Genomic DNA, 71,658 nt, shown 5'->3' with positions numbered 1-71,658 from the left:
GACAATGCCTTCAGCACCTCTGCAAGCAAGGTGGCAGGCAGGGGTCCTCCTGGAGGAGGTCCCCAGCACAGGGCATCAGCTGACAAAGGGCAGAGTTCAGGGAACCGCAGGCATCTTAACGAGATGTTCTTTAACTCTCTCTGTCCTTCATCCTCTCTGATATCCGAAAGAGGCCCTTGCCTGAACCTTGCATTAGATTACCTGGACTTCGAGGTGAGGGGTGAATTTCCTTATTAGTCATTTTATTGTCCCTGCAGATGATACAGAAGATAGGCATGCGATTCAAACCAGCGGGACAGGGGTGAGGGTGGGGATGAACAAGTTATTGCTGCTAATATAACAAATTGAGAAGTTGCGGAGAACATGGGAACCTGGCTGTGGAGACCCGGGCTGTAGGAAGTCTCGAAACACCAGGATCCTCTTCCTGTCTCATCTCCTCCTCGAAACACCAGGACCCTCTTCCTGTCTCATCTCCTCCTCGAACTTTGCCTTGTGTTCCCTACTTGCTTCTCACTGTGAGGTAGCACAAACGGCTATAAAGGGCTTTAAGCTGCAGCCAGAGGGAAAAAGAGCTCAACTTCAGTGGACCAGGTATTAACAGTCTTAATGGCCGGCTTGTCCCTGGCCCTGGCTTCTGTTACTTGGTCCTCTCCCACATCGATCTTACCCTCTGCTTTACTATAAGCCCTGTGCTCACCCCATAGTACTTCAATAGTGGTAGCATACCCTCAGTCTGAAATGTCCCACTCCAGTCTTTAGTCCCAGGACCCTAACTCCACATTCTCGGGCTTTCCTGTGTCCTCTGATCCACCGATTCTGCCACTTCCCACTGGAACACCATGAGCTTCGTTCTCTCCGTCTTGCTTAGACGCTGGGGTCCATCACTGTCCTGGTTTGATTACCTTACAGCCGACCCCGAGCAAAGATTTAGGAGTAACTAACTGTTCACGTGTGGGGTGATCCCAGGAAGCATTGGTGATATGTCATAAGCAATATATCAGCACAGTATATGTATTCTCTATGTGTTAAAAATCAGTATAGTTTTGTTTGTTTTTCAAGACAGGGTTGCTTTGTAGCTTTGCAGGCTGTCCTGGGACTCACTCAGCAGACCAGGTTGGCCTTGAACTCACAGAGATCTGCCTGTCTCTGCCTCCCGAGTGCTAGGATTAAAGACATGCACCACCACCACCACCCAGCCTAGTATATATAGTGCTATAGTATCCTTACTGTAGTGTAAAAACAAGATAACCATATTATATATAGAGTAGTGCATTAATGGCAAACACTAGGGCCCAGACTTCAAGTTATATTTTAGTATCTGTTGTTTGAAAGATGCAATTGATTAAGGCTGTCATATATAAAATATTGTTCCTCTCTTTTGTCCAGATCTCACCTGCTTTACTATTTAACCCTCGAAAGTGAAGAGCTGAGTACTGTTAACATTCTGTAGCCTCAGAGACCAGAGGATCTTATTTGCGTATTCATTCGGTAATAAAATGAAAGCATAACAGCCTGGGACCAAATGCAAGCTGCAATTCAGAGACAAAGGCACTGATTCTCCTGTGAAGACCGGGAAGGTAAGTAATATATGAACCTTTCCCTGAGTTTGTCTCTGAGGCTCAAGTGCTCAGTGAGAGTTAATTCTGCTGAAACTTCCGTTTTCTCCATTAGCAGAGGGGCTTTCCCTTAACTGAAATCAAACCCTTAGCAGTGGGGTCCTCTTTATTTAGTTTCTCTCTACACCCTCTCCTATCCAGATGTGCACCTCATGTATGGGCCACTGTCGGTCTGTTTATCTGGCTCTTTCCCTGGCTATCTTTAGAACTTTTTTGAGCTGCAATTGCCTGTCCTGACCTCCACGGCTAGATGAACTGTCTCTTCTAACAGAGTGACACATCTTTGTAGAGCCATGCCCTGCTCTTTGACTTCCCAACAGAGCAGGCTTTCAGAAGCTGGGGAGGGCAACATGGCTCCTTGGCATCTTTTAGCCCAAGTCATTAAAATGCCATCTACCAAATAATTGTTTCATTAGTTTGGTGAGCCAGTGCAGGTAGGTGTGTGTGTATGTGTGTGTGTGTGTGTGTGTGTGTGTGTAATATGTACCTAAGCCATTACTACAGCAGTGAGCAATGATATCCACACCTAGTCTATTATTAAAAAAAAAAATTAGCAGTTCTGGTCATCAACCTTAGAGACAGAGAATCAGAAGGGCAGGGACATTTCCTAGCAAAACCACTATTTTAAAAGTAAAGGCCTGGGAACATAGCTCTGAAGTCTAACATGGGCTTTGAATTTGATACCTAGTATGGAGGAAAAAATCAGTAGATACACATACAGAAATGCTCAGAGCAGCCCTCTTCATTAGAAACAAAAAAATGGAGAAACTCTGTGATGGGGGATGTCCTTCTGTATATGTTTCTCTTATTGATTGATGAATAAAACACTGGCCAGTAGCTAGGCGGAAAGTATAGGCAGGGCTACGAGATGAGGAGAATTCTGGGGAGAGGAGATGACGAAGAGAGATCTCAGAGGAGTTGCCATGTAGCTCATGAAGGAGTAACATACTAGAGCTGTCTCCATAAGATAAGCCCACATGGAAGTACTTAGATAATAGAAATGGGGTAGTAATTAAGAGAGAGCTAGCCAGTAAGAAGACTGAGCCATTGGCCAAAGAGTTTGTAATGAATGTCTCTGTGTGTTTATTTGGGACTAATTGGCTGTGGGACCAGGCAGAACAGAAATTCCGTCTACAACCCCAAAAGTCATGATTCCATAAAAGTTGATGTTTGTGTAATCAAATATAATTTGGTTATGAAAAGGACACACTATAATAAGAATGGATCTTGAAAATACCAAGTGAAAGAAGCCACACACCTACCCTACCCTACGTCATATGACCCCACTTATATTAACCATTCAGGATATAGAACTTCATAAAAATTAAAAAAAGAGTTAGCCAAGGTTGAGCCTTAAGTATTTACAGAATGGGTTTGATAAAAATATGAAATTGTGGGGCTATCTCTGTGATAGACTAAAAATCACAGAATTAAACACTAAATGATTAAGTTTCATGATAGGAGAAATAAATCTCAATCAAGCTTTTTTTTTAAGTTATAGAAGTTAGGCATGTGGTGCTCATTTTTAATCCCAGAAAATGGCAGGCTAATGCCTCAGAAGGACAGCCCCAAGTTCAAGGCTAGTTTGAGTTACACTGAAAGACCCTGCTTAAACTAAACTAAGCCAAAGCTGCCATTCATTTGCCTGGCTCCAGGTATTAACCTGACTGGGGAGGGGGTGGTGGTGGTAAGGAGATGAAGAAAAGGCTGCCACACAGACAGGAACTTGGGAGGCTGGGTGTTTGTTATATACAGTTAAACAGAGAGGCAGATTGTTGCACACAGCTGAACAGGAGGGTAAGGTTATTAAGCAGTGATAAACAAGGAGGCAGGGTTGGCTAATCTCAGTGGAAGTGGTCTCTATAGGGGAGTGGTGTTCATGCTGTGAACATCCCAAGGAGAGAGCTGTGGCGGACATTTCTACACTATTGACATCTGCGTACAGATCAGGGGGAGGCTTTGCCATCTTTCCAAGCCTTCCTCAGGGGCAGGGGGCTTTTGCCTTTCCCATGGGGTTGAGGTTTTAGAGTCCTTGGCATGGTTGTGTCCATGTCAACAATACGTATCTACTCAGGCCTTCATTCTGGGCTTCCTTAGCTCTCCACACAAAGCAAAAGGAATAGAAAATACTTGTTGCAATAGACCTGATATGTGTGAAAATACCTTTAAATGGTTTTTATGTGTGCTTCTTTTTGTTGTTGTTTTTTGAAACAGGATTTCTTTGTCTAACAGTCCTGCTGTCATGGAACTCACTTTGTAGACCAGGCTGGCCTCGAACTCACTGAGATCCGCCTGCCTCTGCCTCCCGAGTGTGGGGATTAAAGGGGTGTACAATCACTGCTGGGCTTAACACGTGCTTCTTAGTAACAAACTACATCTCTCAAGCCTGGGTCTTGGAAACCTTATGTACAGAGAATAGAAAGCCCTAGGATGATGTTAGAGATGCCAGCAAAACGGATGTTGCAAGACCTTGGGAGGAAGCTGCAGATGGGGTGGGTGAACGGAGGATTCAAAGGATACATACAGCACAGTTAAACAGCAAGAGTCCAATGGGAAGCGCAAACATGTGGAGCGCACACTTCAGAAAGACAGCGTGTTTCCTACCACTTCTCTTTGGCTAGCTGCCACGAGCAGGGAGCCCTCATCTCCAACATCACTGTGGAGCTTGTGGTGGGCAGAGGCTGAGCTGGGGCTCAGGACCAGCCTCCAGTTCTGTTCTCTTCTTTGTCCACATTCCAGCCACTGTACCCCAGGCCCTGCATCTAAGTCACACAGCCTCAAAGCTCTCTCTCTCAAGAAAAATGAAGGAGGGAGGAAAAGAAACACAGACTACTAAAGAGAACCCATCTAGAGGAATAGGAAAGTAGGAGGGGGAAACCTGGAACAGTGTGGCTTCCATGTCAGCTTTTTGCTGATGGCACACATGCACATCCAGTCAACAGTCCCCAATGCACTCACCAAAGACACCATCATAACCTCTGGGTTAGTTCCTTTTCTTCAATGTGACTGAATCCCCACAAAGGCTTAAGGGAGGAGAGGTTGGTTTTGGCTCACAGGTTGGGAGACACAGTCCATCTTTGCGCAGAGAGCATGGTGGCTGGGGTTTGTGTACATGGTGGTGGGAGCTTGTGGTGTGGCTTGTTATGTCTCAGCAGATCAGGATAGAGAGATCCAAGTTGCAAGCTTGACTGCAAACGTCAAAGGCAGGTGCAGTCATATTTGGAGATGGGGTTGTTTTTTGTAGGGGGAAGTGATTGATCATGGCATCTCTCACTTCAATAGGTTGATGCAATGAAGTGGTCGTTAAGCTATGGAATATTTGGATAATGGAAACTTCAGGAGGTGCAGCTGAGCTAGAGGAAGGAGGCCAATGAGGTGATGGAGACTAGGAGTCAGGGCCCAGCTGGAGGAAGGAAGTCACTGAGGGTGTGTGTACTCATGGAGGTGAGGTCTTGTCCCTGCCCCTTTTCTCTCCAGTTTGCTCTTTTTCTCATTGCATTCTGGCTGCCATGAGGTCAATGGCTTTGCTTCAAGGGCTCTCACTATGCTGCTCTGCCTCGCCACAAACCCAGAATGGGGCCATGTGACATGGATTAAAACCTCTGAAATCTTTAGCCAAGATTAAATCTTCCCCCTTGGTAAGCTCTCTGAGCCATTTTGTTACCGGGATGGAAAGCTGGGACGGGAGACGTTTCTCACTCGCATATTCCCTAGCACTTGGCCGTATTCCATTCGTTTGTAGAGTTTATAAGGACAGGAGAGCAGCAGTTGCCAATTACAAAACCGAAGCCCCTAAATGTCAGCTGCTTACTTCTCCAGCTCTTCCTGGGGAGCAGAGCGACGATCACAGCCTATGATTGGTCTGTTGAATGGGTCTTCTTGCACACTGTAAGATTACACTAAGGAGTTGTGCTTTTGTCCTGGAAAATAAGGTGGTAACTTCCGATTTACATCTAGACAATATGCTCGTGTTTTTAAAAGTCTGACAGCCTGGGTGAGAATGAACTGCAGTAATATTAGTGTCAGGGAGTTAAGGAGCTACAGCAATATTCCCATCTCATGATGACAGTGGACCACAGCGGAGAGCCTGAAGACATCTGAGCGACACTAAGCCAGGAGAGCCAACAGGAGTTTTGTTTTTATTGTGATACGAAGGATGGCTCTAAGGATTCTAAGTATAGTAAGTGGTGATGTCATTCTTCTTTTTCCCCTCTTTTCCTCTTTCTTCTTTTCTTTTTTCTTTCTTTCTTTCTTTTTTTTTTTTTGAGACAGGGTTTCTCTGTGTAACAGCTCTGACTGTCCTGGAACTCACTTTGTAGACCAGGCTGGCCTCGAACTCACAGAGATACTCCTGCCTCTGCCTTTCAAGTGCTGGGATCAAAGGCGTGCATTTACTTCTTTAACAATCAGTCTTACTGTGGTAGGGTCTGGCTATGATGCCCAAATAAAGCGAAGTTGGCCCTTATCTTTGCTGCAGTACCAATGATTGTGATCAGTTTCAGTTTGATATACTCTCATGTAATGAGTACGGTTTTTCCGCCCGCCGCCTGGTCTGGTCCCACTGCCGCGCCAGCCCCAAATAACACACAGAGACTCTGTATTTGATATAATGCTGTTGGCCCATTATTTGTTTCTTATCGGCTAGCTCTGCCTTAATTATTAACCTATTTCTGCTGATCTATGTATTTCTCTTACCGGGGAGGCGGCCGGCATACTGCTTTCTCCAGACTCTCCATCTTGGCTCCTCCTTACCCCTTCCTCTTTCCTCCTTCTCTCCTAGTCCCGCCTATCTTGCTTTCCTATTGGCCAACAGTGCTTTATTCATTGAACCAGTATGAGAAACATATACAGAATGACATCTCCCATCACTCTCAGCTCTTCAAAGACCTACTATTTGCCCCATACCCTCACCAACACAAGCTTAGATAAGTCCTTTATGCTTTAGTTGCTGAGACCAACCAGCTTTATGTGGCTGGCTTCTTTTACCTACTTCCAGATTCTAGGGCAAGGGACCGAGCTTTCTAAGTTGCTATTGAAGAACATGGATAACAAAGCTGGAATCTCAGGGAATGTTAACTCACTGCCAGATGAACTTTGGCAACTGGGTATAATGTCCCTTCTTCAGATATCCCAAGGCAGGATGACTACTCCGTCACCATTACAACTGAACTTAGACACAGCGCAAAAAAAAAAAAATTTAGGTTTACTGAGTCTGAGTGAAAAGTGAAATTGAATAAAATTGCCTATCCATTCAATATATTTGAGGGTCACTATGTATACATGAATTAAGGATGACAGGAGATATGGCTCCTGGTCATGTAAAGTTTATATCAGTGGGAGGGTGACAGATCAGTCCCTAAATGCACATGATGATTTCAGATAGTGATAAGAGTTTTAAAGGAAGGCAACAACAAAGAACCCTAACGTGACTGCAGTGTGACTTGGAGGTTGTGAGTGTGCTGATGGGGAGGTATTCTAACATGGGCTGGGTAGTGAAAGACAGTGCTGGCGGATGGAGAAAAGCCTTTAGAAGGAGAAGACAGACTTCTGCAGCAGTATGAATGTATATGGGAATCAAGTACATTTGTCTATCACTAGGGGTTTATGTGAGGGTAGGAAATTGGCCTCTATCTTCACTGAGAATTAGGTGAGAGCATGTGCATAGAATGTATGGGAACTGGAATAGTGAAGAAGGTGAAAATTCCAAACACTTGTTTGGCAGCATGGTTATGGGGGGCAGTTAGAGCTGGTGAACGAAACCAGAAAATAAGACCAAGATACTCTGTGAGTGATCAAAGCACTGTGTTCATAGAGCCCTGGGGAAGGCTGGTTCTCGGTTTCCTTCCTGGCAGAGTAAGAACATTCAGTCAGCCTCCATGGTTACATGAAGACAGGAAGGAGCTGACCCAGAGTCTCCATGTAGCCTGAAGCCTATCATTGTAGTCCTTGGGACACAAGAATTGGTTCTTTTCTACCATCAATTACATTTTGCATTTTGGCCTCTTATTTGGCTAACACAATCACCAGACACTCCAGCAAATGTCTCTTTCATAGCTAAGGAGATTTACAAAAAGGACAAACTGATGCTCATTACTTCAGTCATCAGGACACCGATTATGTATCTATTGTCAATTATAGTCAACCAAGTTACAGACATTCAGCAATTACACTACCCTGACTGACTCCTGAAGTCTATTATACCTTCATACACTTGTCCTGCCTAACAGCAGCCTGGCTCAGCCAATATGGTCACACAGACTGTTATAACTGAAGCATAAGGCCCTATTGTTGACATCTGACTAGCATATTATTCTCCTTCACAAAGAACTTTGAAACAATTTGTATATTGTTCTCTCAGGGTTTAGATGCTGGCTTTTGTTAAGCTTTTTCCAAACATGTAGATCTTTGATAATGTTCAAATGCCTTGACAGGGATGTTCAATATACTGGAACTGTACTGCAGTTTTCCAAGTAACATTTCAACAATCATTTGAGTTATCTAATAATCATCTGTGGATTGAAATATGTGAGAACAATGCAATTGATGCCCAGAGAATGAGAAACACAACTTGTTTTACCATACTATTTTTCTATCAACCAAAGTAAATTTGTCTTATAATTTCTAATTCGCAAAACCCCTACATCTATGTCTCATTTTTCTTTTTATTGAAAATGGATTCCTTCCCCCCCCCCACATAATTCATCCTGATTATGGTCTCCCCTTCTACACCTCCCAGCCTCCCCTCTCATCTAGATCCACCCCCTCCTGTCTCTCATGAGAAAACAGGCTTCTAAGGGGTAATAGCAAAATAAAGCAAACACAAACAGATTGGAATAGGACAAAAGAAACAAACAGAAGGAAAACAGCCCAAGGAAAGACACAAATCAGATGCAGACAAAGAGACTCACATGTTTGCACACTCAGGGACCCCAGAAAAACACTGCACTGGGAGCCACAGTATATATGCAAAGGACCTGAAGGATAACAAAAGAGACAGAAATAAAGATTAAAAAAACAAAAAAAGCCCTGACACCAGAGACATGGGACAGGGAAGCCTCCTCCAGAGGTGCCATTGAGTTCTTTTTGGCCATCTCCTGCTGGGCATGCAGCCTACCCCTGAGATTAGTTTGTTTCCCAATGAGACTTCCTTGGAGAAAACTAAATTTTCATTTGCAAGTGGTTACCAACTGGAGATTGCTTTTGGGTTAGGGATGACGGAAATGTGTCCACTTCTTTGGGCTCTAGGACCCCATCTGTGCAGACCCATGCAGGCCCTGTGCATACTGCCTTATTCTCTGTGAGTTCATATATGTGTCAGCTCCGTGCTACACAAGGCCTCCTTTCCTTGGTGTCCTCCGTCCCCTCTGGCTCTTACTTTCTGCCTCCTCTGTTCAGAGTTCCCTGAACCCTGCCTGAAGAAAGAAATTTGATGGAGACATCCTTTTTAGGGCCAAGTGTTCCAAGGTCTTTCATTCTCCGCATGCTGTCTGGCTGTGGGTCTCTGTATTAGTTTCCATTTGCTGCAGGAGGAAGCTTCTCTGATGATGGTTGAGCAAGGCAGATGTCATTTTGTCACTGCATTTCTCCTAGTAGAACAGTAATACTTGGTTTTCCTCTAGGTCCCTGGGCGTCCCAGATTCTTGGTCATGCGGGCTGGATATGGGTTCCATCTAGTGCAGTGGGTGGGGCTTAAGTGGAATCAGATTTGGTTGGTTTCTCCCACAAGCTCTGTGCCACCATTACACTGGCTCATTTTGCAGGCAGGACAGCACTGCAGATCAAAGGGTTTACAGCTGTGCTGCTGATGTTTAAGAGTTCTCCTTCGGTAGTCTGCAGAGTACCTTCCAGTATCAAGGTCACTAACCAGTAGGGTGAAGGCTCTCAGTAAGCACCAATTTTCTCTTTCAACAAAAGTCAATTTGTCTTATAATTTCTAATTCTCAAAAACTCTACCTGTATGTCTCTCTTTTTCTTTTATTTATTTATTTTTTCTCTTTTTTAAAGAGTTTGGCCAAAGAATGAGAATATTCCACAATCAGCCTATACGTTTATGGTAGTTGCATAACAAATGCCTGAAGAACACCTGTTGGATTTAATATTTTCCTTTTATATTCCTGTGGCTGTCTCCAGCATTTCCCATTAGATACTAAATACCTTCTAGCAAAATGTAGCAAGTAAATAAAGGCAAGTTTGTAGTCTCTCTCCTCTCTGTGGACTATATGTAGATATGTGTAAACACTGTCGATACAAATGCACTTAAAGTATCAAGATTCATTGCATTGCTATACAAATCTAGCTGAGATTCAATAGCCTCATAATTTTTCAAAATAAAAAAAAAGTGACCACATATAGTTGTTCTTTATAACTTTTGCTCAGGTTATCTCATTCAGTCAATATTGTTTGTTTCAAATAACAGTATTGTTTTTTTATATGATAATGTTCAATGCTATGTAGTCTCACTAGAAGAAGCAAATGTCCAACTAACTTGAGAAGAGACCCAACAGATACACAGAGGACTATAAAGAAGTCTGTACCAACTGTGCAATGCAGAGCTGTGATACACATGGACTTGCTTGCTATAGAAACACTGTATTTTACTTCCTATCACTTACTGGCATGTTGGCAAGGGTGGAAGGAGGCACTGGGAAGCGGCTGTTTTGAGATTCAGAAGTTTACAATCTAGACGTGGAGACAAAGTAGCACACATGAGAAGTTAAGACATTCCCATTGTTGTATGAATAAATCATCCATCAGAACATTAATCCAGGTATGTGTAAGGATCAACATTAACAAAGAAAGTACACAGTTAATATAACTTTGAGTTATATTATATAACCCATATATTACATATGAGTAGACCAGAAGAGATTTAGAGATTTACAGACAGGAAATGAACATGAGTTAGATCTTTGGAAAAATAAATGAATAGATTATTAATTTTTAAAACAAGAATTGACAATGACATTTAAGTTTTTTTCACTCATGACTCTCAGGCTTTTTCCAGGAATAGCTGTAATTTTTCTTATTTTTTTTTTTAATGCACTTTGAGCTGATTTAGGCTTAATTGATTTATACTGGCATGAGTAATGAAGGGTTAAACTCGCTATCCATATATATATAAAACCAACAGACTCATTCAATGTAACTTATACAATAGGGACCTACTTATAGATTTTCAGGTACCCTAGTGGATTTCCAAGCTGATCGTTGCCATGGTAATCCTTGTTCCATGTGCCTTCAGCTTCTCTTGACCCACTTTGGTTTAGATGCATTTCCAACTGAGGGGATAGCAGGCAGGCGCCCCCTATTCCTTCCTTCAGCCCTCTAGATCTTCCAGAGCCGTGGCTCTCAACCTTCCTAATGCTGTGACCCTTTCACACAGCTCCTCATTTGTGGTGACCCCAACCATAAAATGATTTCCTTGCTACTTCATAGCTGTAATTTGGCTACTGGTATGAATTGCAATGTAAACATCTGATATGCAGGATATGATATTGTTGGGAACCACTGCTCTAGATCTCAGAAGGCTTTCTAAACGGAGGAGTTATAACCTCAAAGTATGGTTGGAGAGATGGTTTAACCCCAATTCTAGAAGCATAGAGAATCCACGAAGCCCTACTTTCCCCTCCCCTTGATAACTACTTGTATCATACCCAAATCCACATATGAATCACACAATTGTATTTTATGATTCTAGACCACTTTTAAGAGGCCATTCTGTTAAGGCTGTTGATGTGTATCAGTGTAAAAGAGGGTTGCAAGTCAGAACCAGTTTTCCCCCTTCTAGCCTGAGTATCATTTGCCGTAACCACACACCCAGGTGGCCTCGGGAGTTTGAGAGATCTGCTTAAGTGGTGCCTCTCGTTTACTGTGGGGAGACTGGGGGTAAAACTAGGACCTAGTGTGGGGAGACAAGAGCTGTACCAGAGAAGCACATCCTCTGCCCACAAACTATTAAAATGGGGGTTATGTGGCCTTCCTCTAAAACTCTCAACAGAAGACATACCCAAAACCCTACCTTCTCTCTGTGCAGGTGAATTTCTGCCAACTTCATAAATATCTGCTCACAAAGGTAAGTTAATAATCCTTAATTTTCCTTTAGTTTCAAAGCCATTGCAAGTGAGTACCACTTTGTTGAACGCCTTGGGTTTGGATTAGAGCTGAATTCAAAACTATGACTGGCTTATATGTGGGATTCTTCACAACTTTCCCATGAGAATAGTGGTAGAGATTTTGAAAGCCAATTAAAAAACAAAACAAACAAACAAACAAACAAAACCTGTAAGTCTAGACGCATAAGCAAATAACTCAAGGTCCAAATGAAGGCTTCTTCTCTGGGATGTCCTCATGTAAGAAAAGAGGGCATACTTCACTCTTAATTGCTTCAAGCTCCTGGACTGCTTTGTTTTGCTGGTGAGGCTTGCTGGAATAGCTTGAATCTCCCAGAAAACATATGAAGAGGTAGGTAGGTAGGTAGGTAGGTAGGTAGGTAAGTAGGTAGGTAGGTAGGTATACTCGAGCACGACAAACAGCCAAGGAAAACTGTCTTCTGGTATTGTCTTTACCACTAGCAACCTGGAAAAGACATTTCAAATGTGCTCCCTGTCTAACTAACACTGGAGGTGATTATTTGGGATCCAATCTCCCATCTGCAAGGGTTGAGTTAAAATCCGAATGAACCTGGTTGCGCCGCTGTGGGCAGTCTAAGTTTGGGGGCTTGCTTCTTCGATAGGTAAAGGAGAAAAGTTGGGGCCTAGGAACAGGGGCACGGTGAAGGTAAAATGACCTAGGGACAGCAGCTCCAGGAGCACACCGCCAGCGGCTCACGCTTCACAGGGAGCATTGGAGGCAGGCATCATTAATACTTCCACTTCGGAAGGTTCGGGTTGGAGAAAACCGCCCGCCTCGCTGCTGCCGGGGCCGGCACAGACAAGAACTCTCTAACCCCGCCGTTCTTCGGCCCCGCCCGCTCATTTGCGTAGGGCGCGCCCCTCTGCGGCCGGCTCTCGGGTTTCCGCCGAGCTCTGCGGGCCCAGCGGCTCAGGCCGGGCCGGGGGCGGGCCCGGGCCCGAGCACGTGTCCACTCGGGCCTCCCGACGGAGGTGGGCGAGGGCTGGGCCGCGGCGCTCCACCCAGAGGCGCCGGGGCGGGGGGCTGCGGGCGTGGCGGGCCCCGTGGGAGCGCGCCGGACACGAACTCCAGCGCAACCGCGGGCGTGCCACCCCGCCCGGCCGCGCCTCGCCTCACGCTCGACGGGGAAGGCGGGACCAATCAGCGAGCGACGTCTCCCTTCCGATCCCGGGCCCCCGGCGCGCCGCTCACACCCCGGGCTCCCCGCTCGCTGATTGGCTGCGTGCGCCGCCGGTCGGGCCGGAGGCGGGAGGCGGCGGCCCGCGCCTGCCCGCGCCCCGCTCGGCCCCCGGCCCTGCCCGCGGCGCCCGGCCTCCTCCTTCCGTCCCTGCCGTGCTCCCTCCGTCTTCCGTGCGCGCCCCGCTCGGCCGGCGTGCTTCACGCCTAACGGGCGGCCGCAGGCGCCAATCAGCGGGCGGCAGGGTGCCAGCCCGGGGCTGCGCCGGCGAATCGGCGGGGCCCGCGGCTCGGCGAGGGAGGCGGGGCTACCGCGCGCGGCGGCGGCGGCGGCGGAGGAGGAGCAGCGCGCCAGCCTGCAGCTCGCGAGCCGCCCGGAGGTAGGTGCGCGGCGGCCGCGGCCGGGGCGGAGGGCGGCGGCGCGGGGTGCAGGCGAGGCCGGGGCGCGGGGACGCGCCGAGCGGAGCTGGCGGCGCCCGCCCGCCCGCCCTCCCCACCCGTCCGCCGGCCGCGGCGAGCGCGGGCCTGGGGGCGGGGCGGGGGCCCGCGGCGCAGTTCCGCCTGCGCGCGCCCACTCCTCCGGCAGCGCGGAGCCCGTCGGAAGAGGAAGGAACAAAAGGTCCGAGGCTCGGCTCGGACGGGGCGGGACCTGGCGCTCGGTGCAGGTAAAGCCGGGGCGCCGGGAGGACCGGGCAGGGGCGTGCGGGGCAGGGTCACGTGGCCGCCCGTGTGGGGTGTGGCGGGCCGTGGCGCGGGCCGGGGTCGGCGCCGTGGGCAGGGCCGCGAGCCCCCGCCCCGCCCCGCCTGGCTGCGGCCCGCTCGGGTCCCGGCGCGGCCGCGCTCGCCGTTTGCATTGCCGAAGGGCCCGGGAGCCGAGTTGGGGCGTGCGGTACTTTGCTTCCACTTTTTCCTTTTTTTCCCCCCTGTAGCCTTTGTTAACCGTAACAGGCGCGGGTTCCGAATCGCTCGCTGTGTGTACTCACTAACACGCTCGAGGCTGGGACTCCCGGGCTCATCCTCCCTCCACGCACTTGGGAAAGTTGCTCGGTGGGTGCAGCCTATTAGCTTCTAATCACACGCCTTTCGGAAGCATGCTAATTGATTGCACATATTTGAGACTTGGTTTTCACAATCGGTGCTTGGATTTATTTTGTTTTAGGGAGACTGTCCTTGGGCCAGGTACTTTTGTCTTATTATGGTTTCCTTGTGAACCTAAACAAAAGAAAAAAAAAAAATCTGAGGTTGGATTTTGTTATTCCTTCCTTTCGTCCTTAAAGGCAAAAAACTACCTGTTTGTTCTCAGACCAACTTAAAAAAAATACACCCAGGTGAAAATATTTTACCTTACTTCAGGCCTTGTGGGAATATTCTAAATAGTGATGTTTTAAACTAATGAAAGCCATGTCAATAAATGAGTCATCAGACAAATGTACCTGAAGATCTTTTAAAAATGGTACCCTGATGTCAGTTTCCAAAGTCCTTTTTAGTTTTTTCCTGATTTCAATTGACCATGTAACACTGATAGAGGGGATGTTTGTTTTGAGCCTAACACAAGAATACGTTTGCTACCATGCTGAAAATATCTTTACTATTAGTTTACTTTGATCCCTGTGAAAAGCAATTTTCCCCTTTATAGAGAAGTGTGAAGTAGTCAAAATGAAGTTGGAATAGTTTCAGTTCATGAGTTAGTGAAGCAGATGGGACCCAGGCATGGGAGAAGTATTACAGTTTAAGGTCTTTTTTTTTTTTTTTTTCCTTCTATTTAACTATTAAACAACTCCATAGAGATTGTTTTTTCTATTAAGGTCATTTGGCAAATGTTTGTTAAGTTCATGAGGTAACACTGCTTTTATTTTTAAAATTTGTTTTTGCATAAACTTACCTGGGTGGTAAGAAAAATTGTTCTGATCTTTGGACATTTGTAAAGTAAGTGCCAGTTGACTTAATTGAATTTAAGGCTGCACACTGGCTAGGCTTAATTGCTGTATACTGTGATTACAAACCTCACTTGTGTTCCTTAGTGAGACACTGTTCCTAAAGCTTGGTGTTTCCTATATTGTTCCTACACCTAAAGTGATTTCATGATGTAGGTGTTCAACAAAGTTTGGTCTTGAGGGTTCTAAGGTATTTGTCACTAAACAGCTATGCAATCTGTATGGTTCATAAAGTAATAGTCTTGGGAGAAACTGCAGAGTGATTTCCTGTTTGTGGCCTGTTAGGCTTGCTTTGTGTTTGAACTCCCAGTAAGACTATTGGGGCTGGTTTTGTACACAGTCCTTCCCTGTAGGTGAGCTACTAAACAAGGGTAACAAGCAGTCCCCTTCTTGCCTTGATGCTGTAGATAACAAATGTAGCTGTAACCTCAGGACTTTACATCCAGGAGACTGTGAGTGAACAAACAAGCAAACTTAACTCAGTTCAGCTGTAGGAACTGGTGGCTGAGGACCTTTTTTGTATTTGTCAAAAATAACAGATCTGTTCTCCTGGTTTTAATGCTCTGGACTCCGGAAGCCATGTTTGTAGCAGCCATATTTATACAGGTGCTTTTGTAGTGCATGCAGGAGCTGTATATAGTGCGGTCTGGCAGATGGAGGTTTATTCATATTCTTGGGACAAGAATCCTTTTTAGGGGGTGGAGAGAGGCATATCTTTTCAGATGCTTTGTCTGAGTAGAAGCAGAAGAGACATTGTAGGCCCTTGGTTTCTGTAAGTATTGCAAAGGTGTGTCAGAAAAGTGGCTATAAAGAATTCACTATCATCTCTCAACTGGACAAGTAAGACTTGGTGACTACAAACTTCTTCAGCTGCTGGTCACTCCAGTATTCCTTAGTGGAATTGGGGAAACAACTTGTGTCTTGTGACCAAGGCCACAGAGTGAGAAAATTATGTTAGAGTATGAATTGAGGAGCCTGAACAGTCAATAAGTTCTGTCATAGTAGGTTCTTGAAATATACCTGCATTGCTTTCCATCAGGTGTTAAGGGCAGCACTAGGGAAGAAAGATGAGATGTCCCCTATGTCATTAAGAACAGTCTCTTTGTTGAGCTGGGAGTTGTGTCTGCCGCTTTTTGCAGTTCATTCAAACTGAAGATAGGGCTTATCAGAAACATGCTAGTTGAGCAGAGTTGTACTGTTGCTAAACTTAATTCGGTCTCAATTTGATTAACCATTGACCTTCGTTAAAGAAAGTGGTTAAGGAAAGAAAAGGAACTTGAGTCATTTGGGTTCCAGTGAAAGGAATATTGTATGCAATAGTTGAAAGAATGCTGATTGGGCAGCATTGTCATGTGGTTGAATGGCCTTGGAGTTTGGTCTCAAAGCCTACGGCTAGTTTTTGGTGTCTAGGTTGTGGTATTGGTAAATTAAATTCCCAAGTCTTGGTTTCCTTACTAAAAGTGGAAGGGGTAGCTTTTATCTCTTAAGGTTGTTATAAAATTAGTTAGAAAACATTCTTGAGACAGGATTCTGTCAATTTAACACTCTTGTTCTTTAGTTTGTTCTGTGGGCTCTTCTTAGTGCACGTGATTTGCTAGTACTATTATCCTGACCTCCTATAAATTGGGATGAGAAACAGACATTGAGCCTCTAGGTCTTCAGCCTAGTTGGTACCTTAAAGCATAGAGGGGGTCCTTTCAGGTCCTTGGTTAGAACCTGGTGGTATTTATTTAGATGCTTTCCACAAAGTTATCTAGCATCTAAGTCCACAGTAGACTGAAGCTAGTACACTATGGTTAGTGTGGGAGGTTTGACAGGGTGTGGTGGGGAGTAGATAGGATGGGGGACTTGTAACTTACTGTCTTTGTTTAGAGAAAACAGGTAACAGCCTGGAGGAGATAGCAGATAATCTTGAAGACACAGAAGAGTTACCTCAAGCTTGACTAGCGTGTCTGGAGCGGTTCAGAGCAGGGCCAGACCTGAAAGCCTAGTAGTAAATGCTCATCAGTTAACTTAAATCTGGTTTTGGGAAAACCCTTTTAAAGATCCTTTATCTACTTAATATACTTAGATGATTATTCATGATGGCTAACAGACTGGGTAGAGAGAGCATTGTGGTGTAGCAAGGATTTCAGGAAAGATCCACAGCTCTGCTCTCAGACTGAAAAGTCTTTCTGCTAGCCAGCACTCAAGAAAGGTGACCCTCCTCGGGACACAGCTGGATCACACTGGATAGAAGCACATCCTTTCTGTTAGCCTGCTGGTGTTAGGTGGGAGTTTTCACTCTGGTCAGGGTTGCTTGTTTCTTCGTATTACTAGCTTTGGTTTTGGGGGGGGAAAGCACTTACTGAGATAGGGTTTCACTGTGTAAATAAGACTTTCTCACACTAGCCTCAAACTTTCTATGTAGATCAGGCTAGCCTTGAACTCTGGATTCTTCTGACTCAGCCTCCAAGTACTGAGATTACAGGTGTAAGGTAATATGCCTGCCAACTTTACCTATTTGGGTCCTCCTTCCTACCTCAGGGTTATTTTCTAAATTTATATCAAGTAATTATTGGTGGCCCTTTAATAAGCAGCCTTGTCTGATTTACCTGTAATAAAGAAACTAGTCTTTTTCATTAAAATTTTACAGGGGCCTATTGCTTGCCACTGATCAGTTGTAGTTATTTTCTGTAACGTTGTGATGGTGATGCCTTTAGTTATGATTCTAGATTTATGTCATTAAACACAATTCTTAATTCACTTCAGTAATTTGATATAGAAAAAATACAGTTTTGTCAAGCCAGTTGGGTTTAGGCATTGCCTCTATTTTGGCTAGGTGATTTTGTGGTCTTCCTCTTCCCTCACACCCTGCAGCGTGAGTGATCTGTAGCTCAGCCAGTTTTGCTTAATCGGAACTGAATGCACTCTCAGGACAGTTGCCTGGTGATTTGCTGTGTCTTTATATTTGTCTTTAAAAACATTCTTTCATAGTCGTATACAAGTATAATGTCCTTTGAAAATAACCGCCTGGTTGGCCTTTCTTATACTCCCCTCCACCTCCCACCAAACCCCTTCTCAATAGATCCCTTTTCTTGCTGTCATGCCCCCCCTTTTTTTTTGACTTGTTGCTGTTTATAGAGGTGCTTGCATGAGCATGGGTTGTGGGTTATTTACTTGAAAAGAGATAACTTAATAGTGACTGCCACTGAGGCATATGATTCCCTTGCCCCAGTACCATTGACTGCTCTGGGCCCTCATGAGCCTCTGTGTCCATAGTGAAATCTTGATGGGGCCAGTCTTGTGCAGGTGACCCAGCAGCTGTGAGTTATGGTTGCAGCAGTCATCACAGCCGGAAGATGAGGTTTCACAGCCCTCCTTCCCATCTTCTGGTTTTTTCTGGTCCCTCTTCTGTTGATAGGAGGGTGCTGTACCTGTCCCTTGTAGGGGCTGTGTGCTCACCACATCTCTTACTCTGAACTCTTCAGCTCAGAAGAGTCCCCACCCACTCACTACAGCAGCTAGCTTGTAACTGATTAAAAGACAGTTTGGGACCCTGCTCATTTAGCGAAAGACCAGTAATAGGTTCTTCTTTATGGCCTGTGACCTTTTGGGTCTTGGGCTTGTGGCCAGGTTTACAGTATCAGAAAGTGGTTAGTTGTTCCCATAACAGTCATGCCACCATTGCACCTGTGGGCACATGCTGACTGGCAGGTTGGTACTTCCAAAGACTTGCAACTAGGTCAAACAGTTGATGATTTCTCTTTCAGTACTGTGAAAGCTAGCTGGTAGGGAGAATCTTCCAGCTCAGTTATAGCTTGATTTCTTTATGTGCTGAAATCAAAGTGTGATATCTTTGGTGATAGAGTAATCATCAAGTTCTGGTGATCAAAAGAGAAATGGCAATAGCCTCATCCATCCATCGATCCATCCATCTATTTATCTATCATCTATCTATCATCTATCTGTCTATCATCTATCTATGTTTTGCAGGGGGTGGGAATCTCATAACTCATAGAAAGGTATCTTAAAGCCTGGCATCAGGTTTTTCATTTAGTAACATGTGACTTTTAGGAACAGCATTATCCAACTGAGCAGAGTACTTCCCTTCAAATTCTTTTTATTTATCTTTAAATTGTTTTACAAAATGGATGGTTTCCATATGACGCTTTCATGTATCATTAGTGTGGTTAATCCTCTCCTCACCTCTTCATCTCCCCCGATTTCCTTTCTAGCTTCTAGGCCTCTACAGACCCTCTTTATGGCTGTACCCATGAATAGACCTTGAACATATTCTAAATTTGTTGTTACACTTTGGAAATTGTTACTGATTTTTCTAGATCCACAGATTTTGAAAATGTGGGATTTCATTGGTCACAAGTCTGTACAGTCTATAAGTTGGAAGCTTTTGTGTACTTGCAGCTGAAGGAAGGCCTGCTTTTCTTTGAATTATCTGCAAATCCCAGCTTCTTTTCCTTTTTTGGGTGGGGTACTTGTAGGTTTAATGTGTTCAGGAAGGAAGAGTATTCTGTGAAAAGATGCAAAATAAGGTGTGCTTTTGTTTTTTAAAGTGGTTGTAATAGTAGGAAGGGGAGTGGGCAGTGCTCAAAGCCCTACCTGTTCCTTCCCTACCCTTCATTGTTGGCTTGAAGATGTCTTTGAAGCTTGATTGGGGAGCAGGAGTTTTAGAGAAGTCTGGGCTGTGTGTGTGTGTCAGGTAGCAGCCAGCTATGGTACCTGTTCAGCACTCGAAGTCCAGATGATGTGGCTGAGGAACTGAAGTTAAATCTTACATTTAGTTAATTTTAATCTAACTTCAGATGTCTGTTTATAGGTATTGCCTGCTTTTTTAGACACCCCAGGTGAAGACCACTTTTACCATTAGAAAGTTCTTTTGGCACCAGCCACTCTAGATGTGCCGAATTGAATTTGCAGCCTACCAGGACTGCTGCATAATTATTGTGGGTACTAGGTGATACTCCAAGAGTAAGGAAGGCAGACTTGTGAACAGGAAAGGCCATTAAGCGAACATGGCACTCTGCTGACTTGCATTTGGGCCTGTGCAGTCATGTGCTGGTGTGCATTTATGATCTGGACAAGTTGGATGCTTATGAGCTGATGATAGAGACACAGCTTCCGCACAGCCTATTAAAAGATTAAATTTGCCCGGTACAAAACAGGTTGCCTACACGGGGCTCACCCCCTGTGTCAGGTGGGTCTTCAGGGAACTAAATGGAGCAGCTTGTCCCCACAGAGTCCACCCCTCGTGTGACCTGGGTTCCCTGAACTAATTGTCTGCTTCAAGGGTTAAATCCAGACACATTTGGTCGTAACAGTTCATAAAATTGCACATGTAAATGTTTTCTGCAACTTTAAAAGGCACATTACCTGCCATCCTCTGTGCGCCCCCCCCCCCCACACACACCAGGGACTTTACCCAGGGCTTCTTACCTATCCAGCTCTATATTTGCTTTCTGTGTTTAACTCCTGCTTCTGTTCTCCATTTCAGCATTGAGCAAGGATTTTTGTGGTCAGATTTTCTCCTATTTTCTTAGATGAGATGTCAGGTTTCGTAGTCTTCTCAAGTGGTTGTGCTCACTGTTAGTTTGCTTTTCCCAGACAGATCTCCTGTGTAGCCCAGGAGTGGAATGTGAGATCTTCCTGACTCAGCCTTTTAGTGCTGGGATCAAAGGTATGTGTGATCACGTGCAATCTAGGTTTCCTGTGGTGACATAGACAAATGTGCCAGAACAGACACAGGGTAGGACCCTTTCTCCACTGCAAACACACAGAAGTGTCAGACAAAACAGAACAGACACAGGGTAAGACCCTTTCTCCACTGCAAACACACAGAAGTGTCAGACAAAATAGATACGTAGTTTCTCATGTGTTGAGTTGAGAAAGGGAGAGATGGTAGGGAAAGTAAGTCAACAGCCAAGCTTCTGCTGTTACTGAAACATCTACTTCTGGGAGGAGCTAGGGAACACTGGTTTCCAGCTGGACTTTAATATCACAGGAAGGTGAAGCAGAGTAAATGTAAAAGAAACTACAACTACAGTTAAATGTGGCAAGATATCCATGTTGGGAATGTGTTAGTTCTATCTTGACAATCTGAATATGTAAGACCTTACCACTCATCTACCTTTGCAAAGACGAATAGTGCTACCAAGCTTTTGTTCATCTGTAAGCACCCTTGCACAAGCATTGCTTTTAGCACATATGGTCACATTTTATACGTAAAAGTTTGTCTTGTAGATCCCTTTATGTCAGTACGTAATGAATGCCTTTTGTTGTGGTTATGTTAACATTTCGTCTTTCATACATTTTACATATTGTGTGTTGTATCACGTTCACACTTGTGTGTGCACACATGTCACAGTGTGCGTGTGGAGGTCACAAGACGTTGAGAAATGGGTTCTCCAATATAAGTATTTTGGGATTAACTCAAGTCATCAGTCTTGGAGGCAAGACTCCTCTCCATTATCTTTGCTGTCTTTCTGGAACTCCTGTTTGAATCTGTTTGAATCTTGAACCTCAGAATTGCATCTCCTGTTTTCTTCACATTTCTGCTCTTTTTGTTTTCTACTTTTGGGGAGTTTTCATGTATTTTTCTTCTATTCCATCTCTCCTCTCTCTCCTCTCTCTCTCTCTCTCTCTCTCTCTCTCTCTCTCTGTGCTCATGCGTGCGTGCGTGTGTCTCTGTGTGTGTGTGTGTGTGTGTGTGTGTGTCTGTGTGTCTGTGTGTGTGCGTGCGTGCATGGGTGCATGTGTGTCTCTCTGTGTGCGTGCGTGTGCATGTGTGTCTCTGTGTGCGTGCGTGCGTGTGTGTCTCTGTGTGCGTCTCTGTGTGCGTGTGTGTCTCTGTGTGTGTCTCTCTCTCTGTGTGTGTGTGTGCGTGCGTGCGTGTGTGTGTGTGTGTGTGTGTGTGTGTGTGTTGGGGGTGGGTGATTGTTCTCTTTCCCATTTCGGCCTTCCTGAACTACCATACTTAAAGTGCTTATTCTCTATTTTCCTGTGAATGCATGCTGCTTTCTCTTCAGTGTTGCTGTATCTTAATGCTCTGTCTTGGTGATTGAATTTTTTTCTGCTCTGTGTAATACCAGTTTTCTTGAAGTTCTCCTCTTCTGTTTTTATTTGCCATTTTTCTTAAGGTCGCAAACGATTGTATGTGTGCTTCACCAAGAAGTTGGGGTCAAAAAAGGCTGCCCAGAATCTGGAGATGTGGGAGAGATTTGTCTCCTTTAAGTTTCATGGACGGGAGAGCTGAGCCAGCTTTTGTTCATAAGCCCGCAATATTAGTGTGTGTAGGTCTTCTCTGGGTCGATTGATACTCTCTTAAAAAGTATTAAGATTCTAACCAACAAGGTAGAGGTCTGGCTGTTTATGAGTCAGACCTGCAAAGGACAGGGCTTGGGAAAGTCCTTCGTATGTAGTTGAGCACATTTACCTGTTAGTGATACCTAGCTGTGTCCTGGTCAGGACTAGGTTTACCTCACACAACAGTCGGGGAGTTACTCTGAGGACAGCTCTCACCCAGCCCTGTCAGTTTTATCTTCTCTCTCCCTACCCCCAGTTTCAGCTTGTGGGTTAGCCTGATGTTTGTGAGCTTCCCCTCAGCTGACCTAGAGTTGATAGTTCCTAAGTTGTCCATTTTTCACCTATGAGCTCTGTTCCCTTTTGCTTAACCTATCCTCCCTATTCTTATGAGCCCTCCCCCTTTTTTTCATTACACATTCATTCATTATTTTTAAGGGAAGGGGACTTTTAGCTGAGTTGCACTAAGCTGGTCTTAAACTTGTGGGCTTAAGAGATTATCCTTTGCAGTCCCCTTAGTTGAGATTTCATATGTACCCCATACTTGGGTTCTTTATTATTATTTATAATTCAGAATTACTTTTATTCCTTTTAATAGGCTAGTGTCTTTACCTGTTACCCACTGATGAGTTCTAGTTTCACATTCAATCTTAAGAGTCACCCTTTGAAGAATTAAAATAGGATGTATCATTTGGTAAATCTGTGAGGATGAGCAGATAGAAATGAAGAAAAATTGATCATAAGGGAGGGATGGAGAAAAAAAGGGAATAAATATATAGAAATTAGAAAACAAAATGGTAGAGATTAAATATGTCTGTAAACCTGTGTTGCGTTAGTTACTTTTCTCTTGCTGGGATAAAACACCATGGCCAGTGCAACTTGGAGAAGAAAGTTGACTAATGTAGAAGGGTTTATGGTCCCAGAAGGATATGAGTATGCTGTCCTCATGTGGGCACAGTGGAAGGGTGGCGTCAGGGTAGGCATGATGGCCAAAGTAGCAGCTGAGAGCATCTTGTGAGGCAGGTAGAAGGCAGAGGGTAAGCTAGGAATGGTGTGTGGCTTTTGAAGTGTCAAAGCCTGCCATACTTCCTAAACCCACCTCAAAAGCACTACTATTGTGGGAACCACATATTCAAATGCCTGGGGCTACTGGGGACATTTCATTCAAACCACCATATCCTGGCAGATAATGTTAGGGTAAATTTACAGATGAAAGGAAAATGGACCTTTAAAAAGTACAATTAAATATTTTATTAGGGATAAATTGGAAGTCTTAGGTGCTTGGGATAAGTAGTGTTACTGAGATTTGTTTTGGAATATGTGCATATACATAAAAAGATGTCTTGTGGATGGGGCACAAGTCTGAGTGTGCCTGTATGGAGTTGTGCATTTGTGGTTGCACGTTGGACTAAAGAAGTTTCGCATTTTGCCATTAGGGCTTTGATTTAGAGGTAGATTCTTGAAAGAATGGTTGTATAATTTAATCGTGAAAAAAATTGAAAAGGATTTTTGAAGTAATCTATAAAGTAAGATTAACAGAACTAGGAGAATAAATGTTTTCCAATAGGAATTTTTTAACACATCTGAGAAATTTAAGAAAAGATTTTAAAAAGTTGTCAAGGTGCCTGGAGTGTAGCTCAGACTCTAGATTCAGTCCTCATCACTGAAAGATGTACGGGTCTGAGTGGGGTAGTTAGCAAGCACTCCACAATGACAGGAGTATGTGGTCTTCTCAAGTAGTCACAGACTTTGACAAAAATTATGTGCTAGACTCCAAAGCAAGGCTTCAGAAGTTCTTTCTTTAAATCATATTCTTTGGTCTCAGTGCAGCTAAGTCAGCGACATAACAGTCCCCTAATCCATAGTTAAAAGTAAGGTACATACTTAGAGAATGATGGGGCGGCCTGCCACAGCACACTGGTGGGGTTTGTTTTTCTTCACATTTACCTGGGTATTACAGACTGTACTCAGGTCAGCAGGCTTGTTTGACAAGCATACTTAACATCCACTGAACCTTCTTGTCACCCATAACATACGTACTCTGAATGCATGGAGTGAGGAACTCCTCAGTGAAAATTAGAAAACATTTCAAATAGAATGATGGGAAGAATGGTTTCCCTAACCTGAAAGTACTAACTAGTAAAGCATGTAGTTCAAGTAGAGCGCTTGGGGCGGTGTAAAGATCTGTTTTCTGTCTTTAACACTACAGCAAACCAAAAGTCTTTGATCAGTAGTGTAGTTAGTGCTATGAGAATTTTGGAAACCTAAGAATTTGGTAGTAAATTTTTTAACATGGTAAAAGTTGGAGGTAAATGTTAGTATTAACTCATAAAAAATCGTTAATTCTGCCTTAATGCAGAATTTGCCTTAAATGTAAGGATGATTGAACATTAGCATATTTGTAAATGAAATTCATTGCATTGGCAAAATTATCACAGCCAAGGACAATACCATATGAAGCGCATGATAGATGACAGGAGAAACTTGAAAAAATCAGCACTTAAAAAAATATTTAGAAAACCAGGAAAACAAGAAAATAATTGTTAAACTGATAAAAATTTGTATGACTGATAGAATTGGCTTTTATTGTACAGATCCCATCAGTAAACAGCTGCATGGATGGGAAAGGCAGATTGAAGGAACATGAGAACCTTGGATGAAAGGCTTGAGATAGTAGTTATGATACAGACTTCATTGAACTACATATTTAACATTTATATTTTATATACAAATTATGCCTCAATAAAATTAATTTTTAAAGCTAAAAATGAATGTGTTTTTATTCATGGAACAAGATTTAAATTTAAAAAGCATTCCATTGAAAATGACAACACAAACTACAAGATACCCAGGGGGGGCAAATATAACTCCCAGTTCAAAGTATGGGAAGAGACGCTTGGGTATACAGGAAGAAACAGTACCACAGAGCCAGTTTTCTTCCAGTAATTCATAAGTTCATTGTCAGGCCAGTGAGCATCCCACCAGGTGAAAGGGAATTCATTTATAGGTCTCTGGGCATAGTGGCTTGTAGCTTCAGAGGTCAATGCACAGTATTTGCCCCAAGTGTTAGACTACCAGAAGAAGAAAATCAAAGAGCCCAGAAACACAGAGTGTCATACACTGTCAGAGAAAACTTGGAAGTCATGGTGCTGCTGCACTATGTGGTCTTCTTATTGGGGAGGGAAGACACTCTATCTGTAATTATAATTCCAAATTGAATCGGCTGCTAGAGGTGAAATGTTAAGTGCCTTAGATGTATGGAAGGTAGCGCCACATGGGATGATCTTAATGATAGCAATAATACGTAGTACCAAATAACACTTAAAATAGCTGATGCTTCAGATCACGCCAATGTGATCTTCAGAAGTCACTGCCTGAAGATGTGTAAAGCTTATGTAATTGACTGTATAAGTGATTGCTGTGAATTAAGACAAATGTTAGTGAATATGAACAAGGGGCTGCCAGGAATAGAACCTTGAACAGTCAGTAGTGGCAAAGATGTCCCCAACGTCCTTATCATGACTCCTGCATGTAAACCCATCCTACGGCTAAAGTTAGAAGGTCCAGACAGTGTCAGATATGGTGGTAATTGAATAGGCTGCGGAGGGGTAGCAATTGGTGTAACTGCTTTGTTAGTACATTTGTTAGTACAAATGTAAAATTGTACATTTGTGAGTCCTCTGCACCATTTCTCCTGGTTGATAATGTGTTTCAAGGTGGTAGCTTTAGTATGTATTTAAAAGGTTACGAGCAGAATTAAAACGTATTATCTGTCTTTTCCCTTCATATTTTTAAAACTGATAGATGTCAGGGTCTGCTACCGTGGTTCCACTCAGCCATGGTTCGTTTAGAGAACTGGAGTACGGTATTCAGGGAAATGTCTCTGAAGAGTGCACACATGAATGCGTGTTAGGGTGCAGTGTGGAAGTGTGAAGTGTGAAACTCATATATACCAGACCATATATGGAGGACTCCTAACTAAGTAGAACACTGGACTCAAGTAACTGCAAAGAAGACACTCACCAGTGGCGTTGAGCCATGCAGTGCTTTGCTCTATTCAGCTAGAGTGAATGAACTAGGGTATAGGTTTATATATATGTATAGGTCAGCACAAGTGGTTACAACATCCAGCGAAGAAAGTCAGTTGGCCAGAGTGGGGTCCAGCATAAGCTTATAAAGTGTACAAAACCCGTGAGTGAACAATGACAGAGAGGACCGTTCTTCCTGGGAAGCACCCGGAGGGGGTGATGGAAGTAGCAAGGTATGTGTAGAGTTTCCTTACTATATTTGGCATGCCTTATATTTGATGACCGCAAAGTCCTAACGTTTCACAGTGGGTCAAAAGGGTAGGGCTATGTAATTGAAGGCTATGTTTGGGTGCTGGAAATGGAACTCGGTGCTGCTTGCACATGTTAGAACCCCGCTCTGCTTAGAGCAAGCCATACTCAGACCTTACCTGTTTTTAGCATCCCATCTCAATAGTAAAGACCCTTGGAGGGATGAGTAAATGTAGCAAAATGTATGAAACCTTCGTGGGGAAAATCTGATGACACTTTGGATATTGAGTCCAGAATAACTGCAAATACCACATTTTCATACACAGATATTGCACTTCTGATCTTAATTCTGTAAGGTTTTTGTATGGAACTTGTACATTCCAGAAGATAATATCAGGAGATGAAAAACTATCCTAGTCATCTGGAGACTTCTTTTTTTTTTTTTTTTTTTTTTTTTTTTTTTAGAATGCATATTTTCTGGTATCATTTACATCAAAAGTAGTTTTAAAAAAGAACAATGGCTGAAGACTGCATAGAAGAGGAATCATAGTTTAGTAAAATATATAGATAATACTGTTTTTAAAACTTAGGGAATTGTCAATAATTAGAAGACTGTTAGAAACTCGATAGTTAGATCTTACCTAATTGAAACTTTCCAGTGAGTAATCTTCCAATCTTAGTAAGATATTTTGCAAACTGTCTTTGGCAGTAAAGACTGCCTTTCTGTTCTTTTAAACTTACATTATATAACTATCATTTATTGATGGAGTTAGAAACAGGTACCGTCTGACTTAGTTTTTAGTTCTTGCAGATGCTAGAAAATAAAGCAAACCCCTCCGTGTCACTGAGTTTGCTGCCACACTGTTGAGGACACTTCTCTATTCTATAAATGACTCAGTCACATTTTTTGTGATTGATTATTGAGTTTTACTTTTTGTTGCATTTGTATTCAACTTGGAACAAATTGCCATCCATGTCTTGTCAATTTATTTCTAATACATTTACATATCAAGCAGTGGCTAATAAGCACTGTTAATTAAAGTACAATAAATGGCCATCCAGTATTGTAATAAGTATTGCTGAAAATGTTATGACATAATGTAAGAATCATCCAGTTAGATGTCAGTCAGCCTGGTTACCGAGATGGGGCAAGTTAATGCTGGTAACTATGTGTTTGCTTGGTTCCAGATTGGTCATAATTGATCATGTAAGTTAAGGGACACTTCTATGGGGTAGCACAGGCCATGTCACTCAGATAACCCAGAGAATGTTTATGTTTAAGGTGTTTTCATTTCCACAAATCAATTTTGTAGAAAAAACAATTCAGATAAGCAAGGCCACATCTTCTAACTACAGTGCAGTGGGGTGGTCTTGATACTAAAAAGAATTCCTTTTGTTCCAGCTGGAATAATTGAACCAAGAGTGTAGACATTTTAAGGAATTTTCTTTTTCTGCCAGTTTTTTTTTTTTCCTCTTTTTTTTTTTTTTTTTTTTTTTTAAAAACAAGACACATGGATCAATCACTAACCAGGAAAAGGATTTGTCCTGAAAGATCTCAGTAGCCACAGCAGGCTAATGGCCTTGAGGCAAGCCTTGGGCTCTGCTGGTCTGCGAAGCTTGGTCCATCTGTCGGTGTGCCCTGTCTAGCCTTCCAGCTCTTGTGAGCAGCACACCTGCTTGTTTGACTGTGTGTAAACTGTACTTGCTCTTGAGATTTGTCCTCGTGTTCTTGATGGTGTGGATGCACCAGTGCTTACTGCCCGCGAGACCAGGGGGCAGTGGCACACGCCTTGGAGTCCGTTGGTCATCAGTGCGCATCACAAGCGTGTGCTGGCTGTAACCCTCTCCTGTGGGCACAGTGCTTCCAGTGCCCACCTTGTCGTGATGAGCTCCTGACGGATTTCCTGGGCATGCTGTTTTGAGACTTCTGCTCTGGTGTCACTTCTGCCACCTCTCCTGTTCAAAGGTTGAATTAATCGTGCTGTCTGTGCTAGAAAGAGATTGTGTCACATGCATTATACACTGAGCTTCCCTAGAGCATGCTTTGTGTGGTGCAGAGGAGTACAGCAGGACCAAAAGTATAGCCTCTGCTTCCTGCTAGTGGTTCCAAGGTATTGTGCATCTGATGGGGTTTTGTGTGTCTTTTTGTCAGATTGAAGCTTGATGTAGTGTTTGGTTGTGTTGTATTAGTCAGCGCTTGTTGAAAGTGTAAGGGCTCTTGTCATGCTCTGATTGTTAACCCTTTATTGCCTTACCTCCCCAGCTGAGCAAACCCTCCCTGCCTGTAGGGTCTGCTGCATTGCTAAGGAAAGTTCCAGAATCTAATTAGCTTATTTGCATGTTGAGGTCTATAAATTTTGAAAGCACTGTCATGTGCCTTGCTACACAGAGTCTATGTCCCTAAAAGGGACTTGGAGCTGAATTGATGGGAGGCCCTTGGGTGGAGGTCCTGAACGAATCTTTGAGGATCCACTGGCTACTTTTTCCTCTTGAGGGAAAAGGGTGTGACTTTTACTTTGATCATGACAGTTGTTTTTAAGCAGTCTGTGTTCGTCACTCAATACCTGGTTTGGGAATGATCTTTTAAAAAGTAGAAAGTCCTTCTGAGATGGCGCTTAATATATTTTTAACTTTTTTGTACCTCTATTATGACAGCCATAGCCAGTTGCCTTAAGTGTGTTTGTCTTGCTTGTTATTTGAGTACTCAAGTTTTTGTCCTTAATAAACAAAAATTTCCCCAGGCCTCATGCAAAATGTGTGCCTCTCTGCACTTGCACATCCTGTAACAAATTTGGGAAGACACTCGGAGGCTTGGAAAGTTAAGTTTCTTTCCTCTTGGTGTTAGGGTCATTGTGTGTATTGCTGTTTTAGCGCTTTTGAGACTAAGGACATTTATTTAACTCATTCATCAGCTTCCCAGTATATTTGTTCAGATGCTATTGTCCTTTTAATTGATTTGTTTCACTTGCAGCACACATCTGAAAGTATGCATAGCTCAAGTTTTCAGGTCTGTGTGCCCACTTGAGACTGACAAGTGAAACAGTGTTACTGCCTGCAGAGAGGGCTTTGTGCCTAAGTAGGCATCCCCAGTCTGTTCCCCAGTGCCATGGAGACAGTTGTTTTGACTTCTGTCACTAAATTAGTTCTGTCTGTATTGGGAAGTCGTAAGAGGACCATACTTTGTATATGTGGTGCTTTTGAGATTTGTCCATGTTGTGTAGTGTGAGTAGTTTGCTGATTCTGTTTTTGAGCAGTATTTTGTTTTAATACATCACATTTCAAAATGTTAAAATAGTTTTGATAGTATGCAGTTTGAGTCTATAGTGAGTTATGACCGTGCATTATTACTATTTTTTTTTATTTGTGTCCTGATATGTGGCTGTGTGAGTTTATGTGCACCGTATGATTGCAGGTGCCCATGGAGGCCGGAGGGCATCAGATCCCCTGGAACTGGAGATTGTGGGCCATCTGGTACAGGGGATGGGAGCTGAATTTGAGTCCTGAGAGGAGTAAGTGCTATTAGCTTTGAGACAGGGCTTCTCTGTGTATACCTAGAACTTACTTTGTCAATCAGGCTGGTCTTGAACTCACAGAGACCCATCCAGTAGCCCCAGGGCAGGCCAGATGCTCCCTACGGATGTATGGGTTGCAGTCACCAGAACCTGTGGATGTCACTTTATGTGGCAGAGGGGCTTTACAGGCGTAATACATCTAGGTAAACACTAAATGTAATCACGAGCTTCCTTATTAGACATATGTGGGAGATTTAGTGACGAAAGGCATTCCGCTGAAAAGGCTAGGAAATGAACTTCTTTTGAGAACTTCCAGAAGGAGCCAGCCTTGCCGACACCTTGATTGAGTCTGTCTGTGCTGCTTTCAGGCAGCGAGTGTGAGAATTTGTTACAGAACCGATAAATAGGGTACTAAGGTAGTTTGTGTCCTCATCAACACTTCACTGTCAGAAAAACTTAGTGCATCCTAAATGATATGAAGTAGTGTTTCATTGCTTTTCATTTGTTTTTCTGACAGTGCTGGTGTTAGATTCCCCCAGCATGGTCTTTTACTCGCTTTGATTAAATGTTTGTAATTTGTTCCTCTCTTATTTAACAAATATTTCTGGGATTATTAGTTTTATACATTCCAAATTACAGTCTTGTCAGGCGTATGTATTGTAAAACTTTCCCCCAGTCTGTGACTTACCTACTTAACTTTCAGTGGAACTTTTATATAAACATTCTTTAACTGTGATGGTTTCCTTTATAGGAAAAACCATGGTGGTTTTTAAGATTTTAAGGTCAAGAAAATACTCTTTGCCCCTCCAGGAGCTCGAGTCTGTCTAGCCATGAAGAATGATATGAGAACGTGATAGATGCTTTTCATGTGCATGTTGGAAAGTTGTTGAGAAGTAGACTAACTTGATGCCTTAGTGGGAAGTAGGCTGTAAATCTGTGGACTCTTACAGATGTTCCTGTACTAGAATCGTAAACCACTCTGCCTACTCTGTAATTACTAAGGCTGTTTAGGTTCTTTAATTTTGATTTTTTTGTTTTGCTTTTAGGTCTTGAAATAAGGCAATGTAGATCGTTTAGTTTTTGTTTTCATCCTCAAAATTTAATTTGATTATTCTACATCTTTTTTTGTTTCCATGAAAGTTTTTAACATTTTCCCCCCTTGCACTGCTGGTAAGTGAAAAGCTGCACCTCTGGTCTAAGTGCTCTATCCACTGAAGTGCCCTTGGCTCCAGCTCAGCATGCCGAGACATTTCAAATTGAGGAGACTAGACATTAAATAAGCATAATTAACATTTCTTCCTGGATGTTCTGGGATCCCCACCCTGCACACACCTTTGTGGTTCAGTTTGGATACTTTAATTTGCCTGTCTTCAGGTTCACAGTGTGAACGGATAAAGAATGACTTCAAGAAATAAAGTTGGTGCAGAAATCTAGTTACAGAGTAGTACTGTACGTAATAAAAGATTGGTGTGGTGAGAGTGGGTAGAGATGTGCTTGTGTTTATGGTTGTAAAACATCAGACTAGAACAAACTAGAGGAATGGGTTCTATGACAGGAAGCTAATAGGGTAGGCAGATACTTGTTATGTTGTGTGACTTTGGAATTGTATAAACATTTACACAGTTTAAGGAAAAGAATAATTCTTTAGAAGTGGAAGGCACAAAGAAACGGATTTAACTGTATCAGTTGCTGAAACCTCTGGAGAAAGCAGTTATTTCAGGGGTCTTTCTAAGGCAGTTTGCTGATTGTCCTTAGTAGAAATCTTAAACTTTGTCTAATAGTCTTAGTTTTAGAAATTACATTGGTATTATTTCAAACTTTTATATATAGTAAGATATTAAAAGTGACTGTGTATTCAAAACTGAATTTCCATATTAGAGCAAATGCCGTGAGAATAAATCAGTTATAGTGCACCTCCTGCCCAGGACCTGTGAGAGTGACTTTATTTGTGTAAAGGTTTGTAAGATGAACTTATGGATCTGGAGATGACATTGTTCTTGAATGTTCTTGATGGATCCCAAGCCCAGGGACAGGTGCTCAAAGGTTTGTGGTAACGCCTGACCGCAGGCCCAGGAATCTACTAGAGATAATAGATGTTAAAATGAAATACTTAAGCATTTAACCCAATTGAGCTTAAAGTAAATGTGTTTTAGGATAAACACACAGCTCAGCTGATGAGGAAAAGTTCCTTTTAAAGAATTGTAGCTAATAAATAAATAATAGATGGCATAGACTGAGAAAGCAACCCTAATAAATAGATCTTGCCACTGGTCATTAAAGGGTGATTGTATTGCATGGAAATGGGTGATAGCCTGCAGACTGGTGCAGTTTGTCACTAGCTGTTAAATAGGTAGAACATTGTTGGCTATGGATAAGGAATAGGATACGAACCTCAGTGTCTATTGTTGAAGGCTGAAATATAAAGTATATATAGCTAACCTACAAGGAAACCAATTAGACAACATAAATTCACACAGATGTTATTTCCTGAATCAGTTGTATGAGAAAAACAAGACTGTTCTAGATTTAAAACGACTCAGGAGGCAAGCTATCCATATGAATTGCATTGTCTGTTTTGCACCTGGGCTCAAAACAACCGTAAGATGAAATTTTCCTTTGAACCAGCCAGGCAAATGATGGGTAATAGATGATTCCAGGCTTTGATAAGGATCAAGAGGAGGACCTCTGTTCTTTTCTTATGGGCACTAATTACAGAGTTGAAATAACTTACCAGAGATTTGCCTTTTTTGTTTAAGGAAAATTAAGGTAGTACCATATCTTAATCATTGCAATAAGTGTGAGAAGTATAAATAAAACTGAAAATAAATACTATTGTACACAAAATGTGTTCCACAGAGTCTTAGGGACATGTGTATCTCTCAGAATTGACATGCTCCATGAAGGAGTAGATGCAGTAGGTAAGGAAGATAAGACATGGTATTAGGAAAATAGCAAGCTTAGCTCCTATTAATGCTGCTTGTCAGGGTGTTGTTAGTTCAGTTCAGAGTGGGAGGAGGCAGCTCTCTAGGATGTGAGTGTATGGAATTAAAGTCAGTTGATTTTTGATGAGTGTGATTGAAAATTTAATTGAGGGATGGTCATAGAGTAGAAAAGTTTGGTGGTAAAATGCATAGAAAATAAGCAAATGAAAAGACAAGTTAATTCTGGGGAGTACCAAAAAGTACACAGAAAGAAACAGTCTTACATAATTACTGCTGATCTGGTCAGATAATATACACATCATTATTAAATGCAACTGCAGAGTGACTTTCATAGTAAGAGAAGGAAAGTCAGTGGTGATGTGATGTAAAGGGAAATCAGTAGCTAATACCTGAACTTGATGTTTGAAGAGTTACTTTTGCAAGACTGGCACTTTGATGTAGGAAGGAAATTGTACTTGCTTTTATTGTGTACAGCACTAAATAAATGTGAAAACGGGTGTTAGTAGATAGAATTAATGCTGATGAGGTTGAATGGAGCCTTTTCTCCACATGCCTGCTTAATTTTCTTTAATCTTCATGAAAAGTTAAAGCGTTGTCAATAGTAGGTTTGTATATATTTTATATTTAAGTCTTCCCACCCCTCATTGTTGGGAGAATGGAATCCAGAGCCTGTTCATGTTAGGCAAGTATTCTACCGTTTAACTATATATACGCCAAGCCTTGATTTTTTTTTTTTTCCTTTTCCTCTTTCTTTTTGTTAAATCTTTTGAGAATAGACTGAAGTCCTAAAAATGAAAAAGAAAATTGGTCTTTGTGAAAATATTTTAACCATCAAGTGTTAATTTGAAAAAATTAAGACTAAAGAGAATGGCTTTAGTAAAATAGTTCAGGGCATTGATAAAGATTTTATTTGCAAAATTATATTTGCCCAAGATTTGAGTCATCCTGAGTTTAGAAGTATTTGTTGCCACACTTCAGCATTTCCATGAGCATAGAACTTCAGATGGAAGAATTTGAATTTCTCTTGTGTGCTATGGTTTGCTTCTCTAGCATGCTGAAGTCACTACTTTTACGTTAGTTTTAAAATTACTGCTTCAATGTCTTTTCTAGGGTGTATTTACCAGGCTGTTTTTGAGTGTGGATTGCACCATTGGTAAGAAAATGTCGTCCATCTTGCCATTCACTCCGCCCGTGGTGAAGAGGCTTCTGGGATGGAAAAAATCAGCCAGTGGGTCTGGAGGAGCAGGTGGCGGAGAACAGAATGGACAGGAAGAAAAGTGGTGTGAGAAAGCCGTGAAAAGTCTGGTGAAAAAGCTCAAGAAAACGGGACGATTAGATGAGCTTGAAAAAGCCATCACCACACAGAACTGCAATACTAAGTGTGTCACCATCCCGAGGTAAGTGAGGCTAGGGAACCTGCAGGAATGTTAGAATACAGTGCTTCATTCTGTTAGTTAAAGCCTGTTTACAGTTTGTCTCTTGAGTACTGAGGGTTCGTCAAGCAACACTGAGAAGATATATTGTTTTATCTCCGTTACTTAAAGTTGTATGCTATCCTCATCTCTATGATTGAAAGGTGAATAAAAAGTCACTGAACGGAAGGGAAACAAATGCCCCAAACTATGGCTGACAGGTACTGGCTAGTAGTTTCCTCCGTCATTGGCCACTCAGTGAATAGTTAGAAAGCACAGGCTTAAGAAAGGACTGTGGGTGTGGCCGTGTCTCAGAGCTGGCCTTGGACGTGGGAGGGGCCTGTGTCTCACAAGGTTGAAAGTTTGAGGAGAATTTTAGTCATTTTATAGGTAAGTACCCTAGTTAGGAGGGTTGTGGCAGGTCCTTTGAAAATATGTTCCAGTGCTTTGTGTGTGTACGTTACAGCTGCATGTGTGTGTCCAAAAGACAGATGTTCTGAGTGACAGCAGCACCATAGGTGAGGGCTGGCGTTGCTCATTCCCAGTGAGCTTTGAGAGATAGACACCCGATGCCCGCAGATGGATCCCAGTTAGACCGGACTTTCCGCTTGGCAGATAATATACATTGCTTTCTGCCTTGTTTGATGGGCTAGCCATTTTTACTTTGTTTTATGTATATCTTAAGTTACATTTCTTGGTTTGTTCTTTTGTTTTTACAAATGCTGATGAGGTGCTTGGTGTGGGTAAGGCATTACTTTTAGACAAATGGAGACGTGATGAGCAAACAGAAAGTACCTAAGGGGATTTACCTATGGAATGAGTGATTGTAGTTTGAGGAAGTAATGAACTCGGGAGACAGGTACAGGGGTGGGCGGGGAGCATGTGAGGTGGGAGGTTGCAGAGCTGCTTTGTCTGGAGAGGTAAGGTTTGAGCTGGTCTCCTGGGAGACAGAGTCTTGTAGCCAGGGGAAAGGGCCAGTGTAAGATTGCAAGGCAGGGAGAAAAAAGCTCAGCATTAGGGAGCTGGGGGAGTTTGAGTATTTGTCTAAGTTGCATAGGAGCAGAAAGTCTGTATTTTACCAAGCTGTCCTTGTCAACAAGGTACGGAGAGGGTAGAAGGGGCGTGGTGCTGTGTGGGCGTTTGCAGGTGTGTGGATGTGTCTAGGGGCGTGGAAATGTGGGGGTCAGCTGTGACCCTGTGACAGTCTAGTGCCCGTGCTTATGCTGGCACTCAGAATGGCTGCGGCTGGTACTCAGAATGGCTGCGGCTGGCCCGTGTTTTGGAAGTGGAGATCACAGGACTTAGCGCAAATTGGCCAAGATCACATTAAACTTTCCTTGTTAATTTTTGTTGTGTGGTTGGTGGCATTTCAGTTTGTAAATATTTTTAAGTGTCCACTGCTTGGCTCATGTGGGTTGGATTTGCTATTGGATGGCTTGCTTACTGGGGAGGGAGGAAGACTTTAGTAGTTCTTCGGGTATAGTACTCCTTAGGAAAGAAGCATGCCCCAGGACCTGCGTCTGAAGCTGCGTGGGAAGCCTTGTCCCAGGGAGTCTGGTGGACAGTAGAAATCAGTCGGGAGAAACTGCTTCCAGCAGGCGTTGTACTGTGCAATGGAGACCAGGGACTGGTGAAGGGTTGCTCGTTCCCACTGAGTAGATGTCGGTAGAGTATGAGCTGAGGGGCTAGTGACAGTGGGGGTCAGTGCAGGTAGAGGGAACCCACAGCACGCTGTGTAGGCGCTTGAGACTGCGCTTGAGTGCGACTCGGAAGGACAGCAGGAGACCCAGAAGGCACCTTTTTTTCTTTTTTCTTTTTTAAATGGTCCTAGGATTGAACAAATGCGGGGCCCTCACATGTGAGCAAATGCGCGACCACTGAGCTGCATCTCCCTCGCCCTTGGTTTTTCTGTCTCCTGGGATAGCTTGAGCTGGAGATCTTCCTGCTTCAGCACCCAGGACACTGGCATTGTAGAAGTGTGAAGTATGTTGCACACTCTATTTGGCAGCTTAGATTTAAATGCTGCATGCAAGTTTATTACCCGTGTGGACACATGGAGGCCAGAGGCTGGTGTTGGAGTGTTTCTCCTGGTCACTTCTCTACTGTAGTTACTGAGACAGTCTCTTACTGTACCTGAAGCTGCTGTTCCAGCGAGGCTGTCTGGAATGGGGTAGGATCACCTGCTGGCTGAGGTGGGCTAGATGCAGAACTCTTGAAGTAGCGGATAACAGTTACAAGTGATCCACGTGACGCTTTATCCTGGAGAGGGCACCTTCCCTTCTTTTCCATTCAACTGATAATCTTTTGTAAATTTTCTATTTTAGATCTCTTTCATTATTGAAATGTACTCTTTTACCCAATTAAAGATTACCTTGGTTTGACTGTTAAGATTAAGGAAAGCTTATTTGATTTACCATGCTTTTTAAAAAGGAATGTTTTTATTCCTTGAGAATAAATGTATTTTGATCATATTCACTGTTTTCTCCCCAAATCCTCCCAGACCTACCCCCCCCCCACCCCTTCTCACTGGCTTCCAACTTTAAAACAAAAGAAAAACTGATTCTAGTTTGTGCTGCCCGTACACTCCTGAGTGTGAGCCGTCCACTTCAGCTGCTTGGCCCACCAGAGGCCACACCTTTAAAGAGAATTGACTCTGTTTTCTCGAAGCCATCAGTCAGTAGCTCCTCAATAGGGGCGGGGACTTGTGAACCCTTCCCACACATGCTGGAATGCTAACTGGTTGGTACTGCGCAGGCCCTGTGTGGGTATTTAAGCTGTGTGAGCTCATGCGTGTAGCAGTCCTGTGGTGTTTAGAGGACACTTTGAATCCAGTCCTCCCCTGAGAGTGTCCCCTCCCTCTTCCACAGCGGTTCCTGAGAGGCTGCTTGGGGTGGGTGTGGCATTGATGCGCCTTTTATGGCTGGCTGTACTAACCTCTACACTCATCATTTGTAAGTTTTTTTGTTAACCAATGTCTCTGATGAGAATTAAGTGGCATTGATGTATGGGTGTAGAGATCGAAATTTAGAGGGCAGTTTGATATTACATCCATTTAGTAGAATAATAGTAGTAGGCTGGTCCCTGGAGCCTCTGAGTTCCCCAGCCATAGGTTTTGGCCAAATTTATAGTACCAGGGATGTGTCTTTTTCCTGTGGAACAGGCCTTAAATCCAGTCAGAAAGCTGTTGGTTGTCTAGTACACTCATGGCACTATTGCACCCAGGGCGTATCGTGCGCTACCTGCCATTACTATAGTTCACAGGATGCACAGCTGGCCAAGACTATTGATGCCGTTCCCCAGCAACCCACAGTAGCGCCTTCCTGTGCTGTGGAAGCTAGCCAGAGGAGGGAAGCTTCCTGTCAGTGCCAGCCTGATTCTCCTTGCCTTGTGACAAGTGTGGTTTTTTTTAAAATGTAGATTTGTTTGTGTGGATTGCTATGGATAAAAAAGCTGTGGTTTCTTACATTGTAGTTTGATGTTGTATATTTTAAAACCTTTTAACGGAAGTAGAAAAATTAAGTCAAGCTGGGCAGTGGTGGCACACGCCTTTAATCCCAGAACTCGGGAGGCAGAGGTAGCAGATCTCTGTGAGTTCGAGACCAGCCTGGTTTACAAGAGCTAGTTCCAGGACTACAGTTTATTGCTTTTTTCAAATAAAACCCAATTGATTGTAGCTGGACAAGGTCAAAATCACACATTATAGAATGCTGTTGTGACAGGAAATCTCCTAAGATGACACACAGTTTGGTTTAAGAAGGATTTAGGTATCATCTTGATGAGCCAAAAAAACCTTGTGTTAGACTCACTGTTCATACTGAGAAAGTAAAACTTGGTATATTTGTAGTTTGGTAAAGCATGCATTTAAAATGTTATGTTTGTTCATGAAAGTTTAGAAAAAGAAGTATACCAAGTATTTAGTGGTAGTTATTTATGGATGGACAAGGAGAAGAAATGTCACTATAATATTTTCCTAATGTTATATATAAAAGTACTTTACCCTTAGAGTGATTATAGTTAGATGTTCAAATAGGATTTAGGGGAATTTAATTCCTGCCTTCTTAATCCACCTCTTGTTCGCTTTCTGTGTTTTTCTGTGTCGTTTCAGCTTTAGTTTATGTGCTGCTGCTGTTAGTGCACGTGTGGTGGGTGCTCTTTGAAGTTGGTTTTCCTGTTAAAAGGCAGTTTTGAACTGAGCCTGGTTGCTACGGTCTCATTGCTCACAGGCCCAAAAGAGGTTAAACCCACAGTTTGGGTACATACGCAGCGAGACCCTGCCTCAAGAAAAAGAAATCCAAACCCAATTAAAAAAATAAAAAGACAAGTTTATTGTTTTTTTTTTTTTGGGGGGGCTTCTTTTACACACAACACACATGTCCTGCCTCCAGAAGTGTGTTACTTGGAAGCACAGAGGCCGTGTGTGCACATGGTTGGAAGTCAGCTGGAGTGCACTGCTGGAGAATAGCCCCACACCCTCCCCTCGTCTCTTCACCAGTTCCCTTCTGGTGTGGTCATCCAATACCAGGCTTTTTTCTTCAGCATCTTCTAAACTTTCAAACATCAGGGTAATGGAAAGAACTGTGTTCAGATTGTCAACTTCTTTTCTGGCTTCCTATTCAGGTGCTTTTACTTGTCTGGGCAAACTAGGATAGAGAGAAGTCATTTGGGACCCAAACTGGGATGTTCTTTTATTCTTCTTAAATGTGGGTGTTTCCTTCAGAAGAGGCTAGGTCTCCCTCCTAGTTATGCGTTGTAGGGTTGAGTGTAGTTCTGCATGGAGCACTGATGGGGAGCTTTGCATTTGCTTTGATGGCCTGGCTTTCAGTTTGCTTAGTCAGTACTGACCCATAGATCCTAGCAAAGTGGGTGTGGCTTGTTTTAGTGCTCCCTCCTGGGAGAGGAGGGGTGGTGTGAGTGCTTTCACAGTCCAGTCTCTGGCCCATTGGGGTGGTGTGATACGCTGCTGTCTGGTGGCTCACTGTGGCCCTGTAGTGGTCAGTACTCTGCCCGTGTGAAAGGGGGTGATAGTTGCAAGCTGTGAAGCATTGGCCACGAGTAGAGATTACTTGAAGCATCCACATGTATTCTACATAGACACTTTCCTTTTATGTTTTTCAAAAGAACATGCATTAAATTGTAGACATTTAATTGTATTACCTATCCTGCTTAGAAAAAGTTGTATTATGTATTTAAATTTAGTTAATTTAAATTTTTAGTTTATTTGTAAAACCAGTGGAAAGTATAAATTCAAGAGTAGAACTTGGAGGTTGTAAGTAATAATACCTTTTTTATCAGCCTTAGCATGCAATTATAGTTTTTATATATTCTGCTTATAAATTGTGTGCTTGGGTTGTGGCTAAGGATCTTGTGAAATGCTTTGAAAGGCACTTGTGAGACTTGCCTACATTTACGTTTCTTGGGGGTTTTAAGGAAGTCTCCTTATAACACATTCAAGTTCAAGGCCTTTTTGTATATATGATACATTCAGTCAATCATCCCCCCCCCCCCCCCCCCGTTTGTGTGGTGTATGTGTTAGCATGCATTTGTGTGGATGTTAGAGGACAGGCTCAGGTGGCATTCTTGACTTCCACCTTGTATAGGACAGTGCTGGTTTTTCATTATGTGTACCAGGCTAGCTGGGTCACAAGTAGGAGCTCTGCAATTAGAGATGCTCATACTGTATCTAGATTTTACATGGGTTCTGGGGATTCAAACTCAGGCCCTCATGTTCTTGCAACAAGTGCTTTTGCCCACTGAACCATTGACCCAGCCCACACAGGATTTTGTTTTTATTTTTTCATTGACTTTATCAGAGAAAACTCCAAATTTAGGACCTTTGTCTTTTTATAAAAATTAGTGAATTATGCCCAGATTAAATAGCCCCTATAATGTGAATATTAGTTGTTTAACATCTGGGGTAAAAAAGCAAGATCTTCCTTGTGCCATAATTAATTGTGTTGGCTTCAGGGAGAAACTCATCTGAAGTAGGACTGACAACCATCGTTTTCTTAATTTCCTTACTCTGTTTCCAGTTTTAACTGGAGCTGTTGTAGTTTGCCCACACTGTTACTGTGACTAGGTGCTTCTGGGACCATCTAATCATTAAGACAACCTGTCTGTAGTCGAGTGCTGAGGGCTTGTGTGGTCACCACTGACAACACAGGTAAGCACCCTGCCTTGTGGAGAGTACAGTGGCACACAGTAAGACTTCGGGATATGTTAGTACTTTAAATCTCTGTGCTTGGGCTGAAATAAAAATGTCTCTTCTGTTGTGTAAGTCTTGGTATTCTTTTTTTCTTCACTCCTTTTGGATTTGTGATTTTTCAGTTGACATACCTATTAGTTACTCGTCTTATTTTTATATTTGTGGTAGATGGTACCAGTCTATAGTTAAGTCTGTCGAGTGAGTTCTTCAGATGATCCTCAGTTTTAGTTTGTTATATGGAGTCCAGGAACCTATTGTTTCAGTTGCCTGTCCATTTTGTCTTTTTCTTTGGTATATTAAAAATATGTAACTGGTAATATCTGGAACATCTTATTTGTCTCCTAACGCTGCCTGATGATTCGTTAGATTGTTATGCACATTTTCCTGCCTCTTCACATGTCATGTGAATAAGGTGGTATCTCCCTGTCACATAAAAGCATTCAAATACAGAAGAAATTAGAATTGGTACAAATGCTCATTGCATGAACGTGATCTGCCAGTGTAAGGTAGTAGTGGGAGAGGCTGGTTGTGCTGGACTGGGTCTGGTTGTGTTTTAATTTGGTGTAGGTCTATGTTGGCTTACACCTTAGCTATAAAACAGTGCTCTCCTGGGATTTTGATACTAAATCTGATAGCTGTGTCATCCAACCTCTCAAACTCTAGCAAGTTTACTTCTGCCCTTTTCTACTCTGGAGTTTAGTGAGAGACTTGTGAAAGTCAAGAATTTTACTGTGTTCTTTTCCTTAAGAGGGATTTCCCCCAACTAGTGCTGGGCCTGGGGGTGGGGGTGGAGGTGGGGCACGGAAATTAGTTCACTTCCGAAGCTTTCTCCCTTTAGTTTTAGCTCATTTGGATTCCATTACTCTACATGCTCTCTCCATTGTCTCTGAACAAATTTTTTCTTCCTTATTCTTCTGTCTGTTAGAAAAGGAATATTGACCAGAGCAGGGACATTGGCCAGCTGTGTCCTGCTTATAACCCACTTGCAAGCAGGCTGTAGCAGTATCAAGATGAAAGTCAGACCACGAACCTGAGAACAGTGAGCTGTGACCCACGGTCACAGTTGGAGTGTCACAACATTGCTGGAGGGCTTGCACAAAGGGTTTGCTGAGACAAAGTGTTGCTACACACACACTTCTCAGTCTTAGAGAGGGTGTGTCCGTGTGCTTGTGTGTGCACACCATGTCATGGCACAGATGTGATGGCCGGAAGACAATCATGTAGGAACACACGTGTTAAACTTAGGTCATTGGGCTTGGCAGCAAGCCATCTTGATAGGTTCAGCATTACTATACTTAAAACCCTCACTCACTGGCATACCATGTCAAAAGTAGCTTGACTGAAGAGAATAGGCTCTGTGATAGTTTTTCCTGTCCTTCAAACTGAAGGTCTTCAGAATTTCTTAGTTTGTTATGGGTCTGCTGAGGTTTGTGCATATAGACTAGTGCCTGACTTCTTGGAGAAACTGATTGGCCAGCCAGAGCTGTTCTTTATAGCTTTTTAGTAAAGAAAGGTCACATTGAAAGTGGCCTGCCTTTTGGGTATGATAGCTCAAAGGTGTGGGTCATTCCAGTGACTGAATAGATGGCAAGACAGTAAACGTTATGTTGAAAGGAACAAGAGAACCTACCTTTGTTGGGTCGGAATGATCTAGGCATAGAGGCCCAGGAAGTTAGTTCCTGAGCAAATACGCATAGGGAAGAGAATCAGCATTAGGGTGTCTGACTTCTGCAAGGTTGTTCCTCCTCCTTGTCAAATCAGAACCCTTGACAGCTGGACAGTCCTGGGAAAGGTGGACTATAATTAAATGTGGTGCAAAAATTTGATTTAGATCAGGCAGAATTTTTAGTTTCAAAGGTATTTGTCATGACTAGAAACCTTGTGACAGCTTTAGGGAATATAGTTTGTCATGAGTTTGTTGGGCAGTGGCACTGGAGGAGGGCTCTCCCCAGGGCCACCGTGTTGCGTGTGTTGTCTCTCTCCTCTGGGACTTAGAGTTCCATGTCGATGAATGGGAATGAAGGTTGGAGGGACATTACAAGCATTTATAAGATACTTTATTTTCAGAGAATATTTTATTGTCATTTTTAATTGGGGTTTCCTTCTATTAACCAGCATTTCGTCGTTGGGTGTGTGTGTACATATACACGTATGTTCAGATATGTGGAGGATAGAAGTGACATGTGGATGTCTTTCTGAACCACTGTCCACCTTATTTTTGAGGCAGATTTCACTGAATTGTAGCTCACTGACTCAGGAAGACTTGGCCAGTCAGCAAGTGCCACAGTGACCTGCCTGCCTCTCCAGCACTGGCATCCCAAGTGTCCGCTGCCCTGCCTCGCTTGTCCCTGAGTGCTGGTGTCTAAACCCCAGTCTGTTGTGCTTGAGTGGCAAGCACTTCACCAGCTGAGCCATTGGCTCAGTGCTTATTATCAACAGCCCTGCTTTGGGGTTGTTACAGGACACTTTGAAACTCTTGAGAAACTCATCAATAGGTGTTGAAATGAGACTTGAAACATTCGGAGACACTGGTGGAATGTCTTCTTGGCCTTTTTCTTTTAAAACTTCCCTTTAGGCTTTTAGCTGATTTTGAGAGGATAATAATTTCTCCTAACTTTGTTAGGGTGGTAGGGGAAGGGGGTGGGGTGTTAATGGAAGGTTATTTTTGTGTATGTTGAAGAAAATACTAAACAAAAATTGAAAATGAAAAGTAACTTAGAGAGTTTTCCGAAGCCAGGCATACATACTTCATGTCTTGAAGCCCAGCATTCTAGAGAGGCAGAGGCAGGTGGATCTCTGAGGGTGGGAAAGTGAGCCCTGGCCAGCCAGAGCTACACAGTGAGACACTGTCTCACACAGATATAACGGTTCCCCTGTTGCCTGTGTATGGTGGCTTATGTCATGTGCAGTGCCAGGCGGAAGTAGGAGCTAGCCTGCACATTACCTAATCTCTACATGTGAAAACCCTTGCCGTATAACTGGGAGTTGATTTCTATTTGGTGGTGTGCTAATCTTTAAATATTTGTTGTTACATTATAAACACATTTCAGAACCATTTATTTGTAAGGGAGTAAGTATGTGGAAGTCAGGGACCAATTTACAGAAGTTAGTTACCTGCTTCCACTGTGTGGGTCCCAGGGTTTGAACTCAGGTCATATGGCTTGGCTGCAAGCTGCTTTACCCTCTGAGCTGCCTCTCAGGCCCATAAGAGCATTCTTTACAACCTAATTAAAGCATTGCAAAAATCTGTGCCTCGATTTTACAAGGTTGCATTTTTTGTAGTCATCCCTGTCTTATGTCTGGTTATATTCCAGATTTTTCTGCATCTAATTTGAAAGATTAAAATGATGTATTCTTTATTAGGTTTTTTTTCTGTTTGGGATACTGTTTTTGGAATTGTTAAAGTCTGTATGTGAAAGTAAAATTAGAAAATCCATATGCTGTGTTATTAAAGTCTTTGTACTCTTTCAGCATTAGCTATATATATATATTTCTTTTAAGTAAAAAGTTTATAATTTCCTTGTGGTTTGAAATAGTCCTACAAACCATTTTTAGACTTGATATTAAATCATTTCAGTGCCCAAGGATGTTGTGTGTCTGTGATAGTTTCGAAGACACGGAACACCTAGGAGGCTCATGTCAGTTAGCAATACAATAACACTTACAGGGAGACGTAAAAAATACTGGGGAACCTGTTGGGTCCCATATCTAAGAAGGTCTGTGCCACACCAAACAAGAGTGCAGGTATTTATTTAAATATAACTTGACAAGGATGTCACTAAAAGAATTATAGATTAGATTTGTTAGAAACAGATAAAAATTGTTGGTATCTACTCAGTTGATACGTAATTAACAGGAAAATGCATCATAATTGAGTATAATCTATACTATGCTAACTGCAGTGTTCGTATTTAACTTTCAATATTTAATTGTTGTAATTCACTGAATTAACAGCAGAGACACCTGAAGGTTAAGGTCAAGATCTTCTTAACAAAATTCATAGTTCACTTACACTCCCAGTAGATTAGAGTCTCTTTATTTGATTAAGGACATTTAAGGAAAGAAATACCATATAATTTAATTACAGAAGACCTTAATTTCTCTAAGATCAGTAACTAGATAAAAACACCTCCTCTTGTGTTTCAGCTCATTCATTATTTCAGTTCAGTGAGTTAATGAAAAGTGTAGAAAACAAAGATGAAGGAGTGGATCACCGTTCTTTCTGTGACATGATTATTAATGAAGAAAAAAGCAAATGAGTAAATTCAATGAGGCTATCCTTTACAGATCCATTGTCTGTCTGAAGCCAGTAATAGTGTTTATAAATAGTAGCTCAAACAAATGGAAGTGTGACAATAAAGTAATTCCATCAGTAAAATTAAAATACCTAGGAATATAGTTTGCTTAAGAGACATAAGATTTAAGATCTCTGCATGACATTCTGAAGCTTTGCCAAGAAATCAAAAGAAATCAAAGGGAGAAGAATTAAGTTTTACTTAGCATTGTGAGGTCACATAACATATGCTCTTCCGGGGACTGAAGAGCATAGATAACAGAGAAATAAGATCAGTTAGGGTTTAGATGGCATTTGCCCCTGAAGAAGGGAATGAGCGGTGTGGTAGCTTGCTTTTACCCACACAGAGAATGCTGGGTAGCTGAAGCTCCAGTGCAGAACCCACTGCACGTGGCCTGATGCACCCCAATCCGACAGGGACACAGCGCTGGAAACAGACCGAGATCCCAGCAAGGAATGAAATGAGCTAGCTGGGGTTTCCACGCAGTGTTTAATGGTGTTGAGGACCACTGGCTGACCATGAGTGGGGCAGGCAGCCTGCTGAACATTACAGAAATAGATTGTTTGTTTATTTGGGTTTTAGAGACAGTGTTTCTCTGTGTGGCCCTAGCTGTCCTGGGACTGGCTTTGTAGACCAGTCTGACCTCAAACTCGGAGCTCTGGCTGCCTCTGCCTTCCTAGTACTGGATTAAAGGCGTGTGCCCCCTTGAGCAGCTGAAGTAGAGTATCTAAAAGAAATGGGAGAAAGTGATTGGACTTGCTCGAAGGGTGTGCGTGCTATTTGATTCCAGCCGCTCGCTCGAAGCCGAAATGAGAGGTGGGAGAAGAGAAGGGCACCGGCCCTAGACAAGTCCCCAGCGCCTCCCGAGGCCTTGCTCACAATCCCAGGTTACTCAGCTTCAAGAGAACCTGCCCTCCTTCCTCTTGAGATGGCCACCAAGATACAACTCAGATGTTGAAACTGCCAGATGATAAATGGACAGATTAATCATGTTTCTTAGTTGAGGCACTCAGTAATATTACGTTAATGGGCTTCAATATTTACAGTGTACCATAGACATAAAAAGAAGTAAGTGGTGTCCAATAGATGGAGACTATCTGAGGGCTGGGAAATGGTTTCGTGGGTTAAAGTGTTTGCCACCAGGCCTGAGAGGCAACAACCTGAGCTCAGTGCCCAGGGCTGACTCATGGGGTGAGGGAGAGAATGACTTCCACAGAATGGCCTCTGACCCTCCACATGGACATCGGTGGACATGCATGTGTGTGCATGTGCATCATAAATGCATAAAGTAAAATGTAAGAAATACTAAAACCTGTTGGAGGGTTTGCATAAAGATATTGGGGCAGAGCAGTCCTGTAGGGGAAGGAGAGTCTTTGAAAAGTGAGCCCTGAACAGTAGAGCTCAGCCTTGTTACACTGTCTCAGAAAATTCTAGGTTAAAACCATAAACCATGTTTTAAGAAAACATAGGGAGCCCGTACATTTTATATTTGAGGCTTGGAAGTGAGTAGACTCTCTCTTTAAAAGACACTGATCTCAAGAGAAAGTTGGGCTCAGCTGTGTTGGTGTTAAAGCAGCTCACCAGAAGGGTGCTTCAAAAAGAATAGGCCAGAGTGGGAGAGAAACAATTATGAAATGTATTTTTGAAAGAAGATTAAATGCAGAGTTGATACAGGATTCTATAATTCAGTAGTGAAATATGAGAGGCTCAGGTTTTAAATTGACAGATTTGGATATGTCACAAAAGATACAAAAGGCCAGTTGGGACAGGGAAATGCAGTATCATTATTCACTAGAAAACAACTCAAAAGGAAAGGAAATACCACAATGTACTCACCAGAATAGTTAAATAGACTGGAGTACATCCACCCAGGAAGAAGAGCTGTCCATTTTCAGTAAAGCTGAGCATGCATCTGGTTACATCTTAAGAGTTCTAGGTAGTTAACTCAATGCCAGCCAGAAACTCTGTCCACAGTGGATGCTTGTAGCAGCTTTAGGCCTAATGGTTACAGCCTGGCAGCAGGTGAGGTTTATATCAATCAGAAAACAGGGACTAAAGAAACTGGTCTGTTCAGGGGAATGGAAAGCTCAGCAAACTCATATAGAAAGAATTGTGTTCCACGTTACCATAGGTGAATCTCAAAACCACTGTGCTGCATGAGTCAGGTTGAACCCCAGAGTGGAGTGCACAGTATGTAAGTCCATTTCTGTGACACTCTGGAAGACCCCTTGTTGGCAAATATACTTTTCAGGTGTGTGACTTTGTTTATGCTGTGTTTGTTTAACTCTGTGAAGCTGTGTTACTGTGCCTGTCTAAAACACCAGATGGTCAAAGCTGTGATTTGAGAAAATTGACCTAATTGAAGTTCTTCAACTTTGCTGGAGTGGCGTCTGCTCCTCGTTACTGTGTTCTTATGTCTGTCTGCTTTTTAGCCGAGGAGGCTTTGTGATACAGTCTCTCCTGTGACTGATACAGCCTTCTTTGTGACTCCTATTTATTGTGTGTTATGCTTGGAGAACCTTGTCTGTATCATAAAGTCTATAAATTAGGGCTGTGTATCTTTTGTGTGCTTTTGTATTTAGTTATGCTAAAGCTGTTTCTTTAATAATTACACACACTCTAGTTGCCTTGCACGTGTTGTTACAAAGTGGATCTGTTTTAGAGTGTTTTCGTGGCTGGGTGTGGTGATGTATAACCACAACCCCCCTTCAGCCTCCCAAGGGCGGGGTTGTATGTTTCAAGCCAGCCTGAGCTTACATATAAAACAAACAAACCAACACACAAGCAAACATTTTACTAGCTAGAATTAATGTTTTTAAATAAACTTTCCAGTTTGAGGGAGTAGAGCCGGTGAGAGCCGTGAGCTGTGGGGTGGCGTGATGGTAGTCAGAGGCTGAAGCAGACTAAGATCTGCATCGATGCACAGCTGGCCTTCATGATCTTCCATGACTCTTTAGCCCTTGTCCTATTTCAGGCCCAGTGGAGTACAGCCAAAGTGCTTTGCGCCCTAGGTTCTGGTTCTTGTTCTCAGAGGAACCTGAGTGAGAAGTTCTTTAATGCTATGACAGAATAGCCTCCAGTTACTCTGTTACTGTCCCTGTATTGTTTTCAAAGAAAGCATCAACTGTATACTATTCATTTCAGTTGAGAGTCACAAGAGGAAGGTCTAAATTATTCTTTAACTTCTTGGCTTTTTCTTTTCTTGTTTTTTGGTAGTGTGGTGATGTTTGTACTGTTAAAAAGTGAGACTATCGGGCTGGAGAGATGGCTCAGAGGTTAAGAGCACTAGCTGCTCTTCCAGAGGTCATGAGTTCAATTCCTAGCAACCACATGGTGGCTCACAACCATGTATAATGAGATCTGCATGCTTGCAGAAGAACACTACATGTAATAAATAAGTCCTTTTTTTTTCTTTTTAAGTGAGACTATCTGAAATCCCAGGGCAGGTCAGGAACATGTCTAAGTATGCTCTTCTCTGTTCCTCTGTTCCAGTCTTTTTCTCCCCACTTTTCCACCAGCGGTTCAATTCCAGTTAGTGTGTACTCAAAAGTCAGGGTGTCCTGCAGCCGAGTAGCTGTTCCCTGGGTCAGTCTAGACCAGTGCTTCCCAACCTGTGGGTCATGACCCCTGGGGAGGGGGTGGAAAGACCCTTTCTTAGGGGTCACCTCAGACCATCAGAAAACAAAGATATTTACATAATACGGTTCATAACAGTGGCAAAATCGCAGTCGTGGAGTAGCAACAAAAATAATTTTGTGGTGGGGGATCTCTGCATCGTGAAGAAGTCTATTGAGGGTTGCAGCATTAGGGAGGTTGAGAGCCGCCCCTCAGACTGTCCCTAGCCACGGGGAGCCGGTGTCCGTCCCCTGTTGCCCTTGTTGATTTCACTAACGGTGAGCACATGTGAAACTAATCAGTCCTTTATGTTTAAAGGTTATTAGAAATGCCTCTTTTTTCTCAAATTTTGCTGACTTTGGTGATATGTGTGAAGTGGAATTGTGTCTCAAAAATGATATTTGACTGATTTAAAAAGTAATGGCTTCATAGCTGAGAGACAAGGCCATCAAAAAACTCCATTCTGAAAGTTCCCTTTAAATTCTCCCGTGTGCCCATAGGCCAGTGGTTAGGTGAGGTAGACTTTGTGCTTCAGGGAAAATAGGGTGAGTTGTCTTTGATGTTCCTATGTTCTGGAAAGATGTGAAAAGAAAGTTTAAGATGTGTTATATTAGAATGACTTTAGTTTATCTACTGTGCTGTGCTCTCTGTAGATGACGGCAGGAAAGCAATTAGAGCTCTCAGTGACAATGAATCTCTTTAAGTAATACAAACAGATAACCCGGAAGTCTTCACTGTGGGCATGTCTGGTTTGTTTATTTTACGTATTCAGTTTTGAAACGGGTCTCATAGGCCAAGCTGGCCTTGAATTTACTGGGTAGCCTAGGCAAACATTGAACTCCTGTTCCTCTTACTGGTATCCTCCAAATGCTGGGATACTGGTGTATTACCACACTCAGATGATACTTACTTACTTTCAGTGGGACGTTTTTCTGTATTAAAAGTACCAGTTGATAGCTGTTTGTAACTGAAGTTGCTGCTTTTTAAACTTGAGTAATGAAAGAAGCCTTGTTACTTGGGTTGATAGCGTAGGATCTCTTTGAGTAGAGGAAATTCGAAAGGACATTGTAGGTATGATATCATTAGGTTAGCAAGCATTGATGTTCACATATAAAAACATAAATCATAACTTATCTGGAGTCACATGTTCCATTTTATTGGCTTCCTTCATGTAGAAAATATAGTGGCCAGCAGTGACCTGTGGTGGGTGAGGCCATGTATATTTTCTGGGTGAAGGAAGTATTCTGTACATTCTCCATGCTTTGCATCATGGTACTTTGAATAACCATGCTTCCATGTTCACATCAACTTTTTGTTTTTCAATTTATGCACAGCACTTGCTCTGAAATTTGGGGACTGAGTACAGCAAATACGGTAGATCAGTGGGATACAACAGGCCTTTACAGCTTCTCTGAACAAACCAGGTGAATATGCTGCCCCTGTGGAACCCTAGAGACCTGTGGGAGGGTGTGCTTTGGAAGACCTCAATGGGCTTGCTTAGTGTAACTTGCCTAGGATGTTAACTTACTGTAAATAAGGCAGAGCATGTAAAATATCTGCTTGCCAGCATTAAAAGTATATTAAATGTTTCAGCTGATGTTTTGATCAATGCAATTTTAGTTTTGACTCTTCAGGTTATTGTGTCCCATAAAAAATAAGACCTTTTTATATCTATATATTCATTGTAGTCCAAGATTAGACTAGACAAATTTGTTACTGGCCTAATTTTTAAGTAAATACATGACTAGTTTTTCCTAAATTTCTTGTTGATCTCATCTTTATACTAGTATTTGACGAACCGCTCACATCACAATTAACCGTAGGCTAACCTATTTTTCTGTCATCTTTTTTTTAAAAATCACTTCATTCTCTTTTAAGCACATTAGTATTTGTCCATTCCATCTCACATTCATCACCATCTGCATTTCTGTGTGAGCTTCATAAATAAGCCTGAGACCAAAATCACACTTGAATAACAAGTTACATTAGTCCAAGTAAGTTACTGTCACATCATTGTTGATATTTATAACCATTTTCATACTACTTCCTTTTTTTGACAACCAGTTGCTTCAGAATTAATGCCTTTGAAAGTTTAGCTTATTAAGAATAGACCTTGATGAAGTTTCCAAGTGTAACCCATGGCACTTTGTGGACCGCTTGCCCGTGAGGCTGGCCTCCCACTGGCATGTGAGTTGCTGTAGGCACACTGATAGGAAGGAGTTAGGTGCTGGTGCAGCTGCTTCCCCAGCAGGGCCAGCCAGAGTGCACTGTTCTTCCTGGGTATTGCCAAAGCTAACGTAATGGCCGTGGTTGCCTTCATTGTGCTCCTAGTGTATTAATTACCCCTTTTCATGACACCTAGTCTCTCCTTGTAAAAATGTCCTCCTCTTTCCCCTTGCTTCCGAATAGGTCTCTTGATGGCCGTCTTCAGGTTTCGCATCGGAAAGGATTGCCACATGTTATATATTGCCGGTTATGGCGCTGGCCAGACCTTCACAGTCATCATGAGCTCAAGGCAATTGAAAACTGCGAATATGCTTTTAATCTGAAAAAAGATGAAGTGTGTGTAAATCCTTACCACTACCAGAGAGTTGAGACACCAGGTAGGAAAACTGTAGGTGTTTGTTTTGTTTTCCTGGTTTTAAACTAAAAGGCTGACTCAGGCTAGTACTGCTTGTGCCTCAGGGAAACTTTAATGGAAAATTGTAATAACTACCTTAAGTTGAATATGTCATTTGGTAGGAGTTTTAAATGCTTTCTTATGTTTTTTAAACTTTTATGGAAAAACCGTCTTGGAGAAAGGGACATGTCCATTTCTTGGGAGCTTACTCTGTTGGACAGCCAGGTGGGTATCCAGGAAGTCCCACAGACTTGCAGTCGCCGAGAGTTGTCCATGTGTCTCTCTGGTACCTGCTTCCACACGTGCTTGCGTGACAACACTTTTAGAAAAGTAACAGAATAAAGTTTATATTAGGACTTTGAATTTAATGAGCTAAAAAAAATACCCGATGTTTTTAGAAAAAATTTTAAATCTGACTTTAGTGATGACGTTTCCTCACATATAATAGAATTTTATAAATTCTTATGGTAATATCGTATTGACAGGGTCACTTTGTTCCCCAAAGTACAAGATAAACATTAACTTGGAAACTTAAACGGTGAATTATGCAAGTCGACTCCATGACGAGATATGTCAGGTTCTTAGTGCCGTTATGCTATCAGATAGGTATGCCGAGACTTTGAGAAGTGAAGCAACTGCCTTTTGTGTTGAGCACTTTGGGGAGGCCGCCCGCCCCCCTCCCTTGCACTCTTGCAGCTAATGCAGATCTCTCGCCCACCCCTGCAGTTTTACCTCCAGTATTAGTGCCTCGGCACACAGAGATCCTCACAGAACTGCCGCCTCTGGATGACTATGCCCACTCCATTCCGGAAAACACTAATTTCCCAGCAGGGATCGAGCCGCAGAGTAATTACATCCCAGGTATTTTTGCCTTGAAAATCTCTTAAAAGTTAGGTAAACAGCAATCTTGTAACAAATGGCATGTGTTAGCGATGCCATTTCAAATTTCAGAATGTTCTTGACTCTGGACGGAAGAGTCTGATTTGGTGGGTGATGATTTTGTGCAGTGCCTACATCCAACTCATTAAACAGTTTATTTGGATAGAAGGTTTACTTTTTATTTTATTTTATTTTGCAGTGGCTTTAAACAAAGTATTCTGAGAAGTAGGAAAAAAGATCATAGTAAGGTTGTCTGGGGTAGAGAAGTGCAGAATGTAAGCAGAGTGTGCGTGTCCCTGTGCAAACATGATCACACTTCTGAACGGTCATTCCCATGGGGAATTGGTGATGCTTATGGTGGTTAAACTCTTGGGACATGTAATAGTATTATAGATAACACATTGTAAAAGAGGAAATGCTTGATTATGTTTCTCCTGGGCCTTAGTTAATTCTGCTTGGGGGGGGGGGATGAATTACTTCAACTACATGGTTCTCAAATTCTACCATAAGAACAGTGGAGTGTGTGAGGTATGTGTGCACATGTGTGAAGGGAGGGGACAACTTTGTGGGTCCAGTTGTCCCCTTTCACCTTTACAGGAATGCCGGGGTCGCCAGACTCACGTGGCAGTCCCTGTACCCACTCAGCCATTTCACTGGAGCTCAGGTTCTGCTCTTGTTTTATGTGGGCCAGTGGTGTTTCACAATTCAGTACCAACTCCTACAGCTTTTTTCTGTTTCTAGCAAAAACAGCTACTTATTCTTTTGTTTGTAGAAACCAATTGGGAATTACTTGTGTTCTGAATTTTTAATGTCTCCCAGTCCCTGCCTGCCTGCCTCTCCCCCCCCTTTCAAGTTTTTTCCCTCCTAATCCAACTTTTATTTTATACAATAGAAGCATGCGGGGAATCAAAGACTTTTATTTGGTGTATTCCTGTATGAAATGATATTTTTTCATTAATTTTTAAATTATTAAGAAAAAAATGAGTTTTGCTTGTCTTAATAGCTCATGTAAGTATTGGTTTATTTCAAAAGTCTAGGTGTCCTATGCCACCCCGCCTCTAGGCTCCAGGTGCTAGTACGTAGAAACTTTTTGTGACATTAGTAAGGAAGAGATGATAAAATCATAGTACAGTGTAGTAAGGGGAAAAGAGAAGAGTCATAAAAGGAGACGTTTCCATTTTTGGGAGAATTGAGTGTCTTTTATAAACTGGCTAGGAGTGGCGTGGGAGTGTATGTGTGTGTGACATGAAGTGAAGTATTGAAATCTTTTATGTGGCAGCTGTTGTTACTTCATAATGCTAATAAATTAAAGTGTAAGTGCATCAAGGTCTTCTGAGACATGCACCAAGAAATTACTTGCAACATTATTCAAAATGCTTACTTGCCTGATACTAAAAGGTTTATTTAGATGTTAGTGTTTCATAAAGTAGCAAATTAGAAGTGAATTATACCAGTTTTTCTGGTCACAGGCTCTCTAGCTCAGTAACAGCAAAACCAAAGAATTTACTTTTGTTCCATTTCAAAATAATTTCTTCAGAGTTTTTATTTTTATTATTTTATATATAATACATGTGTCTATGCATGTGAGTGCAGGTGCCCACTGAACTCGGGTTCTCTGCAAGGACAATACCTGCTCTTAACGGCTGAACTATTGCCCCAGCCCCGCAAAAGAACTTTTAACATCACTTAAAAGCTGATAGCTTATCAGCTTATAGAGAAATAATAATGGAGGATGATAGGAAAATAGAATGAGGGGCTGGAGAGATGGCTCAGAGGTTAAGAGCACTGGCTACTCTTCCAGAGATCCTGAGTTTAATTCCCAGCAACCACATGGTAGCTCACAACCGTCTATAATGAGATCTGGTGTCCTGTTCTGGCCTGCAGGCACACATGCTGCGCACTCACACATAAAACACAAATCAATCAATCAATCAATCGATCAATCACACATGCTGCGCACTCACACATAAAACACAAATAAATAAATAAATAAATAAATAAATAAATAAATAAATGGGGGGGGGAGAAATGGAATGATATAAAATGTCTTAGAGTTGGGCTGTTTCCATCTTAGACCTTTGAGACACTGGTGCTCAGACTAGCAGAGATCAGCTTTTTAAATTTTCTTAGTTTTAATCTTTAGTGTGTAATGATATTAATTATTTATTGTTTGAATCTATAAAGATACTTTGTTTTTTAAATTTCAGTATAAACATTTTTATATCCTGACTTCTAAATGAGAATAGAGGGCAGTTTGTAAATCTTTTGAACTTTTCCCCTTAAAATCACAAATGATAAAATTGTATTCATGTTTTTATTATCTTTGAAATTTACTCAGTTATTTAGGTGCCTCCTGAATGTAAACATTTTATTCAGAAAATGTGTTGAAAATGATGTTAGAATCCCAATATTTTCAACAAGTACTTTATTTTTGTTTCTGTTTCAATTATTTAGAGTTGTTAAACAATTAGATACCCAGGAAGGGTGGTGGTGGGAGCTTTTTCAGGTAGGATTCAGGGTAGGTCAGTCCTGAGTCATGCTTCTCTAACCTGCCCGGTACAGTAGAGTGTAATATGAAATTGCAGCTGTGTGTACATCAGTCTTTGCCCAGTATCCAACCATGCATGGTTTCCACTTGTTAAAAAACCTGAGAGTACTAATGTCTTTGAATCCTGTGGACAGGCATCTTTGAAGTTAGGTTTTTGGCTGTTCCAGAATATTTACACATGAGCCAGAGGGTAAATAATGTCTTAAGAAAATATGCCAGGAAAGCTGGGTTTTGCTACAGGCCTGCTTTAGGGATTTACCTGCAAGATACAGATTAGGACCTTAATTGCAAATCCACTTTTGCTTTTTATAACGATGTGTATGTATACGCATACATATAACTGTATCCAGTTTTGCTTTTTATACATACTTTTTTGGTTTTCTCATTGCATGTATTTGATAGCTAGGAGAAAAAGCTGAAATTACATGAACTATGCTTGATTTGTTCTAAACTTTTGTAGAAACGCCACCACCTGGATATATCAGTGAAGATGGAGAAACAAGTGATCAACAGTTGAACCAAAGTATGGACACAGGTAAATAAGACCTTAGTAATCATCGAGTCCACTTTCTTTGATAGCAGAACACATCACTAGATTTAGCTAACTAGATCAAGAATTTTTGAGAATAAAATTTGATTTTGGGGCCTAGTAAGATGGCTCAGTGGTTTAAAGACGTTTGCTGCTGTGACAACTGGAGTTTGAGCCTCAGGACCCACAGAGCGCACCATTAAGGCACATGGCCACACAGTAGCCACCCATCAGTGTGAAGAGGACTGTTGCCGGCTCTTCCTCCCATCTTCCGGGTCTGAGCTGTGCAGGGACAACGCTGTCGTGAAAATGAACATCTGCCACCCTGCACGGTTGAAAGTACTCAATGCTTTTACCCCCAAGTGCTCTATACTGCTGTTAAAGTTTTAGTACCTCATGAGTAAGTAACTCTCATAAAAGACCATAGTCATCCTACTGACATTTAAGACTAAATCGAGAACAGAAGAGGGGGCCCAGGTTTTTTGTGCTTCTTTAACTTACTAGTAAACTATTTACACAAGATACCTTGTTTCTGATCTAAGTTTGAGTAATTTTTGATAATTAGCTATATCCCGAAGCTTTAAGCTATTTGTTAAATAATAGACTCTGTAGCTCAGGGGAGGCGAGGAGGGAACCCTTGAAAGTGCGTTGATGTCATTGCCTAGTTTGGTTTATCCAACCTTTCTTACCTTAAGGGTTAGTTAGTGTCCTAGTCACTATTCTGTTCCTGTGAAGAAACCCCATGACCAAAGCGATTACCTGGGGGCTTGCTTACCACTTTAGAGGGTTAGGCCGTAGGCATCATGGCAGGAATCATGGCTGCATGGAGGCACGTGCTGGGGCAGTAGCTGAGGGTGACATCCCGCTCGTAGAGTGGGGGTGGGGGTGGGGGGACCGGACTGGGAGGGGGGAGGGCGAGAGAGAGAGTGTCAGTGGGACCGATTCTTCCTCAAACCCCCACAGTTAGTAATCCAAAGTTGCTTGAAACTGTGTGGCTCAGTCTACCCTCTGACTCAGATCCTCTTGCCATAGCCTCCAAGTGTTGAATTACAGGCACTAGCCACCTTCTCTAAGATAAACAAAATCATTATAAGTGAATTGATGTGCGAGGGGGAGAGCATTCTATCAAGTCTGTTGTTTGACTCCTTCCATATGTTAAATGCCCAGGAAAGATGTGTCTGCTATAGCTAATATTTATGTCTGACTGTGAAGGTGGTAGATAGAAAGATGATACTCTAATGGACATTGGAAATAGCATGTAATGCACATGATGCTTGGCTTTTCAAATACGTATCCTTGACACTCAGTATTCTTTACTGAACTGTATCTTTGCAACCTGGTAGGTAGCCATGACCATGGCATTGAAAGTGGGTAGCGTATAATGATGAACATCGTATATCACAAGTGAAACAGTATTTCACACTTCTGGATATCTGCATTACAAACATGACTACAACAACTATTAGTGAAGTTGTGGAAAAACTGGAGCGCTCATGTATCACTGATAAGAATTACGTTGTTGTAACCATTTTAGAACAGTTGATTATTCTTCAAAAATTAAATACAAGATACTACGTAGTCCCATCATTTCACTCCTAGATCTATACTCAAGAGAATTTAAACAGGTCCACGTAAAACTTGCAAGAATGTTTGTGTTGTAAACATTACACATTTCATTTCACAAGTGGAAACAGCCCAGATGTCCTACCACATTTTGAGTGGCTGAACAACATGAGGTATGTCCCTACAGTGAAAGTGTGGCTAGAGAGAGAGAGAGAGAGAGAGAGAGAGAGAGAGAGAGAGAGAGTGAGTGAGCGCGAGCGCATGGCTCTGCTGGTACCTGTGAGAGTAATGCTAAGCCACTCAATTGTGGTACTTTGTTATAGAAGTTATAGTTGGCTAATATAAAACTAATAAGGTCCTGAGAATGTATAACTAACATTGATAACATTTAATAGTTTTTAAACTTTGTAGAACTTAATTTATTGTCCTTTTTAAATTTTTTTTTTTAAGCTTTTAGGCAGGACCACAGTCCTAGGCCCATAATCACACAGGATGGCCCGAAACCCACCGTCCTGCCTCAGCTTCAATTACAGGCATGTACTACCATGCCTAGCCACGTTGCAGTTTTTAAGCACACACAAGACTTTGAGATGACAGGATAAAGTTAACTAGAAAATAAGCTACAGGTTTTTTCTTACAAGCCAGTCCTGTACTTGGAAGCCACATGAAGGCGAGAGATGAGCAACTACAAAGTTGCCCTTTGACCTCCTTATGCACCATGGCACACGTGTCACATACACAATGTTTTCTCTGAGGTAAAATAGCAAAATTTTGTATTATGTTTACAGAATGAATACATGCATTATTCCCTACTCAGGAGGCTGTTAACTCAATATTTTATATATGTTCTTTATCTGATAGAAAAAGTTCTGTTTGTTAAATTATTGATTGTGGTGATAGAAAATTTCAGATTCTCATGCATGCTAGGCAAGCCTATTACCAACTCCATTCTCTCAGTTCACCTTCTGTATTCTGAGAGATGGAGTCTCCATAGTGATTTTTCTAATGCTAGTGTTTGCTCAGTGTGGGCTTGATGGGATGCTTTTGCGTGTGTGCGTGCATAGGTCACTGTAACTGTAGCTAGGTGGGTTTAGTCCTCTGTTTGCTTCCTGTAGACTGTGCATCTGTTTTTGCTCGTTTATGACTGTGGCTTTGTAGCACAACCATCATATTCAGCATGCAATACTGAGTCTGGCTTTTTTTGGGGGGGTATTTACTCAGGTGAATTGAAAACTTAACATCCTCCACACAAAAATGTGACCTTGGTTGCTTATAGCAGCTTGATTCATAATTTTGAAAATTTGAACACAACTAAGATGTTGACAAATTGTGGTACGCCCAGACAGTGTCATGTCACTCAACGTGAGGACGAAATGACAACGTTGGTGAAACTTTAGATCCATAAACTAAATGAAAAAATGGGTCTGTGCAGGCTACAGACTGTGCAGCCTCAACTGGCTGGCATTCTGAAAAGGCAGCCCACCTGAAAACAGGCAGGAGTTTAAGGTTCTAGAGAAAGAAGAATTGAATGGGTAAAGCTGTAGGGCAGTGAGGCTGATGTCTGTGATAGTACAAATGGAGGATGTGTATTATACATTTGTCCAGATCTACAGGTAATAAACACAAGAGTGGCCTTGTAAAGACTGTGGAGCCTTGATAACAATACATCTAAGTATGTTTCACAGTTGTAGCATATCTGCCATTGGGGGTATGGGATCGTGGGTACAGTGACAGGTATATATGAGACTTTTCTTTTTATACTTGATATTCAATTTTGCCATGACCCTAAAAATATTCTAGAAAGAAAATTGAGGCTTTTTTGTTTGTGTTTGATCAAAGATAAACTAAAGTAGATCTCCAAACTGGAAAGCTTACAAATACATGGCGTTTATAGGAACTGGTCTAAATTTAAAACTACATAGAACTCAAAAAAGGGAGAAAAGATAGTAATTAATAGAAAAAAAAGTGGGTAAAAGTAAGAATATACTTCTTTTTTTAAAAAAAAAAATGGTAAAAGAATCGTTCTTTTAAGGCTGTTATTTTGGCAGATACTACCACAGAGTGATTGTGCAAAAAAATAGGAACTTGTGTGTTCTTGGTAGGACTAAACTCTTTGGTAGCGAGCCTTGACACTTAAAATAACACACACTGCTTCCTTTCTGAGAAATTCATCCTACAAATGCACACAAACTTGTAAGCAAAGTATTACACAAGTATTTCTCTAGATGCTTTAGCTGCAGACAGACATTTCCTGTCCCATAGCCAGACTGCTCAGTGGCATTTACAACATAGATGGTGCATTGATCAGTTACTAGTTGTTTAATGTTTTCTAAAAAGATTGTCTTATTTGCTTGTTTTAAGTGTTAGAATTTATAATGACCCTTTCTTTTGTCACACTTGACACAATTAACAAATAGCCAAGTATTTCATAGTGTGTAAATGTTAAAAGGTGGGAATGGTTGGGCAGCCCCTCCAATCCAGTTGTTTGTATCTGCTTCAGGAAATACCATGCATTTCAGTTCATTGTTCCAAGCATATCTTGACCTTTCTCATTTGTACCTGTTGTGATTCGCCAACATGTTTTTCAAAATGAAGAAAATGTGTGATTGTGTAATATAATTGTTTTCTAAAAAATAGTGCTTGCCAGTTTTTCAGTCTCTGATTGTGACTGTGTCTGTGGTAACTGCCTCTCATCCGTGTCCCCTGCTAAGCGTGTGCTGTTTGTGTGGGTGAATGGTGCAGAGTGTTGCACTCTGGGCTCCCTTGTCTGTGTCCTGTGACACACATTTGCAGCAGGGAGCTGCCTGTGGAGCATGCTCCCTTTGAAGCTTTGCCTGAATGTGTAAAGGCTGCTGCTTATGGGGTTGGTGTTGTTTGTGATTGTAGTGAGAATATTTAATATTTAAAACAAATGTAGTTAAGTTCTGCTTCTATGGCTTTCGCCCCTCAGTTTATGTATTTGTGCCTTGCATTTTCTGGATTAGATTTAGAATATTTACATAGAACAGGGAAAAATTGGATATTTTTCTAAGAAAATAAAATTTAGTATAGCCAATTTCAATAAAGAACTAGAGTTGACAGAATAAAGAAATCACTCCTGTTTGTTAGAATTTTACAGAATTCTACTGAACTCTTAAATAGTATGCTGTGAAAATGCAATTAAAGTTGTTACAGAGCATAGAAAATGGCATAAATCTAAACTGCCACAAGTCTGGTCACACGTCTCATGTGTTCACTAATTCTTATTAGTCTTACTCAAGATTGATGCAGGAGTTCTGAAGAAGTGATTTATTGTTTTAGCTCCAAGCAAGCCAGGTGTCCTGCCTTGTGGGAACACCTTGCACACTATACAGACAAGTGTACACATTCTCAGAGCTGTTTTATTAGCCGTGGCATGAGTCCTAAGTGCTGCATTATCAGAATTAGAATGGAGTCACCAAACAAAACTAAATGAAAATTTCCATTTGAGACAGGGTCTTTTAGTCTGGAATGGTGGCACACATCTTGAATCCTAGCATTCAGGAGGCAAAAGCAGGAGAATTTCTGTGAGTTCAAAACCAGCCTTGTCTGCACAGTGAGTTTCATGACAGCCAGAGCTACATATTGAGACCCTGTCTCAAAATAAAAAGACAAGGTCTCTGGTAACCTACCCGTGCTAGTTTCTGCCTTGCTCTGTAGCTGAAGCTGCCTGAAATCCCTGTCTTCTGTCCCGCTTCTGCTTCCTAGCAGGTGAGATTACAGCCATGCACCACCACCCAGGCTAACACTCACTTGTGCAGACTATGCGTTCACCAGTTGTCAGCGATACCGGGGTGGTGTGCATGGGGATGTATGTGGGTAAACCTTTGTGGATGATAATTTAGCTAGGGTCTATCAAAATTGCAAAGGCACCAACCCTCTGACCTGATACTTTTTGAGTTCTTTTCACAAAAACTGGGACCATTCAGAGGTGTAAGATCAGTTGCAGTCTTGGTTCTTAAGATGAACAGTCAACTGTCATTAGTGTACCACAATGTAACTTTAGGCTGCCAGCTGATATAGGCTGATAGAGGAGCAATATAGAAAGTCAGCACAAATGGTTTCTAATGAGATAACTCATGCAGATGTTTAGAACTGCTAGTTTCTGAACATCTGAAAAGATACCCAAAGAGCTGTTAGTAGTGGGCTCCTCTGGGTGGCAAGGAGACAAGTCAGTTTATGCCACGAGGAAGAAACAAGTTATTCAGTTCTTAACCTTGTGTACCTCATTTGTTGCAGTCCCAAGTTAAACTAAAATCAGTCATATATTTTAAATCTTGGGGTGTAGTTATCTGTGTATTTATTATTGTTGAAAAAGTCAGAACCATTTTTGTTGTTAACTTGCTGGTAAGTTCTGGAGGAACGTCAATGTCCTTTTCTTCCTCTGATTTAGGCTCCCCAGCTGAGCTGTCTCCTACCACTCTCTCGCCTGTCAATCACAGCTTGGGTAAGTTGCTGTTACTTCTTGCTGTTTCACTAGGTTAAGGAAAGTCCTCTCCAGAAATTACTTTTTATGTGTATCCAAAAAAAAAAAAGGAAAGAAAAGAAAAAGGAAAACAGAAACAAAATTATTCAGATGGTTTGTATTAGTGACTTTAGGAAGAATTAATCTAATGTGTCGGTATTGCTCTCTGCTGACAGGGGTTTCTGATGTTTTGATGGGTGTTTATTCAGGATGTGTATTATAAATTGTCATGTCTATTCCTCTTGTGCTCTTCCTTATGGTACATTTCTCCCTTTACTTCAGACTTGCAGCCAGTTACTTACTCAGAACCTGCATTTTGGTGTTCAATAGCGTATTATGAACTAAACCAGAGGGTTGGAGAGACCTTTCATGCATCACAGCCCTCGCTTACTGTAGATGGCTTTACAGATCCATCAAACTCAGAGAGGTTCTGCTTAGGTTTGCTCTCCAACGTCAACCGAAATGCTACTGTAGAAATGACAAGAAGGCATATAGGTATGTTTTATTTTCTTTGTGTGGAAAAAATTTAATTTACTCATAATGTAAGCAATATGTGGTGTTAGATCAAAAGCTTATATGGAAAAGCCCAACTTCATCTCCCTCCGTGAATCCCTTTAATAGAGCCTTGGTGATTCTTAATGTGCAAACTTTTGTCTTCCGATTCTGTTTGTATTTGGTACTTTGATAGTGAAGTCTTTTGATAAATACATGTTAAAGCGATTAGCTTGCTCAGTCTTCTTTTAGTTTAAAAAAAAAAAAAAAAAGGCAGTGTTTTGTAGTGATTTGTTTTCTCGTCCCTCTCCTCTCTGTGATTTTAAGTATAATTGAGAATACAATCTGGGGCTTCAGAATATAAAGGAGATCTTGTAGCGCCAGGGAGAATCTTGGCTCTGTGAGAGGTCAGCACTGCTTTCCCAGTAATACTGAGGCGCGCTGCCTGTTGCTTCACCGCAGCAGGCGGTGGGGTCTCCGGGTCTCCTGGAGCTGCATGGGTAGGGTTGTGAGGAGATAAAATGCAGCCCTGAGAATCCAGACAGCGAAGAAACTGGTCTAACTGAAACATTCCCACTTGCTCCTGATTTAAGCTTGAAAATGGTTATTTCTCACAAGTCTTGTTTGCACTAATAGATTTGTTGTTTTAAGTTTGTAGAACACTGTATTTCAGTTTTCAATCTAATGTGTTAGGTTTCCATGATTATAATCCACATTTACCCAGATTTTCTGGGAACCTTAGTATTTCGTGTTTAACCAGTGAGGTGCAGGTGCTGAGTTTGATCGCTTCTACATCTTAAGCTTCTGCCTGTTTGGGATTAACCACTTCCTCCTGTGAGAAATGATGATGTTGATGTTGATCCTGTGAGGTGATAACGGATGGGGAATGCATTGTTAGCTTTACCTGGCGCTTCCAAATCTTGTTACATTGGTTCATCTTTCATCCAGATGGCACTGCAGATACAGGCTGTCAACAGCCCCCCTGACTTTATCTGCATAGTAAAAATAAAAATTTTCTATTTTTTGTGTTTTATTCAGACATTTGTATTTAAAGAAAATTAGTGGTTTCCTCTGCCCCTACTCATGTCAGGCAATAGTCTAAAAAGTCTACTTTTGTACTTAATTGCTATCTCCCAACTCTGAGCACCACACACACCCCTAGGGGTTTAATCCAGGACTTGTTACACGGGCACTTTGCCCTCTGGGTATACCCTCCAGTTTGAACTGCCACTTCAGTCCTGTCTGAAAACTCTTAACCTAGTATTCGATTGCACTGCAAAGTAGACACTTGCACAGCTGGGTGGATGAGGTACTTTTGAGTCTTTTCTTAATCTAGTGGGCACTTTAAGGGAAATTTGCACAGACATTAACCTTTTCAAAGGTAACCCCGTTTTACGTGACTTTTAAAGCAGCAGGTAATCTGAATGAAGCTGTCTTGCTACTGTATACTTTTTCTATATTGTTGAAATGTTTTTCATGAGTGCTACTTTGAAAAGAATCAAATTATTATTAAAAACTGGTGAAAAATGCTGTAGTGTACTGCAGAGTTACAGTTCAGGAGCTGCCTTAGCATCTGCTTAGAGTTCTTCTAGTTGATTCTCAGGAACCGTGAAGAGGAAGCGCTCTGAAACTAACCTTGTGTGTTTTGTTGTAGGAAGGGGAGTGCGCTTGTATTACATTGGTGGGGAAGTTTTTGCCGAGTGCCTAAGTGACAGTGCGATCTTTGTGCAGAGCCCCAACTGTAACCAGAGGTACGGCTGGCACCCCGCCACCGTGTGCAAGATTCCCCCAGGTATGCCCCACCCCCCACCCGCGTGAGTGACCCGCCATCAGTCTGCTTCATTAACTTTCCCAGTTGCTAACGATTTCAGGGTTAGGGGTTGATTGATGTGCATGCTCCTTTGAAAACATAGGCTCTCTTTAAAGTTCTTTTGTAATAATGACACTTTATGTTTGCCTGTTTACCAATTCTAGGCTGCAACCTGAAGATCTTCAACAACCAAGAATTTGCTGCTCTTCTGGCGCAGTCAGTTAATCAGGGTTTTGAAGCCGTTTATCAGCTAACTCGAATGTGCACCATAAGAATGAGTTTTGTGAAGGGGTGGGGAGCAGAGTACCGGTATGAACCCCGTTCTCAGTTTCTAGTTTCTTCATTGTGGCTATTCATATTCCCTTTTGCATCTTCTGTAATTGATTTATATCTCTTTTCAACATCTTTATGTAAAATAGTAAAAGAAAGGGTTAACGGTGTAGCTCAGTTGGTAGAATATTTGTGTTTCACATAAGTATCTCCCGAGTATACTAATTTAACTTCAAAAGAAAATGTTTCTGTAAGGAATTCTCCGGAGATGGCTCAGTTGGTTAAAGTGCTTGCTATCTAATCTCAGAACTCTTAGAGCCAGCCATGGCTGTGTGTGTCTGTAGCTTCAGGACGGGATGGGGTTGTAGGGTGGGGGACAGATTCTAGCTAGCACAGGGGCCTTCAGGTTCAGTGAGTGATCCTGACTCAAGGGAACAAGGTAAAAAAAAAACAATTGAGGAAGACGCTCAACCCAAACTGCCTCCCAACCCCCTTCTGGCTTCCATATGCATCTGTATACATGCACGCCCATATGACACATCACATAAATGAGTACAACCTCTGAGAAAGGACAAACCTCCTTAGATCATTTTAGCAGTAAAAACCGTTTTCAAGCTAGTAATTCTATACGCAAAGTTAATAGTTATTCTTCAGATAGATTTTATTATATACAGCCTTTTAATTTCTTCGTTGTTTTTTATGTTCTCTCAATCAAACAGGAGACAGACAGTAACAAGTACTCCTTGCTGGATTGAACTGCATCTGAATGGCCCTCTGCAGTGGTTGGACAAAGTATTAACTCAGATGGGATCCCCTTCAGTGCGATGCTCAAGCATGTCATAAAGACCATCATCATTTGAGTCTACCGAAAGACTTCATGTAACAACTCTTCTGTCATAGTATTTGTGTATGATCCCGTGGACTGTTTGCTATCCAAAAATTCCAGAGTGAAAACAGCACTTGAGGTCTCATCAGTTAAAGCACCTTGTGGAATCTGTTTCCTATATTTGAATATTAGATGGGAAAATTAGTGTCTAGAAATGCCCTCCCCAAAGTGGGAAGAGAAGACTTGTTGGGCATAAGACAGTGTCCCAAAGGTTATTAATTACAGTAGTAGTTGTGTATACAGGTAATGTATCAAGACCCAGTATTGCAGTGCTCTGCTGTCTGTATCCATTCTTAGTTGCATAACTGAGGTGTGTGCTGCTTCTTGGTCTAGGCAAGCCTTTATAAAGTTACAGTACCTAATCTGTTATTCCCACCTCGCCGTTATTTTTGTGTCTTTTTTAATATATAATATATATATATATTAAGATTTTCAAATTATCATTTAGAAGCAGATTTTCCTTGTAGAAACTAATTTTTCTGCCTTTTACCAAAAATAAACAAACTTGGGGGAAGAAAAGTGGATTAACTTGGAAATCCTTGACCTTAATGTGTCCAGTGGATCTTAGAAGTCATTCTTTGTGTGTTTATTTCCTGCTGATTTGCATTAGAAGGAAACTCTACTGGAAATTTCCGGGCTCTTCATCCCATTTCTTTTCTGATATAAAACAGTACAGCATGATGTCATTGTGGTAAATAGCTGCACTGATGGCTGCTGGGTAGTTAACCCTGGGTCCAGTGAAGGATTGTGGGGAGTAAGTCTTGTCTTAGATCTAGCTTCTACAGGTGATAACAGACTTTGTGTAACCTGTTGGTCTATTGATCAACTTTTGTCTCAAAACATGAACAGGTGGCAGTATAATTATTTTCAGGGCTATTCTGGAATCATCTTAAGTATGTATTTCCCTCTTCCAAAGCCAGTTTAGTAATAAAGAGTCTTTCTGTAAAGGCAGCTGACCTTCTGCCTTGTACGCTTAACTACCAGGTTGTATTACAGAGCGGGCCTTTGGTAGATGTACTTGCTTCTGCAGATGCGTAGAGTGACATTGGGGTACGGCCAGCAGATAGCGGCCATCTGTTTTCAAAGTGTATTGTGTGTAATTTATAGATGGGATGTTGTATTACCTAATTTCAGAAGTTTAGAGATTGGGAGTTTAGTCTGCAGTTACCTGCAGTCTGAGCAGTGTTGGCTAACCCTGGGTGTGTGGGTCACTGGCCTTTCTGCTCTGCAGGAAGGGACACCAGCTGCTCTGTTAGTCCTCTTCTGCAGCACACAACGGTCATGTCCAGTCTTGACTCCTTTCCTGTTTGCAACTCAGTACAAATGGAAAATACTTCTGATCTCCTTTTTGTAAATTTGAATATTTTTGCAGACAAATACCTTTGGTACTTACTCTTTGAAACCATACATGTATGTACAGGTGTCATTTTTGATGCTTTTCAACATTTGGTTGTTTTCTATTTGATATTTCCCATTTTCCTATATTTGTGTGCGTGTGTATGTGCTCATGTAAATTTGGTATAGTGATTTTTTTATTCAAATATTTTATTGTTCACCTGTTAATGTGCCATGAACTTTCTTAACCTTTGGGTGAAGGTGAACAAGATAGCTCTAGTTCCTGCCTTTGCTGAAATAGCAGTTGATTTAACCCGTGCTCAAGTGTCTGTAGGAGGTAAACAGGGTACTGTCTAGAGAGTGGCAGATAGGAAGCTTCTGGTAGGACACGGGGAAGGCACCTGGGGAAGTGATGCTTGAGCTAACGCCCAAGGGGCGAGCCATGTGAAGAGCCGAAGGTCAGCATGCTGGGATAGCATCAAACCCAAAGGCACCGACAGGCTCACAGACTCGCTACTAGGCATCATAATTAACACCCATACTTGCACGCACCCAAACGTAAAGATGAGAATGGCTCTTAAGTTAATGATTTGTTTTAGGTGGCACTGCTTTGTGATAGGCTGCTTGTCATCTCACTGTAACCTAGTCCTCAGACTTTGTTGTTGTGCACACCTTAATTACACCAGATCAGGGCCACCTTAACAACCCCCCCTCTGTAAAGATTCACCAGTGTGGAGAGCTGCTGTTTGCTCCTGGACTTGTTGCTGCATACTGACTATCTGTCACTCGTCCTGCTGCCGGTTTTATGATAGAGAAAATGTCCTGGGCATCATTGCTGCTGAGCCTGCCGCTCGTTGGAAGTTTTCACAGACTGAAAACCTTGTGCTGTTAGGGGGGAAGTTCTGGGTGCAGCGAGCAGCTCTGAAAGCAGTGGAAGGTTATCAGACATGCTAAACAGAGTGATGGCAACAGTAGGACATGTCTGTGATTCGGGGGCAGGTGTGGTTTTCTGTACAGTATGAAATGGGATTTCCCCTGGGGACACACGTGTATCTGTCACAGTCACAGTGAAAGCACGCATGTGACATGTTCCTCGGTCATGTTTGCTTTCCATGGTAGACGTTACACTTGTCTACCATGACCTAGTTTTTGTTGACTCCCCCCCCCCCCCCCGCACACACACACATTGGTCTTCTGTTGGTTGATTTGATTTAAGTGATATTCATTATTTAGCATCTCCACTCAACAGTGATTGGAAAGTTTTTAACCAGATGAGAAAATTCAACTGGATTAGGCGGTTTTGGAATACCACTGAATTGGGCTCTCTCTGATTTAAAGATGCTTTCCTGCTAGAGTCTGAGCCACACTGGTTGACGCTGACTACGTGAGGTGTACATTGAGTCAGTCAGCATAGTTTCTGATGCCTGTTGTTTGGTTTACCCAGCCACTGTGATTCCGAGACAGTGTCCTGGCTCTCGAGTTGGGCTTAGTCCTGTGGGAATCGCTGTTGCTTTCAGGGCTTGTCACTTTGCCACAAGGAATCTGCATGCATTTTCTTGAGAGCTAAGTCTTCTAATTCTGCACTTTTATCTGTGTTCTAGATGTGTTTGCAGATTGTTTAATATGATCTGGGGTGGCTTGTTCCTTTTTTTTTTTTTTTTGCCTTAATATGCAATTTAGTGTGGTAGTGTAGTTTATGTTTTAAGCTGTCGTTTTTCCCCTTCATTTCTTGAATGTCACATTTGTTGTGCCTTTGCTGTCAGTTCATGCAGACTAAGATTCCCAAGAGAAAGCAGTGATGTTAGTAGGTTTTTGTAGTGGAAATCAAAGAAAGCAGATGTCCATTTGATTTCTCTACCTCTTCCAAGAACGGCCCACACGTATCTTTTAAGACAGTTTCTTTAAAGATTGTTAAGTGCTTGGAACAGTTAGGGGCCATTATAAAGTCCCACGAGACTAAGTCCCGCTTGCCAGTTTATTCCCTCTGCAGCTTTCTCAAGTGGATCTTCACAGGGCGGCGAGGCCCTTCTCTTACTGTGACTTAGGGCTCTGGTGACCCGATACTCCTCACTCGGTGTGCATACTTTGCTCCACCCAGGGCTTCCCTGCTCCTTGCTGTCCTGCCTGTCAGCTGTAGCTCTCTCCTGTCCGTCAGTCTGTCCCTTTAGTACCGGGCACTCCTGTACAGGCAAGCTGGTGTTCTTTGGTTCACTGTTTTAATCTTACAAGTGGCTCTGGGATTTTGCACAATTAAAATGTCCTTTTGACTGACAAGCAGCAAATTTTCAGATATTTACTATAATTTAGATGGTAACAGCACCTCCATTCCTGTTTGGGGCATTCTCAACTGTCAGATGTAGTTTAATTGGTGATGGTGGTGTGTACTCTTCAGAGAGACAGATCCTTGCTGTTGTCTCTTTAGTCTTTTCAAGTTTCCTTGGTTGTTTTATTTGTCCAGGCTACCTTTTATCCAAGGAGATTGAGGGACAGATTATTTCTTGGAGTGTAATGTATGTGTTTCAGTAATTGCAGCCAGGAAATAGTGTGCTATCTCATGAATTCTTCTGTGGTAAGATCTGGTTTCATGTTTGTACGACTTCTTGAACAGAGACTCATATATGAGCCGCCTCAAACCTTTTAGTATATGTATATGGATATATACACACATACACCCTCAGAAAAACTAACAATGGGGTCACCTTAACAATGATGAATTTTTATATTGTTTAAATCTCAGATCTCAGTAAAAACATTCCTCATTTGCTTGTAGACATTTTTATCTCATCCAGTCAGTGTATTTAAAATGAAGTCTCTACCACAGTCCTAATTTGCTGAAAAGCATGGGAAATTCATTACCACCGTAAAGCCTTTCTATACCTCTTCCCTAACCTGCACACCCAGTGCTGAGTGTCAACTTTTGAATAACATGGTAGATTGTTCTTCATTTGTTTCTCTTCATGAGATGCTGCTTGAGACACCGGGGAGTACCACCACTAGGTCACGCTCCCTATACCTGACGCTCGCCTAAAAGAAGGTGGCCCAGGCCTGACTGTCTGGGTCAATAGAAATGATTTTCTAAGCTTCTTGGGGCCTCTGTACACTGACAGCTCAGTGTTCCTTGGCTTACTCCTGTGGGTCTTAGAGTAGACCCAGAGTTCACAGATGCTTTCATTCCCTGGGAAGAAGGGGTGGGAGGTAGGAGAGATGGGGACAGAGGTCATTAACTCTCTATGTGGGACAGCAAAATGTTTCCTTTCCTTTTTTTTTTTTTTTTTTTTTTTTTTCAAAAACCTTTCAAAAAAAAATCTCTGGTTCACTATTTTTGGATGGAGGATAAAAAATTGCTCCCATTTCTAAATTAAAATAATCATTGAGCAGTCAAATCTCCAACATCATAATTTAAGAACAAATGTAAAGCTTTAGAGTTACAGAAAACACACTGGTTACTCCACTTTGCAACCAGCTGTTAAAGTTTACAGAAATTGGTTAAATCAGAGAATAATTATATGTAGCAGTTAGGTAACAGGCATGAATTCTTAATTTAAAAGTTACCAATTTCAGGAAGATATCAGATTCAACCTCTGGCCTGAGAATTTACCAGTGTGTGTGCGCATAACATATCCAAGCCTATGTCTTGGCAAAATGCAGAGCTCAGATCGGGCACACATTCAGCCAGCTTTACCTCGGACTCCATTCACGCTTTTCTTGACCCAGTGTTTTAAGGCATAAATATTTGATTCTTCTTAATTGGCGTCAGCGATCTGTAAAACTCAACCCTTTGTAGTGGGCTAAACCAAGAGACCCCACGGGGACTGGAGCTGCAGCGTTGCAGGAAGCAGGCAGAAAAGCAGCAGAGTGCCCTTGCTCACTGGCTGCCCCAAGGCCGACGAAGCTTCCTGAGAGCAGTGTGACCACGTCTTTGCCGGTACCGTCAGTTGGCTGTCTTCATATATGAAACAAGAGTTTGGCAACAGCTGGCATGGAAGGTTTGCACGTTTTAAACCGATATAAAAAGATGCAAGAAACTGGAATATTCATTTAGTTCAGAAAATCTCAACATGTGGTAAGATGCTATGTAACTGGACAGAGCCAGAGACTCTTGGAAAGTCTTGTGGTTAAAGTCTAGTGCACTACCACTAAATGTTAACTACCCTTAAGGTATATCTGGGCTTCTGTTTAGCCAGTTTGGAGGAAGTAGCCTTTAGCAAGAGAACTAAATGCCTGATGTCCTTAAGGACCCTACGTACTTGGAAATTCTTTTCTCTAGGCATGCTAAGGACAGGTGATCAGCCTTGCCATGTCTGGGACAAGTGTCCAGATGTGCAATGCTCAGTGCTAGACCAAAGTAAGTCCCAGGGGTCCTGGGAAGAGTTGTCCACCATTTTTAATCTCACATTAATGTCATTATAATTGATACTGCATTGGGTTGCCTTCCGACTGTCAACATTTCCATTATTTCCAGAACTGACCTGTGTGCTTTCTAATCACTTGTTATTACGAATGCAACTACAACCTGAGATCTACAAAAAATAGCAAAAGTAGCAAATGGAGATGATTGGAAAAGAGAAATGGAAAAAGAAAACTTGAAAAGAGGCAGTTAGATAGTCATGGATCTGTGTAGGTAGGTATGAGAATATTTTGTGTCTTTAGGAGGTTTTAAATTTTTTGTAACATGGAAACAATGTGATTATAGATTTCCTCTCTCATAAGGGGAAAACGTGGTCTTTGATACTTTGATCTACTTCCCAGTGTGTCCTGCTCAAGAAGCCAGAATGTGATACTATGTTTCCTTTCGGTGAATGTTGTCTTAAAATTCCTAAATGTGTTAGCCAAAAGCAGATAAGGGAATCAGTGTCCTGATAGAGTTGGAACTGTCTGCTCTGAGTATTATGTCCTCCCTACTCTCAAGGTGCTTACAGCAAGGCTAGCTGCTGGAGCCGAGGGTTTGGACGTGTGGTATGGCAGCTGGGAACCCTGCTGCTCTCTGTAGCCCTCAGTGGCTGATCCTCTGCACACTGTGATGGAGACGATAAGTGTGTTCTTTGTAAGCCTTCTCTTAACAAATATCAGACAATGACGTGGGGTTTTTGTTTTTGTTTTTAAACAATGAGCTGAGGCTTTATGTCAGGTAGTTTCAAGTTAAAATTGTGAAATACTTATTTCCTGTCCACACCAAATATTTAGTCTATTTAATGTATTAAAGAAATAGTTCTGCTTAAGAAAATGTTGCCTAAATGTCCTGTGATTTCTGGTCAGTTTTTATCCCTACAGATCTGTGTGCATTCACTCTCTGTGTTCACAGTACTGTTGCCATTGGAAAGTGGTCAGTTTTCCTAGCATTAAAAAACATTTGAGTTACTGTCCATGTCATTACGGGATCAGATTTGTTTTGATTTTGGTATAAGGTGGTCTTCTTTTCTGAGGTGATTGCATTTTGTACTGTTTCTAAATTATGTGAATACAAAAAAAATGTGGATTTTGCATATGCAAGTATGATCTGTGTGTGTGTGTGTGTGTGTGTTTAATTGATGTGACACATTAAAAAGACTCTTCCTTTCTCAGGTTGGCCCTGCTTACACCAAACACACTGCACCGTACTAGTTATATGTTTTAATTTCAGTTTGCCTGTGGCAAATTAGTGATGATAGGTAGTATTTACATTTTAAACAAAAATGGTGAAATTCAAGTTTACCCTGAAAATGTGCTCAACAACAACAAAACAACAAAAAACTCAAGCCATAACTCTGTGTGTGTGCGTGCACACACACCTTTTGTTTTTCTAAGGCCTCTGTCCTTGAAAAGTACTAAAGTTCTGATCTTGCATTATGATCATCG

At 42.1% G+C, this 71,658-nt stretch overlaps 1 protein-coding gene across 3 annotated transcripts; it reads left to right on the top strand.

The window, feature by feature from the left end:
• The first annotated feature begins 13,193 nt into the window (after nt 1-13,193).
• Smad2 (SMAD family member 2) lies at nt 13,194-65,007 on the top strand. Of its 3 annotated transcripts, none has more exons than XM_051201982.1 (11): nt 13,194-13,303; nt 33,995-34,281; nt 49,743-49,832; nt 50,818-51,011; nt 51,755-51,889; nt 54,916-54,990; nt 60,959-61,012; nt 61,313-61,525; nt 63,177-63,314; nt 63,497-63,641; nt 64,322-65,007. In XM_051201982.1, the coding sequence occupies exons 2-11, from the start codon at nt 34,046-34,048 to the stop codon at nt 64,443-64,445; spliced, it is 1,404 nt and encodes a 467-aa protein (XP_051057939.1). In that variant the 5' UTR covers nt 13,194-13,303; nt 33,995-34,045; the 3' UTR covers nt 64,446-65,007. The 3 variants fall into 3 exon arrangements, with proteins under 3 accessions (XP_051057939.1, XP_051057941.1, XP_051057940.1); XM_051201983.1 differs by lacking the exon at nt 13,194-13,303 and adding an exon at nt 13,425-13,588; XM_051201984.1 differs by lacking the exon at nt 49,743-49,832.
• The last annotated feature ends 6,651 nt before the right edge of the window (nt 65,008-71,658 follow it).

The sequence above is a fragment of the Phodopus roborovskii genome, unplaced genomic scaffold, assembly GCF_943737965.1.
Source record: "Phodopus roborovskii unplaced genomic scaffold, PHOROB, whole genome shotgun sequence".
In the NCBI taxonomy this organism is placed as follows: Eukaryota; Metazoa; Chordata; class Mammalia; order Rodentia; family Cricetidae; genus Phodopus; species Phodopus roborovskii.
Note: the sequence above shows the minus strand (reverse complement) of the source record. Positions and strands in the feature narration are given on the sequence as shown.

Coding starts and splice junctions, on each gene's coding strand:
- Smad2 (XM_051201982.1), top strand. CDS start 34,046: ATGTCGTCCATCTTGCCATTCACTCCGCCCGTGGTGAAGAGGCTTCTG. Junction 51,890..54,915: donor GCAGAGTAATTACATCCCAG/GTATTTTTGCCT, acceptor AAACTTTTGTAG/AAACGCCACCACCTGGATAT. Junction 61,013..61,312: donor GCCTGTCAATCACAGCTTGG/GTAAGTTGCTGT, acceptor CCTTTACTTCAG/ACTTGCAGCCAGTTACTTAC.